This window comes from Crassostrea angulata, chromosome 2, assembly GCF_025612915.1.
Source record: "Crassostrea angulata isolate pt1a10 chromosome 2, ASM2561291v2, whole genome shotgun sequence".
NCBI lineage: Eukaryota > Metazoa > Mollusca > Bivalvia > Ostreida > Ostreidae > Magallana > Magallana angulata.
The window spans coordinates 598,122-670,210 of record NC_069112.1 but is presented as its reverse complement, the minus strand read 5'-3'; the positions used below and the strand labels follow the sequence as shown (position 1 = coordinate 670,210).

Genomic DNA, 72,089 nt, shown 5'->3' with positions numbered 1-72,089 from the left:
CTATAATGTGAAGATGATTGACTTTAAATAAAAGTCTTATTGTTTATAAAAGCACCCTTCCAACTGTTACTCAATTACATATGTTCTGGGTTGTGTGCGCTAAAGCGACACAAGATTTTCGGTCGCACGTGGCGTTTGAATTAACACAGACTGACCGAATAAACAAACGGGTGGGAAAGTAAACACACGTTGAATAGAAAATGTTACACATAAGAAGAAGTCACCAAAAATGATTTACGACAGATCTGGATATCTTTTCGCCAATTTAAAAAAAAACAGCGCGAGTACTTGTCAGCGGGGCGGGAGGAGGGGGGGGGGGGACGCAGCAATGAGTTCGCTTCCACACTGAAACGAACAACCATGTATAAGAAAAACTACAGAGTGATTAATATGTGACCGATAGAATCTAATCTTAAGTTGTTTAAAACTCATGTGAATATTCTTTAAAATAATCAAATGCCTCAATTCAGGAAAATTGAGGACATTCTTTTATCGTGCTAGCACCTACCGCAAACATGTAACATAGAACTTTGATTATAATTTGATTTGATTTTTAAACTACCTTGTACGCTATCGTATAATTAAATCAATGCTTAATCAACTGTACAAGTAAAATAAATTAATCTTTTCATCTTAAACCTATATACATGTAACAGTTGAAAACATAATAAATATAGTTCTGTCCGTGCAAAATATGAAACATGAACGCGTGATAAGGTTCATGTAGAAGAACACGAGCCGACTGCGGATCACTTGTTCACTAGCGCTGGAACTCCTCGGTCATGTGTGAGGGATAATCATCATTTAATATTGGGGGGGGGGATTTAAATTTTTTAGATATACAGACCAACCATTAATTTATGTCTGACGATGTTTCCGATTTGGAGTAATATCGATCAGTAATATTCATTTACAGTCAAATGTTTAATTAAATAAAATACAAGATGGACAAACTTTTATAACATAAAATTAAAACAGTTCTTGTATTTACGGCTATATAAACTCAAACACGTTCATATTCATGTGCGTCGCGGTGTGCGAATCTTGTGTATTAGATAACCGCTTACCGCTAGGTAGTGCAGCCGTGGCTGATCTCCTCGGCCGTGGACGAAGGATAGATTACGTTAAGGTACTACGCACAGACACGCACAGCTCAGAACCCAGGAAGATTTGAAAAGTTTGCAGTATAATGACCATATTCTATCAAATAGAAGTTCTTTATTTTTAACTTAAAACCCACAATTGATCTATGTCTGATATTGCTTTAGATTGAGAATGACATTGCTTTTATTAATTAACTGAACAATTTCTTAATTAATACCCAATCGTTTAGTCTATAAACTTTTATGTGTAATCAAAACTAAAACAATTCTTGAGTTCGCGGCTAAAAAAACTCATATATGAGAGACACAACTCTCGTGTATTAGATAACCGCTGACCGTTAGGTAGCCCAGCCACGACCATGGTGACCGATTTTCTCGGCCGCGGGCGAGGGAGAGTTTCGTTAACTTGGCCAAATTGCCGCGAGTACTGGTCAACGCGTATTACTATTTACCCTCATATTATGCAATACCCGAACACAAAAACAGTTTTATGAGCTCAATAAAGTCACAAACAACATTTTTGGCAGCGACGCCCATATCGAAAAATTTACCGTTTTAGAGTTATTTAGCAAAGACTTTTAAGGAATCTAGACCCCTCATTTTAGGGGCTAGCCCCTTTTTTATGGTATCAAATGAAAGCTCTTAATATTCTGCACAACTTTTGTTCTATATGTGTCTAGAAAAAAATTACAACTAAAAAGTTATTGAGCAAAGATATAAGCAAAATTTAACATTTTTTGAAACACAAATTTCGATGTAATTTTTTAAGGAGTATACGTGGGTTAATCAAACATGTAAAAACTAGGAGGACAACGTTCAAGGTGTCTACATTAAAGATTTATAAATTAAAAGTACTTGCTACGGATCAACTCAGAGCCTTTGCAGGTACACGAGACCCACTAAAAAAATATTCAAAGGGGAATAACTCAAAACCGGAAATAGCGATTTTACAATATTTTGTGCTATAGTAAGTTATTGTCATTTCCAATAAACCCTGAAAATTTGAATAAAATCTGATGACAAACAAGCGAGATATTACAGTTTAAAGAAACGTCTAGAAGAAAAAGAAGAAGAAAAATAATAATGAAGAATTTCCAACAGAATCAGTACAAGGTCTTCCGTTGGAAACGGAAGACCTTAATAAAGCAAATCAGAAATGGGAATATTTGCATCTACGACAGTTGAAGGCAGGTAAGGTAGTGGGTTTCCATCATCTCCGACCCAAGGCGAGGAACCACTTGCTCTGGAGCCTTGTATGAATGCCCCGAGTGGAATTATCCCCTCATTCCCTGTTAGAAAAGAATGTATACATACGTTAGAACAATGATTCTGTAGTAACGCCTATGACAGGGAGAATCTGTGCTATTCAGCCAACTGAGATATGACTGAATGGCAGAGCTATGTCATTCAATCACATTTCCAGACCATTCAGTTAACATTCAGTAGACAGAATGGGCCAGATTTACTCTGAGTATATTTAGACAACATTAATCTTCTAAAAAAAAAAGCTCTCTTATATCGTAATAATAAATGTTTGAATGTTCAAATTTTTACGCTAAACAATGATTTGTTTTAAATATGACAGAATCTTGCTTTCAAAGTATAATCTTAAAAAAAATTATATCCAATTCCTAATCTGTTTTTTTTTATTTATCCCCCTTGGAACCATTTTAACAGGAGCTTGGACTTTGAGTAGTTGTGTCAGACAGCGTCATAGGCCTGTATTTCATGTTTGTTTGAAATCTACATTCTCTTGTAAGTATTCTTATTATAACGATTATAACAAGTTTCTAGTTAAAAAAATAAATGTTTACATGCGTAAGTTTAACCGCTCACAAGTTTATCTTTTTTTATTGTGAATGATCCTTATATAGTTTCAAATTGTTGGTAATAGTGTATACAAATCTTAATTTTTTTTAAATGTGGCCCTGGACATTGAATATCGAAATGCTCACATAAAGAAACATATCGCAGAAACTTTTTATACTTGTAATAGTTGTTTACTATTACGTGTCGAGTTGTCCAGGCGCTATGTTAAGCTCTGAGCGAATTTTTGTTTTAATTACGCTCAAGCTTATCCACGACTGTTATTATGTGTTTGATTTGTCTACTTGCTTCGACGAACAGAGCTACACTGAAACATGCTTCCGTTCGGGAGGTGTGACACAACCATTTGTTAAAACAAGCGTACTTTATAAAATAATATGTGTCTTCAGCTTAAGAAACAAAGAAAGGATGGAAGGCCAAAAAATTACATGTCTGCAACTACGCTTGTATTTCTATAACAACACCTAGTCCATCTAACTTTATAATGTTACGTTGTAAACATGTGAATATAATTTGATATGTAGCTACATCAACTCCTTCTTGTACATATTTTGTTATTACATGTAATTTAATGATATCTTTGAAAATGTGAATGGTATTAATTGAAACCTATATAATATATGCAAAAATTAAGACACATTTAATGGTTCATTTGATGATGACCTATCTTTTTTCACTCCAAATAAAAAGGATTTTCTGAAAGTCGTACATACCCGTATGCTTTTGGGTATTTTTACATCGATAGGAAACAAAAGAGCTCCGTGCTGATAGACCGCAAAGATATTTATATACTAGAGCAGAGCTCGTGGCAAATCCACGAGTAGGTCTTCCGTTGTTGCTGCGAGTTGAAAATATATGTGATATGGTCTCAAACAATTATAATTACTAAACTTTCAGTTCTGCTTTTGTTATAAAAACGTATTGTGATTGAAAGCCTGCATATAAAACGTGTTTTGTAAAAGAAAATAATAAAATGTTTTCTGAAAACTATTTGTCGCACACAGTTTATGTAATCGTAACAAACATTATTTATAAAATGAGATATTTAATGGCGAGTTAAATTTTCAGAGGGTAGCAAGCATTGTTATAAACAGTATGTACTCATGGGTTTTTTTTTAAACCGAACCCGTTTACAAAACACGTAACCTTTTCTAAAAGATAACTTCTTTATTCAAATATTTCTTATTTTTTAAAGACAATGTGCAATTTAGAATTTTTGCGTGCTGACAAAATTTACAGACCCTGAAACGTACTGCTACACCAAAAAAGTGTGCGACTTACGTGCGAGAAGCGTTTCGTGTTAACCGTTTAGCGTTTCGTGCGAATCGTGAAGCGTTTCGCGTAAACCGTTTAGCGTTTCGGACAAAGCGTGCAGAGTTTCGGACAAAGCGTGTAAATCGTTTCGAGCAAAGCGTGCTAGAACCATGTGAAACGTTCATCAGATTTCATTCGAAACTCTCTGACAATTTGTTTCAAAATGGCGCCCTTGTTTTACATTACATGTACTTTAAACTGTTTGTGATTGGCAAAACTCTTTTGTAGGTATTTTCATGAAAAAATATCTAGAAGAAATTATATATTTATCTTTTTACAAAATTGAATTTATTTTTAACAAACAATAGAAAGGTATAGTATTAAAAGACGACTAGTTACAGAGTACATGTATATATGACGTTTTTATACGATGTTTCAGTACTGGTCCAGTCGTTTTACCGGTAACGAATATTTGCCAGTATCGAATAATTTTTAGAAAAATTATTGGTGGAAGACGAAGTTGAGGTTTGAAAAATCCTAGCTAGATAATAATAAAACAGAAACTAGAGACGAGCTCGTTGCAAAGCAACGAATAGGTCTTCCGTTGCAGCTTTCTGTCGGAAAAGGATGGTCAATCAGTCTGATTAAAAGCACCCTCTTCTCCTTACAGGGTCTGACAGGTATTGATAGGGGGTCATCTTCACCCGACCTAAAATTCTGACCAATCAGGGCTTTAGAAAATGTATTAGAATTTTTTAAATGGAGACAGGCAAATTATTTTAATCCTGCTTTCTATGTAACCCCCAGACTGAGTATTGAAGAGTTGCACCTCTCATCAACAGATAAAGTCATGTATTTGGTAAATGAGATATATATTTAGGTTGTGTGCATAGAGGTCATGTGAAGATGAATTGTTACAGATACCTATCAGACCAGATGAGTGTAAGCAGAAGGGTCGTAATTTTAATCAGACAGGATTGTCAATATGATAAAGTAAGTTCAGAAAATCAAAAATAAACGATGACGACTTATCCAACCTGAGGGTGCGCTGTACGAGAGGTGCTCAGTGGGAGGGACAACTCTCCATATAACGTTTGGCCAAGCAAGCACTCAGCATCGTTTTTGCTTCGGGGAACAAATTTATCCGAAATGTATTAACAAGCCAATAAAAGAAAAAAATAATCTTCAAAATCTAATCCGTGGTAGTGGTAGGGGAGAGGGAGTTGTGAGGCAGCTATAACTTGTTTTGTTTTCAATTTGCCATAAAAATTTATATTGCCTTCTACTAAAATGTGTGTTGGAGGAGGGGGAACAATGCCCAAAAATTCAATCTCCTTTATTAGGTTATTTTAAGGTGAATTTTGGTTGCCAGGAAGGGGGAGAGTGCTCTCAGTGGACTAATTGGCGGTTCTGTGAACAACCTCACAAAATATTCCTCCCCTCCCCACTAAGAAAAACAAAATCATAACTAAAGTATTTTTCTATTAGAAAGTAATGGATGCTTCTTTTCTTATAGTGACACTGAACTTGCACAGATGATCAAAGTTCAAGTCGGGACATATTTAAGTACATGTCAGAAGCAATCTTTGTGTCAAATTTTAGCTTCTAATCATTTCCATGTATATTACATGTAGATATGACAGACAAGAAAGAAGCATTTATTTTTCAAACGACCTTGAAATTGCACAACTGACCCTGGGTCAAGTTCATGACACATCCTCAAGTCATCAGCAATCTTTAAATGAAAAAGCAATATCCAATGTTTTTCCTTAAAAACAGTATAAAGCAGACACAACTTATGAAATTTCTTCCAATGTCCTTGAACTTCACAAAATAGCCTTGAAACAAAATCATAACACACACTTAGGTCATAGGCAATCTTTGTGTAAAGTAAGATCTTTCAATGTTTGGAGGGCGCAATGTTTAGAACGCTACATTACAGAAATAATTGGTTCACTTAAGGTCTACTCCGCGCCCTGCCGCCGGGAATCGGTGTCACTAGTGCTTAATTTGGCGCCGGAATCCTCAAGGGATTACCCGTCCCCCGAGGATTCCGGGCTCACCTAATGAGCACAAGTCAACACTTAGGTCATAAGCAATATTTGTGTGAAGTACGATCTTTCAAGGTTTGGAGGGCGTCTTGTTTAGAACGCTACATTACAGAGATAATTTGTTCACTTAAGGTCTACTCCGCGCCCTGGCGCCAGAAATCGGTGTAACTAGTGCCTAATTTGGCGCCAGAATCCTCAAGGGATTACCCGTCCCCCAAACTTTTAAATGTCCATCTTTTTTCTGTTATTACTCGTAACTCTTATCAGCTTAGCAACAGCTGATCAATGTAAACGTAAACATCTGCCGACAGTAGGCCTACTGTGATTGTCAGAATTTCCTCGTAAACGATTCAAACAAGTATGAAGAATATATCCCTGCTTAATATACAAATACGAAGTAGTGTTCCCGGTACATGTTCATGTGCTTCACTGTGGATTGAAAGTGCACGTGAACGTACAACATGTACGGCGAAAAAATACACAACTTCTCTTCTGCGTTTCGGCATCCATGGCTCTGTCTTTCCCATAATGCCGTTCGTCGCAGTTTATATTTGGGGTTACAGGCAGGGGCGCCGACAGAGATTTGTTCTGCGCGGATACATAGCACGTTTAAATAAGTAGTTGTGTATGTTCATTGCATTTATAAATGATTTAGATAAACAGAATAAAACCGTGAAATTTAATCAGAACAATTACAATAACAAATGCTACGCCCAGAAGCGGCATTGTTCGCTTGTGTGTTTATGTAGACAATTAACTCGTTCATGTACGATTCTCGCATATTTGTTTTATGAGATTACAAATAAATATAGCACAGAGCTTGTTTAATTTCATACCAAATGACAAAATTTAATTTATTAAAAGTAATCTAGTTATTTTTTTTTTCATTTAATGATAATTTTTTTAGCTATCAGAAAAAACGTTTATGGACTGCTGACCCCTAATTATAGGGGCCAGCTCTTTTTTCTTAATCTTAAATGAAAGCTCTTGTTATTCTAAACAACTTTTGTTCTATGTGTTTTAACAAAATATTTTTAGTTTAAAAGTTATAATACAAAAAGCAACAAAATTTCAGCCCCGAAAAAATCTTAAACTTTGGCGACAAAACTAACAAAGAAATTACCAAAATTTTCATGCCAGCAAAACTATAAAATGTTACCGACAATTTCGTTAAATTTCATGCAACTATCATCTGTAGTTCCTGAGATCAACCCTGGACAAAAGGTACAAAATGTGTTTTAAAAAAGCTACCTGAGATAATTGAGATATCTCATCGAAAGTAGATTTTTTTTGGTTGATTTGACATTGCATAGATAACCTATGTATCGATTTATACTTATATATTTATTCTATGGAAAAGGAATTTAAAACGTAAAAATAATTATTTTTAAGTGCTTCCGACGACGAACGGAAGTCACGACGAACAAAACAAAATAATGCAAACACATCTACAACTAAAGGTTTATCATCCCACAAAGTTTCGATGTTCAAGTATTTGCCGATTCTGAGATTTAGAGGGAACAAGGTTTTTTTTTGACGCGGGACAGGAATCGGACGAATGGAAGTGAGTTTTCAAAAAATGAGAAAATTTCCTCGAGATATTATCATTCTCTATCAGTCCTAAAAATTTCAGAAAAATCTATCAAGCCATCTTTGAGATATTTTGCCGACAAAAAAGGGAAAAAAATAATAAGAAAGAACGAAACAAAGGAAGAAAAGACATTACAATCACTAAAAGGTCTTCCGTTGTAAAATACACTGTTGAAATTTTACAGGAATTGACTTTCTAAGGTAATATTTTTCCTATGCGCAAACATTGCCTTTCTACCCTGGTTAGATAATTGCTTTTCAGCTTTTGTAAATTAAGTATTGTACTGGAAAATCCCAAAATAAGTAAATTGTTTCACTATTTGTAATACAGTACGTCATTACCAATAAACCATTTTTCGTTCATTTGATTTTGCCCTTATTTCTAAAAACTACAATTTTCTAATAGTTCATCATTTATACACAAGTTCCAAGTCTTGCAATACTGTGACAATTCATTTAAAAGTAGTTTTAGACCTTCAAAAGATTCAGAGAAAAGTATCATGTCATATGCATACATTAGTAGAAACAAATTTTATGATAATAATTCGTGCAGTATGCATCCAGATTTAAAAAAAAAACATTTCAAAATCATTTACATATAGATTTAACAAATTGGAGATAGCACTAAACCTTGCATAAGACCGATATTGCTACAAAAATAATCCCGTTCCGACCTTGTCACCACCTGTGTTTCGACCAAAACCCGCGCCTCGAAAACTCCTGCAACCAGTTCGTCGTGAAGATTCCCTTTCCAACATATACCGGCTGCTTCACCTCCCGTCGTTCCGGCCTTGTCACCATTAACGTTCCCACCAAAACCCGCACCTCGAAAACTCCCACAACCAGTTCGTCGACCAAGAAGATTCACTTTCCAACACTTACCGGATGCTTCACCTCCGGCCTTGTCACCATCTGTGCCTCGCCGAATCACCCAGGATACAGTCTCCCAGCCAGTGCCCCTACAAATCAGTCCTGCCTATACAGATGCTTCACCGCCCGTGCCGGCCTTGTCACCATCTGTGCCTCGCCGAATCACCCAGGATACCGTCTCCAAGCCAGTGCCACAAAAAGCCGTCCTGCCTACACAGATGCTTCACCGCCTGTGCCGGCCTTGTCACCATCTGTACCTCGCCGAATCAGTGCCACAAAAAGCCGTCCTGCCTACACAGATGCTTCACCGCCTGTGCCGGCCTTGTCACCATCTGTACCTCGCCGAATCACCCAGGATACCGTCTCCAAGCCAGTGCCCCTGTAAATCAGTCCTGCCTATACAGATGCTTCACCGCCCGTGTCGGCCTTGTCACCATCCGTGTCTAGCCTGAAACAAGCGCCTTGACGAATCACCCAAAATACCATCTCTCAACCAGTGCCACACAAACGCCATCGTTTACTTTCAGTGTCATCGCCAATCTCCCAACCAGTGCCCCTACAACGCCGTCCTGCCATTCCTTACGATGAAGGGACCTTGTACATATAAATCAAACACCCGGCCAATAGCACCGATCGATAACTCTTGAGTGTGCTAAATATAACCAGATCCCACAATGCATTGCACGCGACGGCATACTTTCGGACAATGACAATGGATGTGCAAAGTGTATCTCATGTATCAGCAGTTAATATTAGTGAAAAACACAGGCGTAGAGGTGCAACTAAGCATTGTGCTTATGGTCTATGTAAACGTGACTCTAGATACATGGATAGACCAGGTATGGAAAGCGTTTACTTTATTCGCTTTCCACAATTTCATCGGGAACCGGAGAAATGTACTCGATTGGCCAATGCATGTCGACGAGAGCACTTTACTGCTTTATCAGTAAAGAAGAATACTTACATATGTAGTTTGCATTTTAAGGGTGGTAGAGGCCCCACGGAAGAATATCCTGACCCAATTCCGGCAACAGCTACCAAATATGAGGTAAACAGAGCTGACCTACATGTAACAACTTTTTTTTTACAAGACATGTAAAAGGCCGCCTTGTCAAATGAATGGTTAATATCAGCTGTTTATCATATGGTATTATATTTATTAGTCTAAACTATCACACTAAGATTGTTTGTAGATATAGGTGAAATTACTAACAAATGCTACAACACTATACACATATATATCTTATTTCCTATCATATGCCAATGGCAATAAGGATGTTAAAATATATGTCATTGTGTAATTATATATGTGCTATTCTAATGACATATCACTGTTATAAGGAAAGTATGGCATTTTATCATAATTTTTATTTGTCATCGTGATATCCCATACCATTAATATGCCAAATTATATACATATCTAGAAAATGTGAATTCTTATTTATATATTTGTTTTAGCTTGACAAATTTGTCAGAAGCAAAAAAAGGCCGTTAATGCGTAAAAGTTTGACAAGGTCCCCAGAACCCAAACGCAAGAAAAGTGATTTCGTGGATAAAAACTTTGTTGAAATCAAGGCTGCTGGTGTACCGCCGGATATGGATCATCACATTACTAATCATGATGCAGTCCAGGCAGCAGAGGCATTATTAATGTTGCAGAATTCTAAAAAATAACCGAGTGAGTTAAACTTAGGGGTTTTGGAAATTTTTTAGATTCATATCAACAGGTTGCTATCTTGTGTCTATGGTGTATATTTTTTAAGAGGAGACATCTTTGGTCAAATGTGTTCTGCCTTTTCCATCTAAACAACAAGTATATAAAAATTATTTTTTACACTTTCACCCACTCTGTTAAAAATAAGTTAAAAGACCTTAAAACAACAAAATGATTTCATTGATACTGCATTACTCAGTAAATTGGTAAGTTGGTTGCAATAGTTGTAGAAAAATATGCATGTTATGCAGTTTTTCTACAATGCTTGCAACTGATTAGCCTACTTTATTCAACAAAGAAATCATTTACCATTCAATTAATCCTGATCAGGTAGGTAAATGTTAAATGCAATGTATTTCACCCCAAGTTCTTTATACTTGTAAAAGTTTTCAGTGGTTAACACTAAGCAAGTACCAATTTTTTGAAAAGAAATTGATTTTGAAAGAGTACGAGTCAAACTTATTTTATTTTTCAGGTAAACATTGATTCTGATGGGCAAAAAGGACCAAATGTCCAGGATCAACATTCGATGTTAAAGAATTCATGTGATGAAGAAACACAGACATCACCTTGTTGCTTAACCTTGAATGAATCTTTAGCACTGAAATTAGAAAATTTTCAATTAAAAAGCAAGATTTCTGAACTTGAAAAAAAAATGTATACAGTCAAAAGCGTTGTCCATTGATGACGTGAAAACCGATGACAAGAAAATGGCATTTTACATGGGGCTAACTTATGGGCAGTTTATGTGCTTGTGGAAATTTCTGGGACCAGCCACTAGATATTTTTCTCGAATAAATTATTCCAGGAAACTTGAGCTTACACCATCTAAGTCAAGGGGACCGAAGAGAAAATTGTCACCAGAAGATGAACTTTTACTTACACTGGTTAGACTTCGTCTCGGATTATTGCACACCGACCTAGCCTATCGTTTTAGTGTTTCAGTTAGTACTGTCAATGACATAACTTCAACATGGATACAGTTCTTATATTTACAGTTTAATAGACTACGTAGTGCTATGTTTCCATCTAGAAGAATAATTACCAAGCATTTACCAAAGTCTTTTAGAAAGTATAGAAATGTACGTGTAATATTAGATGCTACTGTGTTTTTTACACAAGTGCCTAGAAATTATGAGCAGCAGGGCAATCTTTACTCTTCTTATAAAAATCATTGTACTTGCAAAGTTCTGATAGGAATAACACCTTCAGGTGCAATATCATTTGTATCTGATGTGTATGAAGGGGCAATTTCTGATAAAGAAATTTTTAAAAAGAGCAAAATTATGGATAAAATCAATCCAGGTGATCTGATAATGGTAGATCGAGGATTTAATGTTCGAGACATTTTGTTGCAGAAAGGTGCAGATATTGTAATCCCACCATTTTTGGGCAACAGAACCAATTTGTCACAAGAAGAAGAAGCGCAGACTCGTGTTATCGCAAAATTACGAATTCATGTTGAGAGGGTAATAGAGCGCATAAAAAAATATAAAATTTGTAAGAAAATTGTACCCTTGAACACACTGTCAACTTTATCCCAAACAGTCTTTATTGTTGCATGTTTGGTAAACTTTCAGAATCCAATAGTGAAATAAATGTGATGAAAATTTTTCTGATTTCAATGTAGATTTTAAAACTGAGTAAATTTATTAGTAGAAATTAATAAATTTAATTTTTACTTTTTTCAGTGGCAATTTCAGAATTTTCTTGTTCTTGAGGGTTTCGTCCCACCTGAAAGATTACCTGTATGTACTTGTTAACTTACCTGTGAATTTGCAAAATAAAAACAGTATGCAAGAATATGAATGAAAACTTGATGTTTTATTATGTACAAATGTAAATTAATACTTGAACTGTACAATTTCAAGTTCACGAGGAAGTCGCATGAGGAAATATTCTGGAACAAGATATTCTCTATGGAAAGCCTCAAGTTGAGGACACATGCAAGACCACAAGTCATTATTGACAAATATTCTCTCCACTGACATACCCTTAGGAGACCAGACAACAAAGTCACAAAATTTTAATTCACACAAAGCTAACTGCGTTTGAATCTGATAATAGTATTTGTGATTTCTTTTGAGTCTCAATTTTTCTTGATTATCTTTAACACAACAAAAATTTCTACATTGCTTTGTTGACAAATTTTCTATGAAGTACAAGGGATTGCAATTTCTAAGTACATATGGGCATTTAATCTCAACTAGACCCTTTGTTTCATTTAATTTATCAATGAATATTCCATCAGGACTACATCCAAGAGTAGGGTGTTTGGGGTTCAACCACAAACCAGTTTCCTGCACACTGTAGTTTGGATGTTGCTGTTTGTAATGTGAAAGAGCATTAGATTCATGTTCACGCCCATACAGTAGGGCTGCTGTTACAGGGGTATCTAACCACAAAAGTCTATTTACTATACTCGTCATACCTGTTCTGACACATTTAATATCTTTTGCATTTGATGCTGTTACCCTGCACCATCTATTTACCTTCCAGTCCAGAGATGATGCCTGACCTACTGTGTTATCAACTACAAATGGGGAGCATTTGTCAGAACACATATCTTTTAAATTATCAATAAATTGTCTACATTGAATCTTTAGAATATCTACACCATATTCATCTATACTGAAATTTTCATAATAAAAATCTAATAAATTTGTCCATCCACATTCTTGTCCATTTAAGACTAAATTTGATAGAAATTCATTTTTCTGTTCATTTGATAATTCATCCTCCCTCAGCTCTTCAGGTCTTGGATCAGAGTTTAGGATATTTTTCACTGAGGTTTTTTGACGCTTAAGAGTTTTTTTCATGGACTTGTATTCCTTGTTGAAAATCGTCTCAGGATTCTTTTTTTTTCTACCTTTGTTCCACTGAAGTAGTTTGTCTGTGCATGTAGGCAAGTCAGTCCCAAATTCAATCGTGTAGTCTTCCAATGCAAACAACAGAGCTGCAATATGAGAACATCTACGCATGCCAGAAGCAGAGCAAGTACATGTTCCCTCTAATATTGATCCAGATGATTCGGATAATGTTACTGTACAGTTGTAGGAATGTTGTGAGTAGGAAGCCAACACTGATGCTTTGACAAAATAGTGTCCTTTACAACTGACATCATGTATGTTTTTCACATGACCACTCCTAAAGAGATTCATACCCTTAGTAAATGGTTTGCTAGTATGTACATCATCTTCACAGTCATCATCAGAGCTGTTTGAGTCACACTCTACTGATTCCACAAGGTAATAGTAGATATACCCATGATTAAAATGTTTTGGTATAGATACAGATCATGAGATGAAAACTTCTTCCAGCCTTGAATTGGAACATAGGGAACTTGGGATTCAGCAGGCGTTGGATTCTTTTTAAGATTCAGCCATTTACCATCGTCAACTTTCAGATCAATTTTCACGTTGTTGTTTACAGCATTCTGACTTCTGTATAATATTATAAAAATTGTTAATTTTACTGGCCAAAAGGTCAAAACATGCGCTTTTGTAGATGCAATCATGTATCCATTTAACTGACACGAAACATTACTGAGATTATTTTTTTAAAATATTTCATTGTTTACGTTATTGTTTCATTCGTGATAGCCATGACTTGTGTTGTTTACATAAAACGTAATCAGACTTTGGGTACCTTTCTATTAAATCCGGTCGTTTTCCAGAAGCAGGAAGACCCCGACATTTCAACCACCTTTTTAACTGAATATTTGTGTGTTCCTCTACAGAGGCGTGAACAAACTTTGCCCCGGGAACGTCCTCCTCTAATAACAAATTGCCCCCATCGTAACTTTTGTCCGAACCGACCGCAGCGCCTCTAGCGAGAAACTTATTTTAATTTATGCGCATAAAATATGGCGTAAATGTCTATCGATGCTATTAAAAGAATGCGCGAGAATTAACTTCGTCTAAATTGTTTTCTTGGTTGTAAGGAATACTGTGGATACTTATGAAAATTCACACCTGTTAATAGTTTGTATGTTTAATTTTATCTTCATTGAGTCTCCATTGGCGTAATGACATCGGACGGGATATTGGTGCTTTATTTGTCTAGACCTGGATTCAATTGTTTTTATATCTCTGATTATAGATCTATTTTGTTTGTTCAACTCGATAAAAAAACCTGCAACTAACACAGAAAACACAAGATATACACAACAGGTTTGATTCATTCTCAACGTACACTGTATTGGTTTCCTCATCATTGGTTTTCAAATGATTACGCATACAAATCGAAGTTATGTAGGAGTAAAATCCAGATAAAATATGTCGCATATTGAGTTCATTTATTTATTCCCACTTAGAAAACATTGTGAAATTCTCAATTCCCATCTGGCCAACATTTTGATTTTCACAAGGATTTCTGCAAGCCGATATCTCCTTCGGTGGACAGCGCCACTTGGTATTCGTCAGTCAAGATCAACTCGACTTGCTAGCAGATGTAAACACATGGTATGTGGACGGTACCTTTAAAGTTGTCCTGCAATGGCTGCATCCGTTCGCCCAGTTATTTTCCATACACGGATTCCTTGGAAATCAGCAGAAACAGGTTCCACCCGCCTTTGAGCTAATGAGCCGGCGCCAGACTTCGGACTACACCAAAGTATTTTCTACCATTTTGCAAAAATTATCTCGAAAAGCAGTAGTACATACAATCGTGGCGGACTTCGAAAGAGCAACCTGGGCAGCGTTGCGGGAAACAATTCCTGGGATAAATATCATTGGCTGTCACGTTCATTGGTCCCAGGCTGTATGGAGGAAAGTACAGGAAGTCGGGTTGCAGGTTCAGTACAGTGAGGATATCAACATATACCGGACAGTCCGCAGCATCCTTGCTCTGCCGTTCCTGCCAATCGCTAATGTGCAAGGCGGTTTTGATACAATCAGAGCCAATGCTCTGGACAACGATAAGCTGGACCTCCTCTTTAACTATATAAAACGCAATTGGATAGACAGTTCTACCTTTCCTCCATCCACATGGAATGTATACCGAAAGGAGACCCGGTCCAACAACGATTGTGAAGGCTGGCATCGAAGAATATGTTGTGCCACGGAGACAGCCCCGCCGATGTTTTGTCTTATTTCCATCTTATTTAGCGATTCAGAGAAATTGCCACTCCAGAACCAGATGGTAGAGGACGGGTCATTGCAACGCGTTCAGCGAAGAGACGTAAGAGACCGCAAAAGACAGTATGAGGACCTATGGGGACAATTCGAAGAAGGACACCTCACAGACATCCAGTCCTTCCCGAAAATATATGGACCAAGCCGCCTTTAGGACCGAATAAATGACGCTTAAAAGACACCGTGTTTATAAACCGCGAGTGAAGGCAGATTCCTCCAAAAACTATACGTGGACTTACATAGATTTAGGAAAAATCACCATATTTGTCACTTGTCTATTATTTTGCAATTGTAAACCGAGTCTGGGCCCTGATAAGGCGTCGTGCTTAACACGATAAGAACAGTTTGCAATGCAAATTATTACTATCATTGATACATATGTGATATTTTGTTGTACAATGTTCAGGTACTGGATTAGTATAGTATTTATTTTAACATTCTTCATGTAAGTTTAACTTTGTTCAATAAAGTGTAGCATTAGTATGTTCCAATGTGATACTTAATTGTTTAGAATGCGAGCAGTGTGATGTATATTTATAGATGTATAACATTTAATGAGATAATTAAAATTTTAAAGGGGGGGGGGGGGGGTTAACATGCATATTTTTAAAACGTACTTTATCAAACAGTTTATTCATTTAATTTTTTCTTACGAATTCTTTTAATCGCATTTTGACTACAGGAATTTGAATGATAAATTTTCTATTTGAAAAAAAATAACATTCCCAACAAGGAATTCCATAGTGTTAATCCTTATCGAAATAAAATTTTTACAACCAAGTTTGAATCATTTAGAATTTTTTTTTTCAAAACATTAAATTGAACTTTTTGGGGCCCCCTCCTTTAACGATGAATCAACACCAACTTGTTGGTTTTTCAGACACAATTAAATCAAAAAGACCTCTTTAAATCAGTTTAATACATTACTTTTACGGGGATATATGTATTGTCGCTTTTCTTAAGAAAAAAATTACAGCGAAAAATCATCTTGATTTGTAGCCATTTGTTAATGTTGATTTTGAATGAAGATAAAAATAAAGGATGGGCCTTAGTAAAATAGAGCGATATGCCTGTCAATACAATGCAGTTTCAGGCTCATTGAGAGGGGTTGGAGGGGCTAGACCGTATCAGAAATCTTGACAAGCAAAAATGAAAAAAATGAATACTGCTGTCTGACTTTCCCCCCAAAAAGTATGTCATTTTCACATGATAACATTTTTATTTGAGTGTATTCATCGATCAATTGATTAAGGTTATAAAACGTACCACGAGTTCACGCCTGGTAAACAACAATCGTTTATAATGTGGAAGACCAATCAAATTTTTAAATGTTCTTAATTTGAGCGCCTTGAGGTACAATTTTCTTCTTTAACGTGTAGAAATTTTTTTAAAAATAAAATACAATAACTAGCTAGTACAATGTAGTTGAAGATGAATATGTACCTATATATGTGCATATTTTCATATATAATTTTATCGTTTTTATAAAGTAAGGGGGCAGAACTAAAACAAAGGGAATTGGAGTTAACAGTGTACACCTACCAAAAATTAAGTTTTATATCTTGCATAGGATCTTATTTTTGGTAAAACTGGTATTTCATAAGGGTACAATGTCAAAGATTAATTGTAGGAAAATTAGTGTAAAATTTGGATACAGTTTATTTTATGGTATTCTTTTTTTGTTTTTCTACCGAGGGGCCATAGGCACAGTATCCTTTGTACACCCATATAAAGCCATTGTAGCTCAGGTGAGCGATGTGGCCCCATGGGCCTCTTGTTTGCATTTTACAGTCGGTCAAATACAACTGATTAGCAGTCTGATTAGCCTTATATGCATAAAATTGTTCATTCTCTACAAAAGCGGTATGCTTTATAAAATATGTTAAAGCTGACATGAATTCATAAATACGCATTATTTCCCTTTTATCTCCGACTACCGCCATATTAGTTATCGATATGTAGTGTTCTGCTCATCGCTACACACCCCCTATATAAGGCCGAGAGCACTTTTCATGCTTCACCGCATTCAGGAATTTCATACACCCAAACACGTTACCTTGGACGAAAAGACTTGTAAAAACGCGTTTTGAACAAAAATAATATGACAACCACTGCACTGGCATGCAAGATATATCCAATAAACGACGAAACAAGACAGACTGAAATCCAGGCGCAGATACTTCGAAAATTCCTCACTAATTGTAGACCGTTTTCCTGTGTATGTTATAACATCGCACATGCGCAAGCCACACACTGTGGCAGATCGAGCAATGTCAATTATCGCATGGATTTTAGAAACGGGGCGTTTTTGTAGGAACGGATTGAAATGTTGTTACTTTCTTGGATTTACTTACTATCATTTAGCTACTGTGTTGGATGAAGTGTCGCCGGGGTTTTCAAGAAGATGCACACGTTATACACTCTGTATGAACAAAACACGTGTTCGATGTGCATGCGAAGTAAGGCAGCACTATAAATATAATAATGCGGATACCTTGGACATCCTTTCAAAGAATAAATATATTTTGTATTTCATTGATTGTTGTTTTCTTAATTCTTTATTACTACATTTTACTACAATGTGTAGTCCATGCATTTAGAATTCCGTGCAACCCGAATGCCTCGATCGGAAAGCAACCGACTGTAACCAACCGGTATATATACCCCAGTGGCAGTACAGGAGCGATCGAAACTAATATGGCGACCAAATGCTTTTATGAATTTATGTCAGCTTTAAGACAAAAATATTACATATCCTTTAATATCTTTTGACTTACTGATTGATTGATTTAGTAACTTGTTTATTGAAAATTAGTAACTTGTTTCAATATATCTAACATTTCTAAATTATATAAAACAAGATATCTGTGAGCCAATGCTCACTAGCGATACCCCGCTCTAATGTGAATATGCAAAATAAGCAAAGTCAACATTTAACAGCTGGCATCTGATTGGTACAGAACTATATCCCACAATATATCATGCCTAAACAAATAGTGTGTTAAAATTTTAAGCATCTGCGATAAATAGCTGCTGATAAATCTTTGAGAAAAATTTGGGCTAAAATAAACAAAGTGCTATTTTAACAGGAAGTTGACGTCCTATTGGTACAAAAATATATCCGACGATATGGCATGCCTTAACAAACACGGTAAAAATTTCAAGCATCTGCGATAAATAGCTGCTGAGAAATCTTTGACGAAAATTTGTTTGAAAAATTTGGCTAAAAATAAACAAAGTCGTCATTTAACAGGAAGTTGACGTCCGATTGGTACAAAAATATATCCCACGATATGGCATGCCTTTACAAATATTGTGTAAAAATTTCAAGCATCTGCAATAAATAGTTGCTGAGAAATTTTTGAGGAAAATTTGTTTGAAAATTTTGGTTAAAAAATAAGCAAAGTCATTATTTAACAGGAAGTTGACGTCTAATTGGTACAAAAATATATCCTACGATATGGCATGCCAAAACAAATAGTGTGTTAAAATTTCAAGCATCTGCGATAAAGAGTTGCTGAGAAATCTTTGACGGAAATTGTTTTGAAAGTTTTGGCTAAAAATAAACAAAGTACTCATTTAACAGGAAGTTGACGTCCGATTGGTACAAAAATACATCTCACGATTGGCATGCCTATACAAATACTGTGTAAAAATTTTAAGCATCTGCGATAAACAGTTGCTGAGAATTCTTTGACGAAATGTTTTTTGAAAATGTTGGTTAAAAAATAAGCAAAGTCATTATTTTACAGGAAGTTGACGTCCAATTGGTACAAAAATATATCCTACGATATGGCATGCCTTAACAAACGCTGTGTAAAAATTTCAAGCATATGCGATAAATAGTTGCTGAGATAAATGCGACAGAAATTTTTGTTACGGACGGACAGACAGACAGACACACAAGGGTAAAACAGTATACTTCGGAGCGGGGTATAATTACTGTATCAAATTATCCATATTAACAATATCTATGAAAGTAAAACTTATTACAGAATTAATCAAGTTAATTGATAACAGCTGATTAATGTAAAAGAAGCCACAGCCAGGGAGTAACACCTGTGGTGGTGGTATACAGTAGTTAGGATCACATGGTGTCGGTCGCCACAAATCCCCTGTCACCCCAATATACCATCTGTGCACCTGTGAATTAAGTTAGCAATGTTTGATTGGTCAGTTAGTAAAATTTACTTCTGTAGATGGTTTTTCATTGGTTATTCCAAATCTGTATAAATAAGGTAGATCTTTGATTGAGGAAAGTTTTCACTGGAGTTTTAATTAGTTGTCATTTCATTAGCCTGAATCACTGAAGATGCCACGCCGTAGACTTGTTCATCATGATAAATACATAAATTCAATAATATTATAAATAAATAAATTTAATTGTAATTTAAAAAATATTTATTACTCTAATTGAAGATCGAGATAAAATATTTTAGATTTTATTTTATATTTTATGTGAAACTTAATCTTGGTCCATATACATTTGAATTACCTTTTTGTATTTTCTTCATTAGTCCTTCATTGGAACGCAAATTGTTTAGATTTCATTTTTATTTGTTATAGATGATTGATTATCTGAAAGCCAGAACAAAGCTTAGTGATGCAAAATTTCCATCAGATATTCAAACCGAAGCGGAAAAATGATTCAAAATCATATCTGTACTATGTAAAGATATTTTATTCAATTTTTCATTGAAGAAATAAACAGCAATTTAAAGAGTTCACCGGGATATGAAGTTGGTTGGTCATGTGATTAAATTTTGTGAAGCCCGAAGGGCTTCTCAGTAGATTTGATCACGTACCAACCAACTTCATTTCTCGGTGAACTTTTTAACACGCAGCATTGTTAAGGCGTCCCGATGCTAAAATACGGCTGGAAAACGATATTATTTGAATCATGGCAAAAATAATTTTACCGGGAGTATTTCTTTAAATCTATGTTACATTTATTGACATCGATGTTAAACATTATATTTGATGCATTTTTGTGACGTCATATGTACTTCGTAATCACGTGACAGGCGAATCCTAATATTGCAAATGATCTAGTTAAAACGCATCGGCGCAGGTGATTAATGACATTAAATCATACATATTTTTAAGAAAAATCCTTTGTTAAGTCATAAACTTTGAAGTTCTTGCTTGGGAAACAAATAGATATTTCGTTTATAGAAGATATTGTTGAAACATTCCACAAAATCATCAAAATAATGCACATTTTTACTAATCAAAAGTGATTTACAAAAAATTGGGGTAAATCCGTAGGTTTCCGCAGCACGATTCACATTGGTACTTATATTCTCTACCAATTTTACGTAAAATATTTTAAAATTGTGTTGATCTTTCACCTGCGCCAAGCTGGTTTTACATGCATGGACATTTCTTCATTCAGTTGTTTACACGTAGCAGGGAGAGTCTCCAAATCACTAGTTTATAAATAGTCTTTTACTTAAAACGAAGCTTTAAAACTGCCGATTATTTGATACTGGTTTTTAATATGAATGAATTCTGTACGTCTAGAATTAACTGCAGCATCTATATAAAGGAAACATGCGGTATTATACTGGTTTGATATAATTCACTTTTAACGTTAAGATACATTCCCTGAGAACTATCGACAGGAATGCAGATCGTGACGTCAAGGTTAATTATGACGTCATATCGTATGAAGTACAGACAAGTGACTTTCTACATATCGCATCGGGAAGCCTTAACATGCCCGCGCATTGCTGTTTATTACTTAAATTTACGTTTGAAAAAGACAAATCGTTCAGAACTGTTAAAATTACCGAGATTTTAAGTTTACAATATTCCAAGCGACAAACGATAAGCGCGTGCTATGATCTTAGTGACGTCATGAAATAGTCCATACAGAATTGAACGTTCTCGCTATTCTATAGGTTCATATAAGGAAACATATTTGCAAATGTGAATATTTTAAAATGAACAAAATATATTTTAATTTGTTTTGCAGACCAAGAAGACGATATGTGGAGTACTGAGATGAGATAGAAAAACAACCACCAAAAAGGAAGTAAAGTCAGGAAAAACGGCCAGACCCTTTTGTGCTACAACCTTCTGTGCTATTAGTTCCGTAATGATCGTTTTTAATAAACAAACGTAAAATACATGCACAAAATGCAAACTATTAGAAGATTTTTTAAAACTTAAATAGATAGATGTAACAGGAAGCCAGGAATATTACACCTCCACTCCCTGCTGAGTACGTTAAGTAGGATGGAAAGCGCATCTTCTAAAACAAGTGGTTAACAATTTAACATATACCTCGACATTTGAAAACAGAATTTACGTTTTTGTTGGTAATCATTTTATAAATAAAAGTTGTATAATTCTATGTAAAATGGTATTATTCTGAATTGTGTGCGATGTGTAAATGTTCAGTACATTTCATCTTGTAGCATTAGAGGTGAAATTACAAACAACTCTCGGAAAGTCCACTTTTAAGTCTCCCAAAACACTAACTTCTCCAGTTGCTACTGGAGAAGGCGAAAGTCCTGATGAATCTTCTGCACTTGAAGAACTCCCAGTGGAGGTTCATTTTCCCATAGCAAATAGGGGGAAATTAGACAAGTTGGAAGATCAACTTGACAATGCCGATGCTTTTAGAGTTTTATGTATATGTCATATTTTATTCAAACATAAACAACTCTTTGAACAAAATTCTGATTTTCTTTATGAGCATCAATGACAGGTTATATATAAATATGATATGTTTTGATAGTTGATTGAAAGAGATAATATGAAGCAGATATGGGTTGGTTACCGGATATGATTTTATTTTTAAAAGTCAAAGAACAAGGTAGTATAGGTGGCGAGAACATGAATTTATCTATTAGAAAATTGGCTTAAAAGAGAACATTTTGTCCAAATATTCAGTAAAAATAATGAATAATGTGATATATAAATCTGTAAATATAGTCACATGCTTTTTATACACTTTACATATCGTGCTGCCCTAATTCGCGTGTACATCGAACACGTTCATACAAAGTGCATAACATCTGCATCTTACTGTAGACCTCGACCGCCCTACATCTAATGTATTCAATGAGAGTAAAAGTAAATCCAAGATAGTAGCAACGGGACATTGTATTCTAGTCCATGCTATTTCTGCACGATTTACTCAAGTGTGCGCTTTGTCTATCTACGACACGATAAAAAGGTTCAGCATTGATCGAGGGATTTTGAAATATGTGCGCCTGGATTTAAGTCGGTTTTGTTTCGTCTTTCCTTGGATATTCGTTACCAGTGCAGCAGTTGCTATTCATAACACGTTCCTATAAATCTTTCCGTCCAATTAAACGTGTTCGGGTGAATGAAGTGCCTTAATGCGGTGAAGCATGAATAGTACTTTCGGTCTTATATAGGGGGTGTGAAGCGTAACAGAAAAAGCAAAACAACAGACAACATGGCAATATCTACGACTTTCAAATCGTAGATAAAAAGGAAATAAAACCTATTTATGAATTCATGTCAGCTTTAACACAAGTACTGTGAATTTTAATTTTTGCTCATCATTTGTTTTGTCACCTTTGAACCCGCCATAATTTCCCGACTAGTATGTTTTAACAGGTCGGGGAAACTATTTTCTGTGATGTCGGAATTAATTTACTTACTAAATGAGGCACCGACATAGCTTAATGAACTACGTCCTTCGATTTTTTTTACTTTAAACGTCAAATTCATATTAAAAGGAATCGCATTTTGTTTCCTTTATTTCGCCTTCACCTCTGTTTGGACGGAGAGAATCGTTACTATATAATGTTTCAGGTACCTTTCGCAATATGATTTTTTGAAACATAGATACTGCTCTTATTATAGTGTAGGTAACGAAACTGATTAGTCATTTTCTTTGGAAAACCTGCATTGAGAAACGAATAAATAGAACTCTGTGTGAAATGTCAGGTGAAATTCTGAACCTTGATAACTTCTGTAAAGGTACAGTTGTTTATAAAATACATATATAGTTTAATTGGAAATATTTGTTTATATTGGGCGTGTTTATACTCGGGCTGAATTAAACAAGATAAATTGTAAAAAAAAAAAAATAGAAAATAAACAGCAATGCTGAAAAAAATAAATCATTGTGATATGAACTTGGTTGGTCACGTGATCAATTAATCGGGATTTGATCACGAACATGTACCATCCAAGTTCATATCCAAGTGAACTTTATAACATTGCTGGTTATAACTTATATGAACGTTGGAGAATGGCAAACCGTTCAGAAACATTAATATAACAGTGCTTCTACATAAAATTGCAACCGTTATGCGAGTGTGGTTATCTAGTGACATCACAAAAACGTTCACACAGAATTCAACGTTTTCGCTAAAGGTTCATGTAGGGAAGATGTTAATATTGAAAAATAAACAGATGTGAATTTGAATTAAAGAGACCCTGCTTTGGCTCTATTGTTGTTTTTGCATCTATGGTATAATATGGCAACATATGAAATTATACCAAACATATCACGGTATAACTGCAACAATCGGAAACTATACCATGGTTTGCGTGTGTGTGCTTAAACTAAACTAAAATTGTATTGTATCATACCATAGATAATCATAACTTTTGAGATATGCCAAAACGCCGTAAAGTGACAAGAATTTGGACAAAGACTGTAGTTTGTTTGGCAGATAAAGAGTCTTCAAGGGTGCCATCATCTGCAGAGAAAGAAATTCTGTTTAAAGCAGGGCTAGGTAGGAGAAGGAGAGGGGGTATACTGTTTTACCCTTGTGTGTCTGTCTGTCTGTCTGTCCGTCCGTCCGTCTGTCTGTCTGTCTGTCCGTAACAAAAATATCTGTCGCATTTATCTCAGCAACTATTGATCGCAGATGCTTGAAATTTTAACACAGTGTTTGTTAAGGAAGGAGTCTTCTCGTTATCAAACACATTTCTTATAATAAGAAATTCATGAAATTTTGACACAGTCAAACGGATCATATTACCAAATGATTCTATCAGTTTTATCAAATTTGACCTTTTCGTTTTTGCATAAAGGTCAGGTCAAGGTCACTACCTTTTTCCTCAACGTAAAGGATGATAAAAATAAGTGTGGATCTTTGTAGTTCTGTAGACATTTGTTTAAGATTTGAATATTCTATTCTTCAATGAAATGATAGAATATCAGAATGTCTATCAGCTTATACTACTAAATCTGAATAAATATTTATACTAAAATTGATATTGCTTAGCCCGCATTTCCTTTAACTTTCTTAAATTTTGAAGAAATTTTTATTATTTTTTTATGCTTCAAATAATAAAATATCTATGACTTTTATGTAAAATGAAGACTTTATAAAAAGATATAAATTGACAGAAAGGCTAATATATTGACCGTTTTATAAGAGAGAAAAACTGATTTTAGTGATTTTTTCACAAAAATCAGTGTATAGAATGGGCGCTTTAAAAAGCCTATAGAAATGTAGTTTGATAGGCAAATCATATTTTAAAAACATATTCTGAAACCCAAGTATCATATCTTTAGTTTACATTAGTGGATAAATCCAACATTAATGTTATTGTTTTTAAAATGCTAAATCAGACTCATTAATCTGCAGCAATTCTGAATTGCGCAACATGTGATATTTTCCTACGCCAATATTACGCCAACTAGAAAACTGACCAGTCAGGAAGGGCCCCGCTATGACAATTAATATAGAGAAGTGAAAAAAACTTTGAATTCCATCCTCTTTATATTAACAATGATGAGAAATAAATGCCCGGCAGAAGATGTAAAGAACTGGAATATATAGGATCTCGTGATTTGTAGTTGGATATGATTTTCATCCAACAATTAAAGTGTTTTTTTCTTGAGCCTTAGTGAGGGGATAAAACACACAAGTTGGATAAAAATCATATTATACTACAAATCATGAGATTCTATTTATCCCATATTTTATACACCGCAATCAATGTTTACACTGTTTATAAAACTCTACATTATTTTTACTTCATTATGCCTAGGCAAATCCCATTGTAAAGTCACAACTCTGGAATATCAAAAAAATATCCAATGAGTCATATCCACGGGATAAAGTGGGTTAACATGGGATGAAATAAAATTTGTTAAAAAAACAAAGAATTGATACCAATGCAATGATACCTAGGCTTTGCCTCTATTCAATAAAACTATCATAAATCATTGTGTACGGTATTTTAACCCCCAAAAATATGAATATTATATTTCAAATCCATATTTCAAAGAATGTACACAATACTACACATCATTCAAAATTGACCTTAACTTCAAAACAAAGTTCATTTGCAGACACAGGCAGTGCAGTAATTAATCTCAATGTGACAGATAAAGATAAAGCTTAGGATTTTCTTCCTGTGGAAGGTTAATTAATCCCAAAGGACAAATATTGCACAGCCTTCCATGTATACAATGGTAACATTCTCAGCAGTTATCTCTCTTTGCCCATTCATTCTCAGCAGTTATCTCTCTTTGCCCATTCTTCTTATGCATAGTTATGAATCTACCCCACCACCCCAGCTCCAAACCAGAAGACATAGAGAACCAAACTTAGCATCAAAATATGTATTTCTGCCTACTGAACTACCATACCAAATTTGAACTTGATTGGGCAACCATAAAAAAAGTTCTTAGAAAAAAACAGGAAATTTGTGGACGGAAGAGTGACAGACGGACGGACGGACAGAAGGACGGACGGACAGAGTGATTACTATAGGGCACCCGCAAATCCTTGCGGGGCCCTAAAAATATAGTCCCTGTTAGATTGTAAACTTTGATTACTTTTTCTATGCCAAGTTGTATGATGATAAAAAAAGAAAGAAAAATATTCTATTTTAATTTCCTTTCATCTTGATTTAATGAACAATTAATGAATTTTACGTTTGACAAGTCGAAAACCAGAAAAGACTCCTTCCTAAAGGCAAGCCATATCGTGGGATATATATTTTTGAACCAATCGGACGTCAACTTCCGGTTAAATGACGACTTTGCTTATTTTTTAACCAAAATTTTCAAACAAATTTTCGTCAAAGATTTCTCAGCAACTGTTTATCGCAGATGCTTGAAATTTTTACACACTATTTGTTTAGGCATGCTATATCGTGGGATGTATTTTTGTACCAATCAGAAGTCAACTTATTGTTAAATGACGACTTTGTTTATTTTTTGCCAAAATTTTCAAACAAATTTTCGTCAAAGATTTCTCAGCAACTAATTATCGCAGATGCTTGAAATTTTAACACACTATTTGTTTAGGGATGCCATATTGTTGGATATATTTTTGTATCAATCAGGTGTCAACTTCCTGTTAAATGACGACTTTGCTTATTTTTTAACCAAAATTTTCAAACAAATTTTCGTCAAAAAATTCTCGGCAACTATTTATCGCAGATGCTTGAAATTTTTACACAATATTTGTATAGGCATGCCATATCGTGGGATATATTTCTGTACCAATCGGGTGTCAACTTCCTGTTAAATGACGACTTTGTTTATTTTTGTTTATTTGTAGCCAAAATTTTCAAACAAATTTTCGTCAAAGATTTCTCAGCAGCTATTTATTGCAGATGCTTGAAATTTTAACACACTGTTTTGGCATGCCATATTGTGGGATATATTTTTGTATCAATCGGACGTCAACTTCCTGTTAAATAATGACTTTGTGTATTTTTTGCCAAAATTTTCAAACAAATTTTCGTCAAAGATTTCTCAGCAGCTATTTATCGGAGATGCTTGAAATTTTTCCACAGTGTTTGTTAAGGCATGCCATATCGTGGGATATATTTTTGTACCAATCGGACGTCATCTTCCTGTTAAATGAGTACTTTGTTTATTTTAGCCAAAATTGTCAAACAAATTTTCCTCAAAGATTTCTCAGCAGCTATTTATTGCAGATGCTTGAAATTTTAACACACTATTTGTTTAGGCATGCCATATTGTGGGATATACTTCTGTACCAATCGGATGCCAGCTTTCTGTTAAATGTCGACTTTGCTTATTTTGCATATTCACATCAGAGCGGGGGTATCACTAGTGAGCATTGGCTCACAGATATCTTGTTTTTTTTTTTTGGGGGGGGGGGGGTGTATTTCCTTTTTGTTTATGTGTCGGGCTCGGCGTCCCGAGTTCGCGGGCTTTTGTCGCTCTCTTTTTTCTGGGAACATCGTGAAGTTCGCCACGCGCAGCCACCAGAGATAATCAGATATTGTAAGTCCTTGTCTTTAATAACCAGAATATATTATTTAATACATAATTGATTTGTTGGCTTGTTTTTGACCGCGGAAATCACTTCATTGGCGTCGCCGGTAGGATATCTGGCGGACAGTTTGGACCGGCGCGGTGCATAGGGGACGCCGCGCGGTTCGGCCATGTGTTAACTTCTATAAATGATACGTAATGTTTAATTTTTTGTAAAGTTAAAATGTATTTTTGCTTATGTGAGTATCCGTGCTAGGCAACGGAGGTTCTGCTATCTACGTAGATGGCCCAACTCCATCTCCCACAGATCCTCCTCAGCCAGGTTGGGTGACCGCCGTGGGCTTGCACCCAACCAAGGTCTCGGGGGTTTCCATTGGAAACATTCAAGAGTTGATGGAGACATGTGTTAACAATGGGTGGGCTGTCGGGAAGGTTGGCCTCGACTTCTGTCGGGGCACCAACTGGGGACACCAGAGGTGGGTGTTAGGGGAGGTGTTTAGGATGGTTACGCCACTTATACCTCTGGTGCTTCATTGCCGGGGGCTCCCTCTGACCTGTTGGATTGCCAGTCGTTACTGACCCAGCATCGGACTCCGGCCTGGGTCCCATTATACCTACACTCGTTCACTAGGGGTCCTTCCCAGGTGGACGAGTGGGTAGCTACTGGTCGGGTAGTGTTCTTTGGGGTCAGCGGGTTGCTCTGTTTTTTTTCATACAGGAGCAGATCCAGGGTATCAGACGCATACCCGCTGACCGGCTCCTTTTGGAGACTGATAGCGCCCACCTGATAATAGGGCCCTAGGAAATGACTCCGAGGCAAATTGGTGTAACGTATCGCCGTGGGGCGGAGATCCGCCAGGTTGACCTCCAGCAGTTGGTGGCCCAAGTGCGGACCAACTTCAACCTGCTGTTCGGCCACCAGCTGCGGGGTGGCACAATTACCCGGGGAGTGTTAATCGTCTGTGCATTTGTGGACCAGCAGAAGGGATTGAAAGGAACCATCCTAGACGTTTTTATTTTTGTGTTTTATGAACTGTGATTAATGATTTGTATCTCGTTTTGGTTAACTGTAAAGTTCGCGGGCTTTTGTCGCTCTCTTTTATCGTGGAGTTCGCCACGCGCATCCACCAGAGATAATCAGATAGTGTAAGTCCTTGTCTTTAATCACCAGAATATATTATACATAATTGGTTTGTTGGCTTGTTATTGACCGCGGAAATCACTCCACAAAGAAGAATTCGAATTGATTTGATGACAGCACAGGCCCTCTAAGAGAAAAAAATCAATTAGAAGCAGTCTGTTTTGATGAGTGATTTCCAAATATGCACATTACTTTTCTTTGACAATGTCAGATCAAAGCATGGAAGAGACTATAATACTGTTCATGCCTGTTTTTATAACAGGAGATTGATTACCAACATTCCAATACATCTTGAAAACAAGACATGCAAAGGAAATTGAAATAAAAAAAATAATGAAAATGAAGAGAAAGCTCAAAAGCATTGATTTTAAATTAAATTTTTACAATAGTTAAAATTAGAATTCATAGCTTTTATCTGTAATTTATATACATGTATTTTAAAATAATGTTAAAAGTTCATAATATTTTTTACTAGGGGATAGCAGTGTTTAAACTCGTAAAAAACTAGCTTAACACTCAGGGCTGACAGAACCGAACCTCTGACAGTATATATATGACCGTGACTGGAACTCTTAGCATCGGAGGTGTGAATGCATGTGGAAAAAAATTGAAAAAAAACCAAAGTTCATATTTTGGGGGATTATTGGCTCAAAGCATATTCTCAACCTATATATGCCATACATGTAATGTATTCTTAATTTTATTTTCTTCCCTTATTCAGCATGACTTCCAGACCTAATAGAAAGAGGGAGTCAACCTACTCTCAATCATTACCCGTCAAACAGAATTGCCTTCGGCAGCCACACGGTCTGGACCTGTAGCCACGGTCACAACATCGTCAATATCAGAGGACGCCAGTGTGGAAGGATCTAACGATTGTTAATAAACTATTGGTCAAAGAAGTACTGGACTTCGAGTTGAGTATCATCGCCAGAAGATAACGAAGTCTGAAGGCTTACACTTACAAACGGGTAGGGCTCCCGAGCATGCCCAAACATCTGCAACCTTACTCACCCTTGGAGTTGATGATAAATTTTATATAATAATATTTTAGACTCTTATCCATCTATCACTTCAACAGATATTGATAACATACCGTATGAGATTCTAGAAAGTATTTTCCACGATGCCAAAAAGACAGTTCTTCATTTTTCGTTATCAAAAGAGAACAGAAATCTGATCAATTCAAAGTGTAAAGGTCTACATGCACATCCTTGTTTACATGTTAAACTAATTGTAATCGCTACAATAGTTATAGGCTTTTTGAGCATACAATCATCAATCTATTGTAACATATTTTTGAATTATATTAAACAATTTAAAGCAAAGAAGATGGGGGAACAAGACGGCGCAAATGCCCCTTTGGTTAAGTCGTAAAATAAAATTTCATTTTTATTCTTTTTCCAACTAAATATACTTGATTATGCTATAATACAAGTTTACCAAAGCACAATTTCTAACTATACTCAGTTTTAGATATTTTAACAAACGATAGGATAAAACTTGAAAAACAAATTCTGAAATGTAATATAACAATAAAATTATATTTTAATTAACTTTCATTTTATAGAATAAACTTCACAAAGTGTTATAAGTTTTGAACAGTTTGTCAATATCAGCAATAATGCAGCTGTAATATTTTTTTTTTTACAAATTATATATTGTGTAGAGTTGATGAACACCATCACCTATATTAAAGTGTCACCATTCGTCATCGTCAATTAGGGGATAGGAGTTTTAGGTGCTTGTGCTACCCCTATTCTGTTTCTAATAATATAATTGGAATGTCAAATCCAACGGACTCTTAAGTAAAATTGATCCACCAAACTCCTCCACCCCCCTCTACTCTGGACCCTCCAAAGTGGCGGGTCCATCGTCAGAATTTAACATAACACCCCCCCCCCCTTCCAAATTATCGTACGGAGATTCAATAAATCGTGATGACCCCTGCCATGGGGAAAACAAATTCGTACCAGATAACAACAAACTTTTCTTCTTCTTCCAGTAAGGGGTTGACCTCATTAACTGAGTGATGGTATTGGGTATTGAAACAGGAGGCTTTTACTTTTAAAAATGTTAAAACTATTTCTGAGTCGTCTACTGAGCTTGCAGCTGAGTCCAGGGGACAATGGCTGGTCTGGTTCTTAACTTTTCTATGGTGGATGCTGCTGTAACCGGCTTTGGTACACGATTCCAGTCTCTCACCGATCGCGGGAAGAAGGAACTCCGGTAAGCTTCTTTTCTGGCCTGCTACTGTCTGAGTTTGTGACTCCCTCTAGTTTGTATGTCACCGGTTGGTAATACATCTCTGGATCTATGTCCACAAGCTGGTTTCGTATCTTGTAGCATAGGACCCCCGTCTCTGAATGGTTCTCCTAAGCTGGATGGAATACCATTCGAGTTGGTGTAGGAGTCTGTTTACACAACTGATGGAGGTGTCACGATAGCTGTTAATGTTACAGTCTTTGTCTAATAATCGAGAACAATTATTAGTTCATCATTAAATTTATTCAGACACAGTGACTCTAACATTCGTTAGTACATAAGTCCTGAAAGTTACTAAAACAATATAATTTATATCGAAGTATACCATAAGAACAATATATGTATTGCCATCAAGTTATTATTTTTTACATCATCTTACTATCATTGTACTTTAAACATCTAGTGGGGTAACTCTTATAATATTCATGAATGAAATTTCTCCAAAATAAGTCATACAATATATTTATCAGATAAAAATATACAAAACACTTTACCACCATTTTTTGGGGGAACAGACTCGTTACACTGAATGCTTGGCGAGATAGTGACATTGACCTCGATTCTGTAATTTGAACAGAATAATTCTAAAAATATTTATTACTGAAATAATCTTATTGATCATATAAATGACTAATTTAATCAAATATCTGATCATCAAATAATTCTTATATACAAATTGAATTGATTTGAGAATCAATTTATACTATAATGTAGTGGGTTTTTTTTTTATTTGTTTATGATAGTTTTAATGCATAATAAAGATATTTTGTTTTATTTCTCGTTATATAATCACTAGGTAGCCCAATGGCATCCTAACGACATTGGGTGTCTTAGGCAGGGGCCTAATTATGTTAGGTGCAGAGGCCCTATTGCTTGGTGCCTAACGCCTGATCAATAGTATTTTTACAGCAAGTTCACTACTATAATCATGATAATATATCGTGATATACTGGTAATTTTTTTTATGAAAACATTGACTTGCACATGCAGGTTATTTGTTCGTTAATTCTTTTCAACTGTGCCCTATCGCATCATTTCAGGAATAACCTGATAATGAATGTGTTAGTGCTTCTGTCAAGTTTACCAAAACTGAAACCTCCAAGAAGTTTAACATGTTTAACATGTTTTAGTGTATATCTGTTCCTAAACTGTTTAACACTAAATTTGGATGAATTTCATTTATATATTGATCAGGAGACCCAGAAATCATCAGAAAAGTGAACATGGCGAACAAGGTGAAAACAAAGCAAATTATCTTTCTTCAGCATGTTCAGGCCCATATGAAAGGTAGGTAGTGGAAATTGTATTAATATATAGAGTGATCATGGTGATATATGCTTTTCTTGATGATGTTTATGGTCACATGTTTTAGCTGGTTTATAAGTTTGCGCTTTTTTATGCTTTGCATCAAATATTATTTGGCTTTGCGTTGTTGCAAGCAAGTATTACCTATGTGCAAAAAATTATAAGAGCTTACATTGTTATATTTTTTTCAATCATATATTGCTACACTATTCAAATACTCAAAATGTGCCATAACTTATCAATGCTTCTGCTTTTGAAACTTGCAGGACAAAGTTATGCTACATATTAAATAAAGAAAACAATTTATTCCTACATATTCAATAGAGAAAACAATTTTTTCCTATCAGTGATTTGGAAGTGGAGCCATTAGTTCCAGGGGTTTCAATAGAGGAACTTATCAAAATGGCATATCAAAATGATAATCCACTGGTCAGAATAAATGCTTTTTCACCAAGTTTGATAGGCAAACAATGTTATTAAGAATTGTTATTAGTTACATTTTCTCGATGGAGTTGCAAAAACAACTCTGGTTATTATTAAAAATTTTCCCCCCACTTGATCATTTACTTTTATCATGTTTATATAGGGCATGGAAGATAGGCATTGCAAATGTTATTTATATTTTCAACTTTAAACTTGTTGCACAATAGGCATTAGAGCATGCTTGTGATTTTTAAATTGTTTTCAAATTTTGTATCATGTGCATTGTGTTTGTTGAAACACTAACTATTTAAATTGCTATCTAGTCACTACTGTATCATCCCTAATGAGCGCCCTAGATGAATAGAAATTTACAAAAAGGAGACTATTATATGGGTTTTGTACGAAAAATATTTTCTCTGATGTTTTTACTCAGGAATGTTTGAAAAAATTGGGTATTTAGAAAACTCATTAATGATTGTTTTACTTTCCTACAAACCTAACCCTTGATTATGAATTGAATCAATTTTATGGTCAAATTTTAAATGTCAAAAAGATTGAACACATGATCTTCAGAATTTTCAGTGGATTAAAAATTGAAAAGAAATATCAAAATCAGAGAGGTAATCAATATGCAAAATTGATCATAAGTAAAAGCTTAAGGTAATTTTAATGAGCAATGTTTAATTTACTTTGCTTTATGTACATGTATATAAGCATTCGAATGATTTTTCAGGACGAGCTGAATAACAGTACTCATGATGATGATGGACGTGATCATGATGGAGAATTGGAACGTGTAAGTGTTATCAAGAATTTTTTAAGCAGTGTTTAAAATAAGTGAATTTTAAAAAAAAAATATTTTATTTAGTTTTTCTTTTATCTATACTAGAGGACAAACCAGCAGCAGGGCACAGAGTTATCTGTTGGTGCCTATGTGGAAATTTTGCATGGCCAGGAAACCTTAAAAGCTGTGGTAAAAAAACTTTCAATATATCTTAATGTACATTAAAAGTTCAATTTATGTTTCATTAATATCCCTCATCTTTGTGAAGGAAGTTTTATTTGGTCAATGGGTTTTGAATTATTTTTTTTTAATAGTTTACCTTATTTTGTTTATTCTAGTTACAATATAAACAGAGGAATATATTTAATGCTTTGCTAATAATGAATATAAAATTAATTATCAGCACCTGGTTAATATGAATATTTTTTTTTCAGATTGTAAGGCCATCTTCACACCCAGTAGGATACTGGGTGTGCTTTTTCAAAAAACCAACAACTAAGAAACCTTTGTTGAAACTGGAGGAGAAGGAGTTTTTTGTCTTTCCTAATGATCTAACCACAGAAATCAAAGAACCCCGACTAGAGGCCTTTGGAAGCCGAATATATTATAATTTTAGTGATTAACCGTGTTAACTCTTTGAACATGATATATCCCCCCACTGTTCTCCCTAAAAACAAACTAACAGTTTAACACCCCCCTTTCCCCCTCCACCTACACAAGTGCAGTGCATTAGTTTTCTTTATATTAGTTTGTAGTTTGATAAAGTTTCAGATAGATGTATGTTGTAATAGATTTAATTGCAATATGCGAGTTTTAAGTGTGAATACATTACAGAGATCAAGTTAACAGTTACAACAGTTACTATTAAAATTGAAACTGCTTTGTAAATCTTATTTGGAATACCTGTTGAACTGATTTACCTATTTGTATGAAGGGTTTTTTTTTTTACACTTAATATGTATAACAAAGCGATACTGTTGTGAAATGCTGTTCCTATTGTGAACATGGTGAAGTTATGATCTGTAGCTGTTCACAGATTTTGATGCCTTTATTTAGTACAGTTGACTGAATGTCTTTTGTTCAGTATGTTAGTAAATGTACATGTAACTTGCTGTAAAATTTGATCTTTAAAAACAACTTGAGCCAATTATATCAAATCAAAATAACTTGTTAGAGTTATTATTGAAACTGCTTTGTAAATCTTTTTTGGAATACCTGTTGAACTGATGCACCTATTTGTATAAAGGTTTTTTTTACACTTAATACCGAGCGCAGCGAGAGGCGGGCGAAGCCCGCCTTGCGAAGCGAGGATTAATGGTAACACGTATATATAAGAAAATCGATGAAAAATGAAAGTTGCGTCAGAGGTACTGAGGCCAAAAAAAATTTCTTCCAGCCCTGGGCGCCGCCATATTGGCAGCCATTTTGTTTTTAAAAAGTTAGTTCGATCATTGACTGGTACTTATATATGTTTATTGCCCCTAGACTCGATTAAATAACTTCCAGTGTTTCAATAGAAGGTGATTTGAATTAAAACAATAAAAAGAAAACCAGATTAGTTTCAATAGTGTTTTAATCAAGAAACACGACTTGTACTATGTATGTCTTATCAAATTATCAGATGGAAAATAAAAAAATTAACGTCAAGGAACTGATCTCTTAGATACTGAATAAGGTATTCAATTTTATTACAGCGGCATTCATATGAATTAAATTGATGAACAACGAAAGAAGAAATAGTAGTAAGGGGGACAGTACACAGTCAGTATACAGTCAAGATGACGTCATGGGGTTTTCCAGACCCCACCCACATAGGTCATAATTGAGGTCATAGTCAAGGGGTGAGTACACAGTCAAGGGGTGAGTACACAGTCAAGGGGTGAGTACACAGTCAAGGGGTGGGTACACAGTCAAGGGGTGAGTACACAGTCAAGGGGTGAGTACTGTTGGTGATCCAAGAGCTATAGGTATACCTAGAGACAGTGTAATATGAACACCAATTTTAAGATGATAGATTGGTTCAAACGCAACAGCTGTATCCACAGTAACAGTATAAGGGTATAACTAAATTTAGAATTCCCTATACCCTTATACTGTTACTGTGGATACAGATGGCAATTCTAAATTTAGTTATACCCTTATACTGTTACTGTGGATACAGCTGTTGCGTTTGAACCAATCTATCATCTCAAAATTGGTGTTCATTTTACACTGTCTCTAGGTATACCTATAGCTCTTGGATCACCAACAGTACTCACCCCTTGACTGTGTACTCACCCCTTGACTGTGTACCCACCCCTTGACTGTGTACTCACCCCTTGACTGTGTACTCACCCCTTGACTAGGGTATAACTTAATTTAGAATTGCCATCTGTATCCACAGTAACAGTATAAGGGTATAACTAAATTTAGATTTACCAATCGTAACTAAGAATCCTTTTCAATAGGGTCACACCCTATACAAAGTATAAAAAGTCCAAAATCTGTTAGTATTTGTACAGTCACTTCTTTGGTCAGAAGAACAACCATTCAGCAACCTTATGTGGTAAGTAAAATTGGTAGTTGTAAGCTTTTTTTTTCAATAAACTCTCTTAGATTTAATAAAACAACACCATATTTATGATTTATTATGTATTATACATCTTCATCTCATACAACAAAATATAAAAATGTTAATTCTCAGTAAAAAATTTTGTATGATTGTTATGATATGTAAATTGAACACAGGTGGATTTTTTGAACACAGTCTCTAAGAATCTACTCATATAAGTAAAACTGATACACAGGTCCTTGGAAAACAATTTACAAGGTCATAAATGTTACTCTTTTCTGGTGCGACTTCTGCAACTGATTCTCCAAATAGTTCATGATAATTTTCATTTGCGCAACATCCTTGGTAACTCTTTCCAGAAGTGAATTCATCAATAACATCTGCTCTTCATAGTTCTGGACAGATTTTAACGGCTCCCTCATTCGTTTTTCTAATTGTTGATGTTTCTCTGGATTTCTTCGCCTACAATTAACATGAATAAAAACGTTATTTACTAAGTTTCCTTTTTAAATTATATAGATGGTTTTCGGGGGAATTACTTTTCCTATGTATTAACTTTGCAATTGCACTTAAGTAATTAGAAAAATGAAAAAAAAAGATATAAACTTGGTGCTTACTTAAACAAAAGAAGAAAAAAAAGGAATTAATTTATTACCGTAAGGTGGTCAAAACGGAGTCCTCTACATCGCGAAATGATAAAGGCTCCTCATCAATCACTAATGTTGGTGTGTAGTTTAAGTCGTCGGCAGGGGAATAACCATTTGGACTTTCAACTGCTGGTGCGAAGCTGCCATGAAAGTTTAATTCACTTTCAGGGGTGGGGGTTAAGGGTCTAAATAAGAGAAAATATAACATTTAAGTGTCATTCTGCTTACGTTAAACAACTTTAAAAGTAGAAGCAGTAAATTTCCTTTTTTTTGTATTAAAAGCAGTTTTTTAAATGAAGGACTATATACGCATTATTAAAAAAACATTGGAAAAATATCCCGTATTTTACAATTACAGTTACATATGTTCGTGTTTAAATTATTATTTTAACCTTTGAAGTGGTACGCTCAAAGACGAATTTTCAGACTCGTTTACTACAGGTGTTGTTGCTCCTATGAGTTGCAATGTGGAGTGGTAACTTGGAGAGGGAGGGGATGGAATGTTACTTTAATAAAGAGAGAAAAAAAATGTATAAAATAAAATACGTGTAACATTTATTTATCAAAGAAAATGCACTAGTCTTTAACTAAAACAAATAGGTTTCATCTTGTGGGGAACGAGATAGAATGATTTGAACATATTTTATTGTAATATAATTACAAAAAGGGTTGAGAGGGAAATGTCATCTAAGGAGTTAAAAAAAAAAGTAAATGTCGTTAAAAACATTATAACGTAATTTGAGGATAATGTTTTGAAAAGTTGCACTTACAGAGGTGGAAACGCAGTCTTTTCCAACTCCTCCCCCATTTTAACCCACAATTCCTCAAACTCCTCAAAGGAGTCTGCTGATTTTGTTGCGTCACTGTGATAAAAAAATGTATAATTCAACTCTACAAGCAAACATTTGTTTTTCTTTTTAAATTATTATTATTAATCCAAATCAGAAATTTACTAGTTAAAATTATATAATACAAATCGTGCATCTCGTATTTTGTACAACCTTATTAAACAATGTAATTTTGTTTCATTCAGAACCTTTGAATAGGTTTCTAACACAAATATATAAAAAAAAAAAAAAAAAATGAAGAAAAAAACCATACTTTGTGTTGGCATTGAAATAATGATAAAACAAAAATTTCTCATACCAAATTGTAAAAAGATTAAGGGAATTAAAAATATAATTCAAATATATTATTATTAAAATCGCAATTTTAAAAAAATATTTACATATAGAATTAAAAGAATACTAAATAAATAAACTTTTTTAAAAAAAAAAAGCTGTATTTCAAAGATATTTTATGGTTATACTTTTTAAATATTTAACCGTCAGACAAGAAGTTTCTGGGAAATTTCTATGTTATGAAATATATATATTAAATTTGACAGTGATTTGATTTTAGATAATTAGTTCTTCGTGAATAACTAAAGTTATGTATAATTTTAATCAATATTAAAAAAAATATTTAAACTTTTTTTACTTACAGAAAGTCAAGGAATTCTTCTGCCATGTTGTCAATTTTCTGTCAATGATAATTCACTTTGTAACTACATTTCTTTTTATATACCCTGAGGAGGAATATATGTGGGTAGGATATTTAGACATAAAAAGATGGAACATCACGATTTTTACGGAGGTAGAGGATCAGTCCCACCCCCTCTAAAAACACTTAAATTCTTTATTTGGGTGTGAAAGCTTGAGACTTGGGGTAAATAATTAGGTTTACGTCATGTGCCTGTTGATCAGAAAAATAAATGGTGCAGAAATGTCCTTTTAAAAATACCGCTCTAAATCGTGACATACATGCGTGGTTAGTTCACGCACACCTGTTTAAGTATTTCAACATAACCTGACCTAGTTATCATGTCAATTGAAAGTAAAAAAAAGGCAACATGGCCTGTCAGGCTGATCATAATTTACCTGCTAATAACCATGACGAATGACTTTTTAAATAAAAAATTTAAATGCATCTTTACATATTTTACCGTGTGAGAATACTTAAAATAAATATTTTATAGTTAATGAAAAAAAAAGGGGGGGGGGCATTACATGCATGGTACATGAAGGAGGTTTTGTTCACGCAGCAACAAAACTTTGTATTATGCTGTATACGTACGTCTACACTCGTTAAGGGGATTGAACATTATACATCAACACCATGTCCAAAGTTTAGCGACGTTTATGCGAGGATAAAATTGGGCTACGGGCCCTGATCTGACATACACATGTCCTGATATGAACTTTGCATGAAAAGGGGTCTTTGCATACATTGAATAATTATGATGACAGAAAGAACACATTGTGATACCTGCACTGTCATTTTTACTGCTGTTATTAATTACCCCCCCCCAACAAATAATCAATCACCCCTCCCATAAAATGAACTGTTCTTACTACCCGTCACATGACCAAAAGTCCGTGCAGTATTAGCGCCAGAAGTCCGCAGCTCGGCCATGCAGGTGGAGAAAATGTTACGAGCTGCGCTGTTCATTGTGATTTGCGGGTGTGTAATGACTTACAATCATGATTGTCAAACGTGTATCGGAGTGTTTGGCGTATTTGATTGTCAAAGTTCACGTTTCTCCAAATGCGCCGTTATTCATGGATCAGAAAGTACAATTCGTGAAATTCGGCTTTTCAATTGCGATGCCTGGATAATACCAACTGGATGGTCCCCGGATTCTCATGTTACTATTAGAGATAGCAATGGAAAGCCCTGTGAAGGTAAGTACTTTCAACCACCACACCCCCTGTCCGTTTTTCGGGAAATTTTAGCGAAAACGGACCGATAGAAAGACGTAATATTTTAATTTTGGAACGTGTATTGATATTTAATTACGTAATTTAATATTACCTTACTCTTAAAGTTTTCGGTAAAATATGAACAAATTAATGACACTCGTTTTCATTCTTAAACTGTGGCTTCACAAAATAATGTTCTCTTAAGATCGGGTTCGGGATGTGAAAAATTGGAAGTTTTGAAACGTCCCCTTTTGCTAGAGGTTGTTTACCGGAAGTAAACTTTTTCTTTGAATGTTGTAGATTACCGACACTTCAAGACGGTGGAATCCAACACTTTAGATCCATTTACAAGTCAAGTTACTGTTACAAATGAAGGTAATACATTTTTATGATTACCATGCTTGTTAACAAAAGAAAAAAACACAAAATAGTAACCACCTATGTGTAAAATCTATTGCAGATGTGTCCACTGAAGAAAAAAACTCTGATCACTTGAAGTCCCTAGACTAATCGAACCACTTATTACCTAAGTCCCTATCGTATTAATGTATCATGTATTATTAAATATTTTTAAAGTAATTCACAAGGGTCAGTCAAAAATAATTTACTGTAAACATTTTACTGACTGATCGAAATTAATTTTGCAACATGAAATTTGGATATTACAATGTTATATTTATATATATATAATAAATATATTTTTGTATTACAGTACCAAAGGTACAGGTAACTCAATCAGTCGTAGCACCCATTACAGTAACGTCCACAACCCGTCAGAAAATGATGATGAAGACCTCAGTGGTTCCATCAAGGCAAGCCTTGGTTACAGATAGGCCCATAACCAGTCAGAAGATGATGATGAAGACCTCGGTGGTTCCATCAAGGCAAGCCCTGGTTACAGTTAGGCCCACAACCCGTCAGAAGATGATGATGATGAAGACCTCAGTGGTTCCATCAAGGCAAGCCCTGGTTACAGATAGGCCCACAACCAGTCAGAAGATGATGATGAAGACCTCGGTGGTTCCATCAAGGCAAGCCCTGGTTACAGATAGGCCCACAACCAGTCAGAAGATGATGATGAAGACCTCGGTGGTTCCATCAAGGCAAGCCCTGGTTACAGATAGGCCCACAACCAGTCAGAAGATGATGATGAAGACCTCGGTGGTTCCATCAAGGCAAGCCCTGGTTACAGATAGGCCCGCAACCCGTCAGATATTTAAGACCATAAAGGCACCAAGAAAAGGTTAGTCAACAGTTGTCATGTAATGGAAAATAGATAATTATGTATACTAAATATTTATTACAAATATTCATATAATAATTTGTTTTACATTAGGATCCAATGATAAAGAAGATGATGATGATGATGACGAGATGTTTGATATTCCCACAGCAACAGGTCAGCATATAGTCATTCTGTTGTGTATAAATGTAGGAATTTGTATTTGTACTTTAGTAGGTATATTTATTTCCATCAAAGATATAATTAAAAAACACATGTGTAAATCTAAAATGAAAAAAACATTTAGAAAACCAATATTTAAAAGACGAAAACCACCTAAACAGAAGAAACTTCCTTCTGCATCTGAAATAGAATTAAACAAAGTGAATGCTATTTCTTCAGACAATGATTATGATTCTATATTTGATGCCTCAGAATTTTAACTGGGAGATAAATTTCAAAAGTTTAGACTATTGTTAATGCAAGTTGATCAAGTTCACACAGTATGTAGCCTCATTATATATCATTCTTTGAATAATCTCTGTATAGGTTCATTTCTTTTAAAATATATTTGATTTCTTAGGGTTTTTAGCATGGGCGATCACCTCCACCTTAACGATTATTCTCATCATATTGAAAAAATACCTGATAAAGCAGTGCAAGGATCCTTCCCAACCAGACACCCAGCCAAATTCCGCAATTCCTTTATCAAACATGAACGCACCATCACCTACCCTTTCGACCTCATCATCATCATCATTGAGTTATGGCACCCCCCAGCAGTGTACTACACAGTCCCAACCAGACACCCAGACAAGTTCTGCAATTCCTTTGCCGACCATGAACACGCCACCACCGTGCCTTGCAACCCCAGCATCGAGTTATGAAACCCCTCAGCAGTCTACTGCACTATCAACACCCTCCTCAACAAAAGAGCTTATTAGCCCACCGGCAAAAAACACCCGATCAATGGCAAAGGGGAAAAAGTTATTTCAGTTGTAGATTAAAGGAATGTGAAATCATCTTACATTACTAAAATTTGATAAATGATGATTAAGATTTTTTTCTGGCTATGAAAATTTTCCAGAGAAATGAGGTCGAAATTTAATATCAGGAAGTGGGTTATGTTTCACTTTGATTTTTTTTATTGTTTCACTTTTATTTTTTTTTTTTACCAAAAGAGAGATTTGCTTTGTTAATTAGGCTGGTTTTTTATTCACGTTCTTGTATCTGATATTTCTTATCAATTTTTTTTGGTGTGATTTGTAATCAAAGTTCATTCTTTTTAATGTTTAATTTTTTAACGATATCTACAGAACTTTGATAAATGATGTTTAAGATTTTTCAAATGGGTTGTTTTCTGGCTATGAAAATTTTCCAGAGAAATGAGGTCGAAATTTAATATCAGGAAGTGGGTTATGTTTCACTTTTTTTTTTTGGTTGTTTCACTTTTATTTCTTTTTTACCAAGAGAGAGAGAGATTTGCTTTGTTAATTAGGCTGGTTTTTTATTCACGTTCTTGTATCTGATATTTCTTATCAATTTTTTTGGTGTGATTTGTAATCAAAGTTCATTCTTTTTAATGTTTAATTTTTTAATGATATCTACAGAACTTTGATAAATGATGTTTAAGATTTTTCAAATGGGTTGTTTTCTGGCTATGAAAATTTTCCAGAGAAATGAGGTCGAAATTTAATATCAGGAAGTGGGTTATGTTTCACTTTGATTTTTTTTTTTTTGGTTGTTTCACTTTTATTTCTTTTTTACCAAGAGAGAGAGATTTGCTTTGTTAATTATGCTGGGGTTTTTTTTATTCACGTTCTTGTTTTTGATATTTCTTATCAATTTTTTTGGTGTGATTTGTAATCAAAGTTCATTCTATTTAATGTTTAATTTTTTAACGATATATGTGATTATTACTTTTTACCTCACATAGAAAATGCATAGAGAGAGAGATGAGACTTGTATATAAAATATCAAATACAATATCAGGAAGTAGGTTATGTTTCACTTTGATTTTTTTTGGTTGTTTCACTTTTATTTCTTTTTTACCAAGAGAGAAAGATTTGCTTTGTTAATTATGCTGGGTTTTTTTTATTCACGTTCTTGTTTTTGATATTTCTTATCAATTTTTTGGGTGTGATTTGTAATCAAAGTTCATTCTATTTAATGTTTAATTTTTTAACGATATCTGTGATTATTACTTTTTACCTCACATAGAAAATGCATAGAGAGAGAGATGAGACTTGTATATAAAATATCAAATACAATATCAGGAAGTGGGTTATGTTTCACTTTGATTTTTTTTGGTTGTTTCACTTTTATTTCTTTTTTACCAAGAGAGAGAGATTTGCTTTGTTAATTATGCTGGGTTTTTTTATTCACGTTCTTGTATTTGATATTTCTTATCATTTTTTTTTGGTGTGATTTGTAATCAAAGTTCATTCTATTTAATGTTTAATTTTTTAACGATATCTGTGATTATTACTTTTTACCTCCCATACAAAATGCATAGAGAGAGAGATGAGACTTGTTTATCACATTGTTTTTATTTGGTTCCGCAGTACAAAAATATTCAGTACATTCATGTACTTGCATTTGTTGGTGTGTGTGTGTGAGGGTGTGTGTGAGGGTTTTTGTGTGATTTGTAATTAAAGATGTGATTATCACTTTTTACCTTCCATAGATAATGTTTGGTACTGATTACTAATGAACCTTTTACCAAGTATTTTATTGATTACTGATTTGTATGATGTTTCTTTTTTTTAATGAACATTGGTTGTGATTATACCTTAAGTTTCATTTTGATCATAAATTATGATTTTTTGTGAGATTTTGTTTCTTTGGGAAGTTGCAATTAAAATTTTTGAAAATTGATAGTTTCTGTGTTATTGTTTTATTATAAAGGAATGCTAAAAAATTAAAAGTTTTATTATAAAGGAATGCTAAAAAATTAAAAGTAACAAATAGTGATTAGAATACTGAATAAAAAGTAAAAATAGACCCAAGGAGATAATGAAAATTACCTATAAACTAGCGAAAATATATAGCAAATAGTATGTGCATATCTTAAAAAAAATATTTGCATGTATAAGATAATAAATGTTGAACAATTTTTTTTATACTATGTAGAGGATGGCGAATGGTAGTTTATTGAAAGAAATCCTGGACTCACTGGAGGATCCAGACGTCATTCAGTTATTTGCCGCAGCGAATGGGTTAGTTGGTGATATCGAGGTCGAGAACCGATTAAGAGAACTCAAATGGGATAAACACATCGACAACTTATGGCAAGAGGTTCTGTCTGATATGGAATCCCCTAGCAAAAAAATTCGACATTCGATTGATGACGATCAGCCTTCAACAAGTGGACAAGCTGGGGGTGGGGGGAGTTCCGAGGACCCATTCGAAAAACCCTATTACATTTGGAAGAGAGACACTCGAACATTTAAGAAAAATTTGGCCCGTGACACCACGTTCAAGGTCAAGTTCAATGAGCAGTGGAGGGGGGATAAATTGTTAGATATACCAACTAAATTGCACGATATGTTCGACGACCTGTTGTCGGAGGCCAGGGGTCACGACGCGGATCTGGGAAGGGTGGTACTGAGTCATCCGAGTTTAAACAATCCGATCGTTGTACCGTTACAATCCTGGGAAAATCTGAATGCAGATGTTGTCATGTCTGAGATCACAAAGGTACTTAATTCAAATGAAAGCTTGCCCGTGGACGAAAATCTGTTGGTCACAATCGGGTCCATCGATTTGCCCAAAGGGGGAGGTAACCCTAGAAAATTACCCATCACGTCTCTCTTCGGTCCCAAAAATAGCTTAGAGAGAAAAAGATCACTTTTTCACATACAAAATGATAACAACTTATGTATGGCCATTTCCATTGGTCTCTGTTTTCTGAAAACATGCAAGAAAGTAGATTCTGATGCGTGGATAAGCTTAGTGGGGGAAGATTCCGGAACAATGCTGGACCATGTCATCAAACATCGCACTGTTACTCAGTCCTACTATGACAATATCTTGAAAACATCGAGAAAAAAAATGCAAACCGAGTTGGCGATGTGGTTGTGTGCAAGAGCCGGAGTTCCTACCGACAGATACTTAGGTTTGAACGATATTGAACCGTTCGAAGCCTTACTTGATGTTTGTATCAACGTTGTGTCTTCTAGAGTAGGGAACAAATTCGTCAGGGTGACAGAGGACCAGGAAAAGCCACGTCTGTATTTATATCACGTGGACACGGAAACTGAAAAACACTGGCACGGGATTGCCAGTATACAAGGATTTTTTAAGACCTCGTATTTTTGCCATACTTGTTTAAAACCTTACAAAGATAAATCCAAACACAGGTGTGCCACCTCGTGTGAAATTTGTTTGCATGACCACTGCCCAGAAACGCAGTTTCAAATCTGTTGCCGAACCTGTGGAAGGGTCTGTCGCTCAAAGGCTTGTTTTGAGAGACATAGAAAACAAAGAATCGTCAAGAAACAGAGTTATCCCCCTCCCTGTGAACTGTTTCATCAATGTAAAAAATGCAGGGTCGTTCTGCAATGCTGCAAACGCTCTCCCGACTTACACGTTTGTCAAGAATGGCAGTGCCCTAACTGTCAGGAGTATCAAATTGGAGAACATCACTGTTTTCAAAAATCGTATTGGTCTAATTTAGATAAAAGAAACAAGAAATTTATTTTCTACGATTTTGAGACGCGTGAAGATGACATCTTTCAGTGCGAGCTAGGATATGGACCATCTCGTATCAGATGTGAGCAATGTGTCAAAAAAGAACGCCAATGCCTAGACTGTAGACTCTGTAAGAATTGTCGCGATCCGTCCTGCGGTCTACAACAACACAAAGTTAACTTTGCCGTGCTGCAGACCACCTGTCACATGTGCGAAAAAAAGGAACTAGTGGACAGTGCCACCTGTAGTTGCTGCGGAACACGATGTGTCAAATGTTCCAGAACCTATAAAGGTGAATACGTGAACCCTCCCTGTCCCGATACGTGTGGAAAAAGAGAAGTTGTGTTTTCAGGTGATGATGCCGCCGAACAGTTTTGTTGCTTTGTCACCAGCAAACACTGTAAAGATTCAATCTTGATTGCTCACAATGCAAAAAGTTTCGATTTATATCCCGTTTTAGAAGTGCTCATCGATCGTCACTCCATTCGACCTAGCAAGATCATTTACAATGGTTCAAAAATCATGTATATGCACATTGCCCAGAAATTAAATTTGACTTTTATGGATTCCCTCAATTTCCTACCCATGAAGCTAGCCAAAATACCCGATGCTTTCGGTCTGCAGGAACTCTGCAAGGGGTACTTTCCCCATTTGTTTAATACCAAAGCCAACCAAAATTACGTGGGCCCTTATCCAGGATTAAAGTATTACGGATACGATTTCATGTCAGCCGGGGAGCGGAAAAAGCTTACAGAATGGCATGCAGCGAAACGAGACGAAACCTTTAACTTTCGAGAAGAAATGTTACAATACTGTCGGTCAGATGTGGATATATTGCGGCGGGGATGTTTAGAATTTAGAAATTTGATGATCAATGTGACAACTATCAAGGAAAGCACAGTCCTAGCGAACGGAACCACCAAGAAAACGAGCTCAATTGGAGTCGACCCCTTTAATTATATCACAATTGCCAGTGTCTGCATGGGGATATTCAAGACTCTCTTTTTGAAGGAAAAAAGTCAAATAGAAATTATTAAAGATGGGGAATTCAACTTGTACGACATTTGTATTCAGAACAAATTAGAAGGGATTTGTCTCGATGGTTCTTGGACGTCTCTCGTCGATTTACGTAAGGACGAGAGTGTACAGATAGGAAAACGACATTTCAAGAGCCCCATAGCAGTCGTACCATCTCAAGGATACACGAAACGTGACAATTACAGCAAGATTTCTATCCAATGGCTGGAATGGTTGATGGAAAAAAGTCGTCAGCGGGGTAACTCTATTGCCATTTCCCACGCTCTCAACGGAGGTGAATATCAGGTGCCAGGGACCAATTTTAGATGTGACGGGTTCGCCAAGACTCTTACAGGCAAGGGAACCATTTATGAATTCTACGGTAAGTGCTTGTTATCTAACATATGCCCCTTCCCCCTAAACTGGAGGGGGGGGGGGGGGGGCGGCGGCGGCGACGTACATGGACTTAATTACGGATGAGTTGAAGATTAATATTGTTTTATTTTGGTACAGGTTGTGTGTTCCACGGTTGTCCCACCTGTTTCCCGGACGATAGGAATTCCATCAAACACCCGTCTACCAATCAGACCATGAAAGAATTGTACGATATGACAAAAAACAGAGAAAAGGAACTAAAAGAACTTGGATACAGATTGGTCATTGTATGGGAGCACCAGTTTAAAGTTCAACTGGAGAAAAATTCAGCATTGCAACAATTTGTTTCTACCCTAGATCTTCAAGACAGACTCGACCCACGTGACAGTTTTTTTGGTGGCAGAACCAATGCCATTAAACTACATTACAAAGCCTCAGAAGACGAAACCATACAGTATTACGATTTTACCAGTCTTTATCCCTGGACCAACAAATACTGTCGCTATCCCGTTGGCCATCCGACCATCATCACGGATGACTTTCAGGACTTGTCGCAATATTTTGGACTTGCTAAAATAAAAATTCTGCCCCCTAGACAACTTTATCATCCCGTGCTTCCATACAATTCGAATGGAAAATTAAAGTTTCCACTGTGTCGCACATGTGCGGACAATGAAAATCAAAGCGAATGTACATGTTCTTTAGAAGAAAGAGCGATCACGGGCACGTGGTGTACTCCCGAAATTCAAATGGCAACGTCCAAAGGATACAAAATCTTAAAAATCTATGAAGTTTATCATTTTGCCGAGTCTTCCAAATATGATGTCGAGTCATGTGAGGGGGGATTGTTCGCTCAATATGTGAACATGTTTTTAAAAATCAAACAAGAGGCTTCTGGATTTCCGGTAGGATGCGATACGGAAGAGGGCAAAAGAAAATACATCGGGGAATACAAAGAAAAGGAAGGCATCCAATTAGAGTATGATAAAATTAAAAAAAATCCTGGTTTGCGATGTTTAGCAAAACTTTGCTTGAATAGTTTTGGGGGGAAATTTGGCCAGAGGTTGGGCATGCAACAGTCTGTGTTCTTTCACGAATCAGAAGCCGAAAAATTTTTTCAAATGCTCTCAGATCCCACTAAAGTGCCTCACAATTTTCACATTGTTTCGACGAATATACTTCAATTAGAATGGAGTAACAACCCCTTATTTGCGTCATTTGACAACAAAACCAATATTTTCTTGGCCTCATTTACGACCATGTGGGCTCGGCTGAAATTGTATGGAGTTCTCGACAAATTAAACGAGAACGTACTGTATTTCGACACAGACAGTGTCATCTTCAAGACAAAAAAGTCGGACGACTTGAATTATCTCCCCATCGGTAATTACCTTGGAGAATTGACCAATGAAATCTCCCCACAAGACGGGTACATTGTCGAATTCGTTTCGGGGGGTCCTAAAAATTACGCTTACCGTACATTGTCAGGTAAAGAGGAATGTAAAGTTAGGGGTTTTACACTGAACTGGGCAAACTCGAAACTTATCAATTTCCATGCTATTAAGTCGATGATCTGTACCTCACATGACCGACAAATCGAAATTGTCAACCCTTGTAAAATATCTCGAGACAGTAGAAAGAGAAAATTGTTAAACAGGGTGGAAACTAAAAATTATAAAATGGTTTATACCAAAAGGAGAATTCTTCCTAATTTAGACACGTTGCCATTTGGATTTTGAATGTAAGAAAAACCAGAATGTTTATATGTCCATGTTTTTATTGAATGCAAACAAATAAAATGATCAATATTTGTTGTTCTTATTACATTGTCAATATCTAATCCAGGGAACGTATTTCTTCTTCCGACGACTATTTGAAATTCCAGGAGGTTTCCCAACCTTCATTTTCTTCTTAGTGACATAACCTGTTCCAGTTTGAAATAAATTAGGTTTTCTTATTAAGTCATTGTCAGATTGTATTGGAGTTTGCCTCGAACTTTGATCGTTTTCTCTTGATAAAGTATCAACAGGTTCCAATTTTTGAAGTAAACGTTCATATTTCACTTTTGGTACAAGTATCATTTCCTTCGCCATTGCCCTTTTAGATGTTGAACAATAGGTTTAAGTAGAAGCGGCACTAAAGATATGTTTTTCAAAAGTATGCGACGTTTCGCCTTGTTGCTGACTTCTCTGGATCCCAAGGATCGAATGTAAGATTCGTAAGGTTTCAGTTGGTTTATATACTTTTTCGTCAGGGGATAAGTCCCGGTGTAAATGTTAAGTGCTATTTCACTGAGCACATCGTACTGTTCACTGGTCAAGGTTTTAACGATTACTTTTTGTTGGGTACCGTCTGCACCGACGAGAAAATTTAAGAAAGCCTCGTGTTTCTTCACTGTTAGCTTCATGTTTGAATAATGAGATGAACACATCGATTCATGCTTATTTATATCGGTTGGTAAATAACCACATCTTCACCGGGAAGAATGTGAGTTCTTAACTGGTACTCTCTGTTTTGTGTAGGTTCCAGGCAAACATGTAAGTAACCGAAATTTGGTCGAGTCGCAGATTCATAGGCTGCTTTAAAAAAAGGAACTTGTCCTGGTAAGATCTGAGATCCAAAGGTAAAGATCTGTCGAGAATCACGGTAATTCTTAAATAAAATGACATTAAGACAATTCAGGGAAATAGTCCTTGCATACTTTCCCGGAGGATATAGGTTCTGGGACAGCATCACGGTGGTCACGTTTCTATGATGAGATGTTACCGTGAACAAATGCACGCAATCTTGAGATTGCGCAACTTGTAACATAAGATCATCCAATACCACTATAGTGTGATTTACACCCTCTGTGTACTGTTCTATGTCTTCTTTCGTAGGCAACCCTTGATGTAATGAAAGGTTTGGTGTTGTCTTCTCCATTTCCTCGAACATGAGTTGATGTTCAGAATAAGCATATATTATTCTATCAACCGGCATAGAAAACATGCCATTGGCGTTTTGTAATAGTTTATTCGTAAAATGCGTTTTACCGCTTTGTGTGCTTCCACATATTAGAATGGTGGTAGGTGCCGAAAACGGAAGTAAGGAATGAGTGTCCCACCAATCATTCATGCTCTCGTTTTCCATGTTTCTCAGTCGCTAGACTTTCTTTAAATGAAGTCTAATGTAATACCACACGCACATATAAACAATTTACTTCATTCAATTACCGAATAAGATAACGCCCTTGAATATGGTTAACGATTTTTTTATTTAATGATACACCAAATATTCATGCATAAAACGTTTCACAAAGTCATCATTGAATTGAATGTATTTAGAAAATAAAGCATACACTTGATTTAATGAGTTTTTAAAACACAATCTTGCAATTAAAAATACAAGGACATATAGACCACATAAATCGGAATAACGAGGTTGAAGTTGTATAGATTTGAAATTATATTGTACACTGTTTTTCTTCAGAAAGTTCTGAATGTCTTGACTGTAATCAGTTGGTGATTTTCCAAGACTGTCGAAAAACTCCGCCTGAGTTGGACTGTGCATGATTAATGCCACCCAGTGTTCTCCAGGAAATGGCAAAGGTTGCGTATTGACAATGAAGGCGCTCGGATACTGTGTAACGATTTGAGGCAATGTATTGCTAGCAAATACACCTTTTACATAACGTCTTAAACAGGGGTCCGTTTTCACCAGATTCAGCAGTTGCATCGAATTCATGGTTGAATGTAGTTAATGTCACGTGATTTGTCGACTTCTAGTAGAGATGAAAACGTTGCAAATACTATAGCATTAGCTGCTTTGGTTGTTGCTCCTTTGAATTTCAGTTCCAGTCTGGTGTTTCCTCGACGAATCAGGTTTAAATACTCTTCTCCAAATCCACAAGGATCTATGGTAAAAACAAACAGAGAATATCCACTTCCAAAATTAGAACGAGTAATAATCAGTCCGGCATCACTGTTCCATTTTCCAGAGGCTTCAAATAAACGAGCATAAGCCGTCGAAAAGAGTCCCGCTGAAAAGTCTGTTTTTAATGGCCTACCGGGTACACTCTCTCCGTTAACGTATATCCCGACATCAGTTAACCCCATGTGCTCAAAGTTAAAGGGATTGGCCGTGTAATCCCCATTGACGGCTTTCTGGTCCACCAAGGCCACCACGATGCGATCAGGGACCGCTTGAGGGAAAATGTTATCCCAGTAAAACTCCGTGGATCCTTTGGGAATGGTATTCATTTTCAATTCATTTCGCATAATGGTATATTTTACAGGGGTTGTTTCTATCTGTTTACTATGGTTCAGTAGAACGCCGGGATCTACTCGCACCTTTGCCACTTTGTACACGACGTCCAGCAACTCTAATTTGTAAGCCGGGGATGATTCATCAGACATCACGACAAAAGGGGCACTGGATCTAAAAAGTTTTATGTAAATGTCTACTCCGTTTATCAAATATTTATCTATATCAAAGATGTCTTCCATCAGGTTTCCTTCCAACTCAAAGGCTTTACTTTCCTGAGTGTAACCATACCGCACGGTCAGACCGGAATTAGCTCCATTGTATGCATTTGCGTCGCCAAGATTTCCATCGTCTTTAAAGAACAGCTCAGATTGTTTTTGTGAATAGAGTTCGTCTTTCCCACTAAACAAAATTGTCTTGAAATACGCTTTCCAAGGATAGTTGTTTGTATTGAAAGAGACTAGTTTGTTGTTCAAGTAAACATCCATCTGGGAAAACATACTCTGAAGGGGTAAATTTACAATGCCTGTTTGTTCATTACTGGTCAGAGACGTTCCATCTGCTTTTAAAATTCGAGCCTTTACGTACAATTTACTTCTTTTAAAATCAATGTATTCTGCACCCGAACCAGAAACTACGATTTCGATCGGTGTATCAGACACTCCAATGCTAGAAATAGGTCTTGCTTCTGTAAAGTACACTTTCTCGACCGCTACTTGGTTGGTTGGTTGGTGAAGCAAAAAGTGAAAGTTCCATGGGTTGAGCTATGTCTTTGTCATCACTACTTAAAAAAGCCATATTCACTGTCTAAAGATACTTTTATAACTGTCGATCTTAAACTCTTTTTTCGTTTTTGATTGCGTTTTCTTGCCTGGTGCTGCTCGCTGTTTTTTGACGAACTTTTTTTTCCTTTCTCCTAGCGTTTTTCTTTGTTTTGTAGGTTTAGATGACTTCTTCCTCGACGTTTGAGATGTTGTTGGCTTCAATTTCTTTGAAGGAATGACAGAAGATTGAGAACACGGTCTTTTTATACTTCCCTGCACCTTGACGAATGGTGCGCCCTCTTTCACATCTTTGGCATGTTCTACTTTGGCTCTTTCCTCCACGGCAGCTACTGGGGTCATTAGAGTGTTGGTGTGTTGTTCAGATTCTAATTGCGAGTGAGGTCTCAGTGGAATAACGTAAGACTTAAAACTTTTCACACCTCTACCAATTTGTTTAGGTTTGTATTTATAAGGGTTGAATTTTTTCTCTGCCATGTTCTTGTAAAACGCTTCCCATAATCTGGGATCACTGACGTAAGTCTGGCTATTCATCATCACAGTACGTAAGGAAACTTCTTAAAATGAAGTGTCACGGTCACCGGTCCGTTTAAGAATGAAACTAAGTTCCCATCTCTGTCAGTTATATATATTCCAATCTGTTGTAATTGGCCAATTTTTACTGGAATGTAATATGGTAGTGTGTAGGTGATATTTTCTGCTTTCTCCCCCAGGTACACACGTCTTAGAAGGGGTGCCTCCTTCCCACCAATAAGAGTTTCTTCACAAATATCACAACACACAAACAACTCTGATTTCTTCTTCTTGGACGCAATCCAACTCTCTGAAGAAAATTCTGTTAGGGCAACAGTCCAATATCCGTCGAATTGAATCTGTTTATTTAATTGAACTCGAAAGCAATTGGATTTATTGTCAAAATATTCAGAACTGTCCGTAGACGTCAACACCATCCGAACGCTCATGTTGAATAAATACGTCTTACAAAAAAACCAGGTTTTTATTGCCTTTCTAGAGAGCTCTCTGGAATCCATGAGTTGAATTTCTTTGGCCATCCTTCCCATTTTACAAACACTTCTTTGATTTTTCCACGACGCCTCTTTTAAAGAATTTTTTCCACTCTGTAAGCCACGTCCGCTGACTTTATGACTTTTTGAAGTTCAGATTCGTAGAAGGTGCCTTCAACGGGATCATCTGCTAAATCTTTTACTTTGTATACAGGTATTTTACCTCTTTTGTATCTTTCACTAACTTTAAAAAATTCTGCTGTCCATTTTTGCTGGTAGTCTCTTTGGAAAGGGTGTTTAAGCTGTGATATTCTGACATTATCTCCAATTTTTAACTTAAAAACAGGTTTAACTCTTTTTTTAACTCTTTTTTTCGTTGTCTTATTTGACTCCTTAAGCTGGTTACGATTATTTACTGTCATGTCCAATTTTGGTTTACTCGACAGATAAGCATCTAATCTGATTTCATTAGCATTTCCCAGGTTGACAGTGACTGGAGCATTGCCACCTAAAGACCTGTGGGGTCTATTATTATAACTCTTCACCAAATCTTGTAACACATTTACGAAACGATAAGTTTTGTTTTTCATAAAATAGCGATACATAAGGTTTTTCATGGTACGAATGACCCTCTCTGCATAGTTTGCTTTAGTTTCATTTTGAGTGTATATGACATTAATACCTTCTCTTTTTAGATATGTTTTTACCCAACGATTTTTGAATTCACTACCCTTATCTGTTCTAAGAGTGTGTGGTTTTCGCCCTTTCTTGAAAACCGATTTTAAACTGTCAATGACGTTTTGATGACTTTTATTTTTTAATGGAACTATAAATAGATATCGACTAAAAATGTCTATTAGCACTAATAAAAATTTGTAGCCGTCGTTATGGGATGCAATGTTACTGACATCAGCTAAGTCACCATCCCACATAGAGTTGATTGTGTTCACTATCACTTTAGAGCGCGGAAATGTCTTCCGAATTGGCTTATAAAGACTATAGGGGTCTTCGTTGTTTAAAAATTGTCTTATTCTCCGCCTGCCTATCTTGTATTTGCCTTCTTGTTTAACGGCTTGATACAATTTTTCGGGACCTGTAAATGCTCCCGGTTTACCGGGAGTGTAGTAGAGTTCCTTTAAGTAATCCGTGTAGTTTGACATTTTGTGATACACTGATAATCTAAATACGATTCTCACCTTTTATATTCAAGTAAGAAACAAAAAAAGCAGGTAAAACTATTTTAATCCATTTTTTATTTTTTTTTTTTGTAAGACTGAAAAAATACATGAATTGATATATACAATTATTCTTTCATTATTTATTTTTGGATTCAGCATGCATGACAATAATGTCAATCAAGATCACTCTCAATTGATTCGACGGTCTTTAAATCACCCACGTTACATTCAATGGACATTTTGTTTTGATCATCGTAACCGAACGGGGTACATTCAGGACAGTTTAACATCCCAAGCTGATTCTGATGAGAATCGCTGAACATGCAGAGTTCGGTATCTTGTAGTTCTGGAACACATTCGTGTATCTCGTTGAGAGCATCTGTAAGTCTTGCTAATTTATTTCTGTTCAATGTGACTCCTTTCTTTGTCGGTATGGGTTCTGAGGCATCGTCGGGCTTCCAAAAGTGCCTTATATCCACTGTAGGGTAACCTGGTGACAACGAAACAAACACGCCACCGCCAATATGCCACTGTACTTCCCCTTCCTCTTTTCCAGCGTTGTCTATGTAGTCTTGGATATCTGGTAAAAGGGATTCAAATTTTAACCAACGAGCCAAAGTAAAGGTAACTCCTTTCTTGGTGGCAATGAGACGACCGTGAGATTCTGCGAGATGACGAATGTGCAGATAAAGCACTCCCTTGAAAGACATGACGGTGAGAAACATGTCATTCAGGTCGTCCAGGCTTATCCTACATCTTGGCTCCTGAGACTGTTGATGTGTAGCTTTCTTTGATTCGTTTCTGGAATCTCGTCTTTCTTTGATAGGAATGACCAACGATCTTGCCTGGGCTAATTTTTTTTCGTATTCAGACTTTGTATCATCCTCATTGTTCATTAAGAGTCTCGATAAATTAGCTTGATTGGCTTTCATTAATGCTACTCTGAGTCCCATAAAAGCCCTCGATCCTCTACGTAAAATGATACTAATCAGTTTTCTGTTTTGGTCATAACTGGTTTTCTCGGCTTCTATTTGTTGCCTCATTTCGTCGGTAATTATGTTAGAAGCATACAGATGTTCCGCAACTTGAATTGCCATCATCTTCTTCACCAATATGGAGTAGTTTGCTTTAATTAGATTTTGATGTTTATTCTCCATCTCTGTTAACAGCAAGAATCTCACAAGAAAGAAAATAAAGTCAACTTGTATTCTCTCTGAGACTTGCTCAGGACTGGTGAAATTCTTTCAAATCGATGAAGTTTATATACGATTTAATCACGAGGTCTATGACTGCATACTGCCCCCCCCCCCACCCCCCTGACTGTGTACTGCCCCCCGACTGTGTACTGCCCCCTGACTGTGTACTGCCCCTTGACTGTGTACTGCCCTCTTGATCATGACCTCAATTATGATCTATGTGGGTGGGGTTCTGGGTTTTACTGTTAAGTGCACATGTTTTCAATTTCTGAAGAAGCATGGGTAATAAAGCATCCTCTATCTGTTGAATTCTTCTCTTAAAATGAGCCCTATCTATGGCATACTCCATCCAGATTCCTTTCCGTTCTTCATAAGGAATTAAAATAATTTGCACATGGTCATTAAATTTAAGTTTTTTAGGCATATTTGTCCGTGTTGAATCTTTAACATTTGGAGTGTGGAAAGTATTTTCGCGGCATAGCTCGGCGTTTCAACAGGTATTCTTCAGATCCCCAGCTGTCCGCGACGTCATATCCATTTTTCATTTTTTCCTTGAAATTTGCAATGCATTCCTCTTTTCCGTTAAACCATTGACTCTCTTGTAAAGTCCATTTTTTCTCATTTCTTCTTAAAGCATTCCAGGCTACAATTTTCCATTTATACTGCTTTCCCTGAGTTTCCATCGTAATCACAGATCTAGTAATTTTATGTGGTATTTATAAAACATTTTTGTGACGTCGTTGACTGTGTACTCACCCCTTGACTGTGTACCCACCCCTTGACTGTGTTCTCACCCCTTGACTGTGTACTCACCCCTTGACTATGACCTCAATTATGACCTATGTGGGTGGGGTCTGGAAAACCCCATGACGTCATCTTGACTGTATACTGACTGTGTACTGTCCCCCTTACTACTAGAAATTAAAAAAATCGAAATCACGTAACTCTCTTCGGCTATTTCCGAAGACAAAACTTGAACGTTTTACGTCTGAAATATGACGTCATAATGTAGACTGAGCACGCGACGTTTAGTTTAACTTTGATGAATGATTTGAGTATATAGCATTAGGCAACCATGCCGGAGGATCCTACTGTGTGACTTTTAAATAGATTATATAAACCAAAAATCAAAATGCACTGTGTTAAATCTGCGCTCGGTCCAACGGTCACACCGTTTACATATTATGTATAATGATATGTATAACAAAGCGATACTGTTGGGAACATACGCTGTTCCTATCGTGTAACTTGCTGTACAATTTGATCATTAAAAACAATTGAGCGAATTATATCGTTAGAGCTATTGATGAAAAAAAAGAATACATGATGAAAAAAAAGAATACATAACTTTTAGAATAACTGGTTAAAGTTTTGAGTAATAGAAAAGAGAGTTAAGCGCAAAGAGAGGTAACTCACTTTGACCTTAATAATAACTTGTTTGAGTTCTTCTAAAAAATAACCTGTTTGCATTATGCCCCTGACTGCTGATGGTGGCCTTATCTTGTTCGGTAGCAAGAAGCCCTATTATTTGGAGCCGAATGGATGCTTAATAGGAACCATACGGCTCCAACCATAGGAACTATGTTTGGCTGTTATCTAGTATAAATATAGGGTGAGAAAATGTGTAAAGGGACTTCTCCATTATTCTGCCTTACTTGCTGTAATATTGGTGTACAATATAATTTGTTATTCAAAAGTATGGTGTTGTTCTTCATTGATCTAGCAAGATCGCATATCCGACGCATGTGTTGCGGGTTTTGTGACGTCTGAGGTTGAAGTGGAGTTCGACAAACTTGTTAACATCAGCACCCCCCAGTCGCGTTACAATATATAAACCAAATATTGATCTTTATAATCAACACTGTATTTCATTAACAATTACGTAAGGTTGCAGTTTTTATGTTGACCATTACAACAATGGAAGTAAAAATTCTATTTACTCGCAAGTATAGCATGTCCTTCGATGCGGTCATCCTTTATAACGTACGACGTAACTGTACGCACATCGGATTAACATATGAGCGAGTTACTTTACATAATGACCATAATGCATTGTCAACCCGTACGTTAAATTATTCGCCTGACATGAATTTATGCACGAGCGAGTTATCTTTCAATATGAACACGACACACTGTTAATTTGTACGTTTAATCGATTGCCTGAGGGCTCCGTCTTCTGAAGACCGATCGTTAAGATGACCACGTTGTATCGGTCAGCCAAATTAAAGCTGTCACCTGTGACCCAAATATCGAAAATTCACATGTCGGGGAGGTGCAAGCTTGTCTACAAATTCAATTCACACTTAATGCGCCCGTGTGCTGATCACCATCCATATGGAGCTTTTTAATGAATGATTTTACGTCGTATATGATTTAATTTAAATACAATATGACATCGCAGTTAAACGTAGCATGAGTTATCACTATTGTGGATTAGGACCTGCTTTAATAATCATTATCGTTGATGTGTGATCTTTTGAACGGCAAAGTCTAATAGTCTGTCCTAAAATATTTATGCAGCACATTTTGCCAATTTTAATGAGAATACACATATCTGTGAAAGAAGTGCAATTGAAATTGATGAAAGGGAAAATTTCCAAGATGTCTCCAATGACACATTTATCATTTTTCACTCATAAAAGTTCACAGGAATTTACATTTTTGTTTACATTACTTTTCTACATTCATAAGTCACTCGAAATACCTCGCGCAAGTTTTCAACGTTATTATGTAACGTGCAGTTAGAGGGGGCGTTTCAACGGAAAAATGTGGATTCCACAATATTTCATTTTTACTGTATATGAGTGGAAACTATGATCTTAACACGTATTTAGTCATGTTTTCTTTAAATACAGAGGGTAACGATTTCATTGTTTACTATTGCTTATATTCCATATCCACGTAATGAAACAAACACACACCATGTAGCTTTTTCTAAATCTTTTATCTACATATATACAATCAACTAACTCATCGCCATGCATTCTTCGAGAGGGGTCTTATCTCGAAACAGTGTCTTCAGTGTTTTCCTTGGGTTGTCAACATCAGCAGATTCGTTGGTATAGCGCTCAATGACGTCATCGGTAGAAATAGTGTTAAACAGTCTTCAACAAATGCATCTCTTTGATCCTCCCCGGCGGACAGACACCCAAGCACAATGTGTAGTTTGTGGCTAGGATGATTTGTCATACACCCATGACAATGTACTTTGGCTTTTGCGAGAATTCTTTCTTTTAACACACGTTTGAAAGAATGTCGCATTTGTTTGTGATTCCCTAGTTCGTCGTCAATTTTAAGGGACTGGGTAAAAAACTGTTCCCATTCTTTGATGGTAATGGCAATCCCAAACTTTGTCGGTAGTTCTGGCGATATGTGGAAGTTAAAAATACGAAAATCCACAATGACAGCCCCGCTTTCAAATTTTTTGACCGTCACTCTTTTGTTGCCTCCTGCACCACGGAGTATGTCCCATGTTTTATCTGCCGTCTTGGTTTTGTCTAGAGACAACAAAAAAGTGTTAATTTCCTCTAAAAGACCCATCAAAAAGACCCACTCTGGTCTGAAGAAGGAAATGTTTTTCTCCGCGTGGTTTACATTTCTCATTCTTATTCTCTTCTCTCCCTGGTATACACCGGTCGTCAGGGTAATGTTATCGCTCAAATCCATTGTTTTGTTGTTTTTTTGTCGTTTGGTTTGACTGTAGAGACGGTTAATTAAACCTCGCTCATATATAGGGGTCTGTATGCAACGTCATCACACCGATGTTAGCAATAAATCCATCAGCGGTAATATCCTTCATCGCAAAAACCCGTCAACCAGTCACGAAGTGCCCAGTAATGGTCTTTGCGCATTCTTCTTACCGCTCGATCCATGCTTTTAAAAAAACAAGAGGGGTCAAATTCAAGATGTAAAGTTTCTTGGCAATGTTCAATAACGTTGCAGTCATTGCGCTACACTCTACAAATTAAAAGCCCCTCTGGATCCTGTGCGATGCCGGTGTCGTCCCATCCTTGAACAGTAATCCCTCTGTTCCTCCATAATCCTAATCTGACGACTTCTTGGGTTAATTGCATATTATTATAAATCCTTTTTAACCTCATTAGTCGTTGGTCTTTGCATGTCGTATTCTGGTAATGATATATATTAAAAAAAAAATTCATTTTCCCGTTGTTGCATCATACTGTCTACAGCAAATTCGGAGTAAAGTTGTAAAGACATCATTTTGAATAACAAAAAAGTGTATCTTTGTACAAGAAAAAGGTATATTCAAACTTTTATACTATTCTCGGTGCTTCATAAAAATGTTTTATGATCAAGTATATAGACATAAACATAACATATTGGATGCTATTTTCTTAACGTGTAAACTATATAACCATCTCGCATCGTGACACCATACTATATGTTGAATGAATATATTGAAAGCTTATCAACTTTTTTATGAACCTTTTTTGTCATTTTAGACCAATTTTCGACCCCATGCTATCGAGTATACTAGGTTACATAGGTTATTTTGGATGGACATATTGGTCACGATGTATGATGACAAAGTTTTATGATAATATCATACAACTCTTTGATCAATTTCTGACACCATGAACCAAAATATATCCCCAATAATCGCAATGCTTCTTTTTTTCTGTCAAATGAATATTTTTTATGAGTATCAGCGTAGAGGGGTGAGAAAAGGGGGGAGAGATCAGCTTCGAGGAAACGACCAACAAAAAAAGTAGAGGAGGGGGGTTGGTGGCTCTTATATTAACGGGTGTCTTACTGTTAATAATCCCATTTTTTATCGTATTTGGAATGACTATTGATATTTGGAACATATCGCACTCCCCTCTAAAGACCAATTCCCAGGGTTCCAATGTAACTTGTGATTATCTCAAATGGATTCGGACTGTGCGTCTCGGGTAAAAAAAACTTTTGCATTGAGACGTGATTTTATCTCTACTATAAATGAAACCCTGTTTATTTAACCAGTTCAAACCGTCAACCATGACTAGCCTAGCATACGATAGTATACTGGAAGGATTGCCAAAAGAGTTGTTATTATTAAATTTACCCGTCACTCAAACAGCGGTCACCGGAACGTATTACGTCGACTGTCGACCAGTATCTCAAATTAGCAAAACTGGTCCAATCGAGTTTTCCGTTCCAGGCAATGCGGATTAAATCGACCTTAAAAGAAGTTTGTTATACGTAAAAGCAAGGATAATACACGGCGACGGGACTCCTCTCCAAAAGGAAGAAAAAGTAGGCCCCATAAACAATTTTTTGCACAGTATCGTTAGTCAGGTTGACATCTCATTAAACGGAAAACAATTTACCAGTAGCGGGGGAGCGACCTACGCTATAAAGCTTACATACAAAACTTGTTAAATTATGGACAGGACGCCAAAAGTACACAACTTCAAAGTAGTTTGTTCTACAAAGACGATACCTCTTACATGGATGTCGCTGACCCTGCTGTTTATTACATCATAAAAAGTACATAAAATTGAATGAACGAGGTCAGAGTTTTGAAAACAACTATTTGTTTACATTTTGGCGTCAAATCGCTCTGTATACAATTAGCAATCTCTTGAAAAGCCTAAACTTTAGAGATAGTCCACATTCGTCGTTTTCCAATTATGTCAAATATTAGCAATTAATGTAACATTTGACTGTCTGAGACCCCTATCGGATATGTACCTTGTTGACCTACTTACCAGTGGATGAATGGTTGATATAAAGATTTGTTATACCCCTGAAAATCAGTTACTATATAACTCTATACGAAAAAAAGTCCAGCATTTTGACTGTTGGACTGAACTGTTAGATTGGAACTGTTAAAAAGACTGTTGACCGGTGACGTCACATTCCGCGAAAACGTGTTATTGATTAGAAGGGGTATAACAAAAAAGTTGTTGACCCCAGTCAACAACTGTATAATATCATTTAGGCCCAATTTTAAATACATTTTTGTTCCAATGATAAATAATGATGAAATGATCATCTTTTTACCTGGTAAATTAATTTTAAGTTTAAAATTATATTCTTTTTGAAGTAAGCCTACGTCGTGTTTTCTATAATTTCTTTGTGATATAAATTTCTAAGGCAGAGTACTCGGGTGTGTTGTAGGTAGAGGGCTCGGGATTAAAAGAGCCAGGGATATCATCTAATCGATTTCGATGTAGTTCATTGGTTTTTCTATGTTTTCGAGGCTTTTTATAAAAAAAAAACAATCTACATCATGCGTTTGTTTTTGTCGTAGATATTTGAGGAACTGGCCATCTTTATTCAGCATTTGTACAGCGTGAATAAAATGATCACACACCAAGATGTGTGACAATGTGTCAGTGCAAATGGCACGTGGTTCCAGGTTTTTGCCTCTGTAGGAAAAACGATGTGATCCTTGTTTCTCAGTCACCACTATGCATTTACGCCCCATATCACAGACAACAAGATCACGGTTGCTGTTTTCTACTATATAAGTAGGATCACTGTAAAAAAATAGTTACCTTCGTCGTGCGCTATTGTTTGTATCAGTTCCCTATATCGATTAAACCGGACAATCTTTCCTTTTCTTGAATCGTTGTTATAAACTCCAATCGGTAAATCTCCTGTAAATTTGGAGCAGTGCATGCATTTTGGTAACCATATAAGGTCCGGTCTTTCGAAGAAGGTCTCTACTGTATTCATATCCTTGGAAAGTTTTTGATGTTATTATTCCTATCGATATAATTTAATTCTTGTTGTAACGCGCTTTCTGATTGGCTAAAACATTATTTTATATCGTATAAAGAATGTTGCCTACGTCATAGTAAGACTAACGTCAAAAATGTATTATTACGCCTGACGTTACGTTTGAATTTTGTACAATTTAATGTCATTTTAAAGGTCAAATGACCGTTTTTATCTACAATTAAGAGTAAAAAAAAAAAATTATAAGCAATGAAACAGTTTACGCTTTTTATGAAAGCGTAAACTGTCCCAAACCATTTTATATCGTATAAAACAAATAAATATTGAATTCATTCCTTAGATAAAAGAGTTCGTCTTCATTGTTCACTGTATGCAATCCAGAACTATGTGTAAAGTTAACCAAGTCTTTGTGGCAGTGGTTACTTTCATTTTAAATGATTGACCAAAATTAAAGCTGAACACCGCTCGTAAATAGGCACTGTCCGCCATATTTCTCTTTAATCACTGCTGTCCCTACAACCCTTATGTAAGGCACAGACCTCTAAACAGTTCAAAGTACTTCGCTGTAGAGGTCTCACCTGTCTGGACGTACATTTTGCCTCGCCGTGTTACCCGGTCGCGATGAAATTATCAAATTTTACGCACTTTTTGAAGCCAGGAGAATACTAACATCAAATAAATTGGTAAATGCATTATTTACGAACAGAAAATGAACATAAGATAAGAAAAAAATGCATAAAATCTAAAGACCACGAAAGGAATACTACATGTCGGCCACGAGGTTCAGGTGTGCAATCGGGTGTAACGAAATCGAAGGGTTTATATACCAGGTATCTGTGTGACAGTGCCTATTTACGAGCGGTGTTCAGCTTTAAATATTGTATGTTAAAGTCAAGTTACAAGAGAGATACAGAGGTAAGAATTGATTGTTATGTAAACAAAGCTCGAGTCTTATAGTTGTTTATTAAAAAATGGAATGTTGAGAATTACCATTTCTTACACAAAATAACATGTATAAAACAATTTAAACTAATTCAATATCTTTATAAATACTATTATCAACAAAAGTTATATGTTATTGAAACTTACACCAATACAACACAAATATAAAAGATGACAATATCGGAGCTTTGTTTACAAAACAAAGAATTATAAATTATGATGTATCTTGATTATCACTTGATATTTAACTTCCATATTTTGACATGGCATTATAAACTTCTATATTTATCCTTATAAATATTGAAAGTGGAAAAATAAAATTTGAAAATTTTAAGTATCTTAAACAGTTAATGAGATTAATATACAAGCATCCCCTCCTATAGTAATAAATTTCCAAAACCATTAAAACAGATTTCATATGAACCAATCTTTTAAAAATATTTGAATAATATAAACATGTGTTGTGGAAAGAAAATAACCGGAAATTGAAAAGTTTATATCAAAACCTGGTTCCCAGATAGTAAGCTGAATTTGCAAATGCAACATTGGCCCTACGTATGAAGTGATGACCAATGTTGACCCAACACTGGTCCGGTGTTTGTTACGCATGACGAAGATGATGAGAGAAATTGTGATAAGGTCTTTGTTCCTCGTGTGAATAAAGAAATATGGAAACAAATGCAAAGACAACCATTCACTAAGAAACGAGATTTACGATCATGAATGTTCAAAGTGTGGTGACCAAAACTGTTTTAACAGTATTGATAGAAGCGGATGGGCTATTCAACAAGAGGCCAATAGGCCTTAACGGTCTCCAGAGTACATAGCCCACACAGAAACTTGTCGGGGAGTCTCATTTATGCATGTTATTAGTCCCCTACCGGTTTTCACCGGAGGGGACTATAGCTTTCTTCTGCGTCCGTCTGTCTGTCCCACTTCAGTTTTCCACACTTTTTTCTTTTATGCGTTTGAGGAATATTATGAAAGTTGCAGAACATCTTCAAAATGTCAAACTACAGATCACACTTTTGTAGCGTCTGGTTGACATGTTGTCAAGAAAACTAATTTTTTATATTCAAATTTTTAATGTTCGGGTTCGATATTCTGCATAACAGTAGTAGTATGTAGGACAGGGAACAGTCACTTGACAGTCAGGATGACGTCATGGGTCACACCAAGGTCAAGTGAGTAAGGTCACACCAAGGTCGAGTGAGTAAGGTCACACCAACGTCAAGTGATGAGTAAGGCCACACTAAGGTCAAGTGAGTAACCCAAGGTGACCTTGGAACGTAAAAGGTCAAATTTGAGGTCACACCAAGGTCAAATGAGTAACACAAGATGACATTGTACCATATACCATGTGTGACCCGAAGGTATTGGATTTGACACCGAGTACCCTTGTAAAAGTCATACCAAGGTCAAGTGAGTTTAAAATGACCTTTGTCAAATGTCCTTGATCAAGTTGACGTCGCCTTGATCATTAGAACAAGTATAGGGTCAACTTCATAACATATAGGTAAAAAGGTCAGAACTTGAAGGTCATAATGAACTATAAAACGGGCCATGGCTGAGTAATTTTTTACAGAATCCATGGTTACTCTCTGAAGTCAAGCCAGTAAGTAAAAAACTTATCAATTAAATGATAAAAAAAACCCAGCAGTTTAACAACAAGACAAATACAGTTTTTATTGATGCAGTCTGATATGAAGTTTACAAAAAATTAAGATTGAGCTAATTTTGTCTACATAGTATATACAATCTATGTTTTTTAACAGTCACAATTAAGTCTTTTTGAAACGGCGAACGAATCTGTAATATCACAGAATTTGGAATCCTACTCTTTCTTTACAGTTTTTATTTCTGCAATCTGTTATAAAATTTACTAAAATTACCATGCACTGAGCTAAGTCTTTATGGTCTGTAATATCACAGAGTTTTGAATCCCACTCTTCTTTTACATTTTTATTTATAAAATCTGTAATGAAATTCACTTAAATTGCTGACTGGGGCAGGTCTTTTACCATACAATCAATTAGTTGTTGCAGAGCTGAAAGTTCTTCTTGCAGCAAGGGTTTGTCTTGCTGATTATCTGGCCTCCTACACCCTATCTCCAAGGCTGCATATTTTTGGGGTCTCTTCTTTCTGTAGATATAATGATGAAATAGTCAGGATCATTAAAAGTGTTTATGAGATGTATTTAAACCATATATATAAACACACGATCAAATAAGTTAAATTTCATTTATTTATACATACTAACTGATAAAAAACATAAATGAACATACTGTCATTTATTTTGATAATTACAGTACCCAAATGTTATGATTTAAAATTCTGATTTAAATTAACCGTCGTAAATTTTGAGTTTAAGGATATAAAACAAGATTTAAAAAAAAACGTTAATATAATTACCTAAATGTTTCCACGAAATCATTCTCTGTAGTCGGTGTTGCCATTGGCCCAGTCATAGTTGGTGTAGTTTCAACAAACTCCCTTTTAATTATACCCCCGCAAACGAAGTTTAGGGGGGTATATTGGCTTCACCCTGTCCGTCTGTCGGTCTGTCTGTCTGTCTGTAGACGCAACTTTGTCCCCCCTATAGAATTTTTTATTACTGCATGGAACAGTTTGTAAATTTGTACATATGTTGAACACCATCTGAAGATGTGCACCTGCAATTATTTTTAAGATCAGACAAGATTTAATGATTTTATGACAGTTTTAATTTTCCTTATTCTATATATTGTACACTAATGTTGAAAAGTAAGGGAGGTATTCCTTACAGATTTTATTAATTAATTAATAGTATTAAAACACTCAAAAATATATATACATCCAGATTGAGGTTTTTGTCTTTATTTCTTAATTAATAAAAAAAAATATTTTTTATAAGTATTCTATCAACTGACAATGCAAAGTTTTTGTTTGTCAATGATAAATTCTTCGGAACTAATAAGAACATCAAAGACAAGTGTGGCTGAATTCATTTGTCCCAAGAGAGCCATTATCTGAGCCATGGTTCAGATGGAGCATGTGTTTAGGGGAAATTGATAATCTGCAAAATGGGTGATGGTTTTGGGGCTATTTTAAAATTGTTTTATGTAAACCAAAAGTTCTATCATTATAAGGAAATAAATAATATAATTATTAATAAAGAAGTTAAACTATTTTTAGAGGTTGTTAAAATTTATTTGTCAAGTAAATTGATGAAGTGAGCCTATTGGGCATTAATTTAAATGAAATTCAAAATTACAGATATGATTGTAGTGTTTTGGCAATTTTAAAATTGTTTGTAATATTAAATGTTCTTTTTTACATATTTTTACATAGTATGGTAATTATGGTAATGTTTTGGGAGTTTATAAAATTTAACAAGCTCATCAAAGAAAATCATAGTCCTATGGGATCAATTTTCTGATATGGATTTCCATTGTGCTATAGGAGAAAGTGAGGAAAATTTGAAACAATTAATTGCATCTGTCAAGACTCTTATTAGAAAGATATTGAAAGTTTTATCAACAGAGGAGCATTGCTTGGCTACCGGTATTTCCATTTACTGCAAAGGGAGGGGTTATTGTCATTTTGTTGGTTTCTCTTTAAATCAATTAAATTAAAAAAATATATATCATCAGATACATACATTTGTAAATGTATTACTGTTATAGATATGTATTTACATATTCTGACAATTTTGATTTTAATTTTTCTTCGTTAACTATTTTTTTTTTTTTTACAATTCTAGAATTTTTTTTTTGGATGTGTTCCAAACCTTTATTATTCAATTCAATTATTTGTCTCATTTGAAATTAGCCTTGCGGGGTATTAGTCCGATTAGGACAGTTCTAGTTGGAGTTGCCGTGGGCGCAGAATGTAGTGTAGATTGACAACTTTCTTTTCATTGGATTTTCTTTGGTTAGGGTTGTTAGTGTTGACGTGCACACCTCTCCTTTAATGGGGGTTGTCAGGGAACTCAGCTCCCCTCTAACTGAAGTTACTCTGGGGGCAGTTATCGTTGAGGTTGGTGGACAAACCTCCCTTGTACTTTGAGGTGTTACCGGGTAATAAGAGTTGTTATTTTCCCTGAAAAAAAAGATTTATGATATCCATTTCATATTTCATTAATTCTCTTTAATACATGACATCAACTGTTTTTAAATGATTTTAAAAACATAATGATAAAGATTTATTTTATTCAAACGACATTGTGTTCACCATAAATTACTAAGTAAGAAAAATATTTATGAACAAAAAAATTATAGTTACCTTAGCAATTTCCTCAACATACTCGGTTTCCTTTTTTTCCCCATCCCCTTCTTCTTGGAGAATCTGCGTTCCATTGGTGTTGATGTTCAGCAACCCTGGATCGATGCTCGGCTCTAAAATTTCAATGTTGCTTGAGTCCGTGGCATCATCCCCTATCAAGGCAAAATAAGGGTCGAATGGAGAATAACTTGGTCTACAAAAAGCAATTTTTATTAGACAAATTTATTCTACAGGTAGTCATAATAATAATGAACAAAATATGATTCAATACTTAAAATAACGCGATCGTGGCAACTCAGTTGTATCAATAGTTATTTTTAAGCAATCCAAAAATATAGGAACGATAAATGTGGATGTTCTAAACTGAGTAGTATGTAGGACAGGGAACAGTCACTTACAGTCAGGATGACGTCATAGGGTCACACCAAGGTCACACCAAGGTCAAGTGATGAGTAAGGTCACACCAAGGTCAAATAAGTTACCCAAGGTGACCTTGGAACCTAATCAGGAAGTCACTTGACAGTCAGGATGACTTGATGGGTCACACCGAGGTTAAGTGATGAGTAAAGTCACACCAAGGTCAAGTGAGTTTAAAATGACCTTTGTGAAATGACCTTGATCAAGTTGATGTCTCCTTGATAATTAGAACACGTATTGGGTCAACTTAATAACATATAGGTAAAAAGGTCACAACTTGAAGGTCATAATGAACTATAAAAGGGGATCATGGCTGAGTAATTTTCTACAGAATCCATGGTTACTATCTGCAGTCAAGCCAGTAAGTAAAAAACTTATCAATTAAATGATTTAAAAAAAACAGTAGTTTAAGAACAAATACAGTTTTTATTGATGAAGTCTGATATAAAATTTACAAAAATTTAAGATTGAGCTAAATTTGTCTACATGGTGTATACAATCGATCTTTTTAAAAACAGTCACAATGAAGTCTTTTTAAATAATCCTGTCTATATGGTATATACAATCGATCTTTTTTAAACAGTCACAATTAAGTCTTTTTATAATGACCAATGAATCTGTAATGTCACAGAGTTTTAAATTCCACTCTTCTTTTACAGTTTTTTTTAATAAAATCTGTAATATAATTTACTAAGATTGCTGACTGGGCCAGGTCTTTGACCATACAATCTATGAGTTGTTGAAGAGCGGAGAGTTCTTCTCCCAGCAAGGGTCTTTCTTGCTTATTATTTGACCTCCTGCACCTTTTCTCCAACGCAGCGTACTTTTGAGGTCTCTTCTTTCTGTAGATATAATGATGAAATAGTCAGGATCGTTAAAAGTGTTCTTGAGATTCATTTAAACCACATATATATAAACACGTGATCAAATAAGTTAAATTCAATTAATTAAACATACTAACTGATAAAACACATAAATGAACAGCTGTCATTTATTTTGATAATTACAGTACTTCAATGTAATGATTTCAAATTCTGATTTTAAAAAAAAATTAACCTTCGTAAATTTGGAGTTTAAGGATATAAAAAAGGATTTTATAAACGTCAATATAATTACCTAAATGTTTCCACAAAACCATTCTCTTTATTCTGTGTTTCCATTGGTCCAGTCATAGTTTCAACAAATCCTCTTTTAAGTGGAGTTGCCGTGTCTAGTGTGGATTGGCAAAACTTTCTTTTCATCGGATTTTTGTTGGTTGAGGTTGTTTGTGTTGACGTGCCCACCTCTCCTTTGATGGGGCTTGTCAGGGAAGTCAACCCCCCTTTTTCTGAAGTTACTCTGGGGGTGGGGGCTGTTATCGTTGAGGTTGGTGGACTGAAAAAAAGATTTATGATATTCATTTCAGATTTTATTAATTCTCTTTAATACATGACATCAACTTTTTAAAATGATTTTAAAAACATAATGATAAAGATTTATTAAATTTTTAAACGACATTGTGTTTACCATAAATTACTAAGTAAGTAAATATTTATGAACAAAAAAAAATATAGTTACCTTAGCAATTTCCTCAACATACTCGGTTTCCCATCCCCTTCTTCTTGCGTCTCCTTGAACCTTGGATCGATGCTTGGCTCCAAATTTTTGATGTCCGTGGCATCATCCCCCATCAAGGCAAAATAAGGGTCGAATATAACACAGCACAAAGAAAGCCAACAACAGATCCAATTAAAATACTACTTTAATAGAGTTAACAAAAATACTATAGTAATTGAATAATTACAATAATAAGGCAAAAACAATAAAGAAAAACAATTAAGGATTTTACAATCAAAGAATAATTGTTGACAATAATTTAAAGTCTTTTAGAATGTCAGAGTCACTGAACAAGAGTAATGAAAAATATAATAATAAAAAGTCAGACAACACTTTGGGAAGCCGGGTGTAACAACAGAAGGGAGACCGTTCCTCACTGGTGGTGGGTTGAGGACTGCTTCACTCTGTCCATGTCAGTTCGTATATACGGTCACTAGAAACGCCCCCTTGTCACTGATGCGTGGGAATTAACGTGGTCATTACTTTTGAAGCTCGTAAACTGTCCATAAAAGATCCAGTCGTTAAAATAAGTTTACACAGTCTTTGTATAGTATCCATGTGTAGTAATTAGTTTAACTGTCAATTAGCCACACTCGAATGACAACAATTGTCAGAACGTCCTGGTCAGTGAGTAGATCATCGAGAAGAGTGTTGGTTCACCAGTAACTGTGTCCTTGATTGGCGTCCAGGTAGCGGTCTTCACGGTTCTGCTCTGTTGCCCCCGGCACGTGTACAAGTACGTCCTTGTCTAAGCGCTGCACTCTGCACGGTCGAATGACCTCTGTCATTCATGCGTCCAGGTAAACAGACTACTATAAGAGTACAGGTAAACAGCTAAAACATAGGAATTAATATTAAGTCATTAAATAGTACATAATTGTTATGACAATTAAACACAATTAAAAATGGGGTCAATTGTGTTACACGAATGAAGAATAACTTGGTCTACAAAAAGCAATTTTTATGAGTCAAATTTATTCTACAGGTAGTACATAATAATAATGAACAAAACAATTATTCAATACTTAAAATAACGCGATCGTGGTAACTCAGTTAAATCTAAGCAATCCAAAAAGATAGGAACGATAACTGTGGTTGTTCTTAACCGGTATCGTACGTGTGTGTGTGTGCGATAAGCGGGCTACCATATAAATGTTTCATTTTAGAGAACTTAAAATTAAAATCAAATATGAAATTGTAAATTTTTGAAGATGAAAACTTTTTTGATAAATTGATTTAAGTACATGCAATCTACAACACAACAATAAAACGATCGGTCTAGGCCAGTATACAACATGTACAATGCATGTCGAATTACTTACCCCTCAATGATTGGGATCGACATAAGAGACCACTCTTCTCCTAACATATTCCACTCCATCTCAAAGTCATCATCCGCTGGTGGTTTATTTGCGGGGGATGAGGGATCCTGCATATTATTATATTTCCTATTATATAAATAAAAAAAAAGTTTTTCAAAAGATGTTGTGAACAAAGAAAACATAAAATGTATCTAAACATTCTGTTAATTAATTCTACAGTTCGTACAGATTTTATCATAATTAATAATAGTAGTTTTAATTAAAAATGGCAGGATATGTTGGAATTCATAGCTCAATATCATGTTTGATATTTTAAAAAAAATATTCCATTTTTTTTATACTTTGTTCAACTAAATATAAGATAGAATTGTAAACTGTAACTTAACGTGTAACTTTACATTCAAACAAATTTTTAAAAAAAAATAATTCCCGTTTCTTATTTTAATGATAACGTGATAGAAACTTACATGTTAAGAAATCCTTCTGCCATCTTAATTCAATAGAGACGTTTTCTTTTCCTCTGATTACTTTGAAAGGTAGTGACAAAAAGTCAGTAGAGTCTTTTATTTATATAGTAAATGAATTGATGCTTAAAAAGGAAAGATATGTCCATATTTGGAAATATTTCTTAGAGAGTTGCTAGTTCGTAAAGACCGCTAAAACCTCACGTGGATCTCTCCGTCACCTAACCTTGATCTCCTATAGGGTCATGCAATAACATTTCCACAAAAAACTCATTTATTATCTTTGACCCATATATCACTATTTTCTGGTTTTGTAAAAAAAAAAAACCGTTTCTAGTTTGTAAAAATAAAAGTTTTATCAAGTTTCTATTACCTATTGCAAAATGAAAAAAATTTAAAAGATTATGTAACTGTTTTTAGTTGATTTTTCAATTTGCTACATTCAATTTCTTATAATATAGAAAAATATTCAAAATATTACAATTAATTTGATTTAGGATAAATTTTGTAAGTACGCAGGTGGTTGTGATTTGTAATGTACAGAGTTCTAATATACAGATATTCTGATATATAGACCCCTTAAATGATTTTCTATAATAAGTATCATTACATACGTATACGTATATTAAAACAAGTGCATTAAAATGTTTTATTTTTTTTTACACAATATTGTGGACTACATACACAAACACAGGTCTCCCTTTTTTATAATGCTATTTTATGATGATGATATGCATTCATGCTGGATTAATATTGTAATTATTTTTATCTTGGATCTATGGATGCACAAATTGTTAAATGTAAAGTTATGATTTTATAGGTATTGAAAACCATGTTTATCCAAATAGGTGATAAAAAGTAAAGAAACAACTCTCATAATGTTTTATTGACTTGTTTCACTTATTCATAAATTGACCTTACGATGATACCGAAACAAACTCTGTCTGACACAGTTTCTAATGTCGTGTGTCTACAGAAGGGTCATGTAAGGGACATGCTTACTGCCACGTGATTGTTTTAGCTATTTTTCTCTGTTTTGTACTATAATTTTTTTTCTTTTGAAGAGAACCAAAATCATAACAAAAAA

General features: G+C 35.4%; 6 protein-coding genes and 1 pseudogene across 6 annotated transcripts; 3 read left to right on the top strand and 4 right to left on the bottom strand.

Moving 5' to 3' along the window:
* Positions 1-9,070: 9,070 nt before the first annotated feature.
* Positions 9,071-10,369, top strand: LOC128171869 (uncharacterized). The gene is made up of 2 exons (XM_052837643.1): positions 9,071-9,743; positions 10,154-10,369. The coding sequence occupies exons 1-2, from the start codon at positions 9,402-9,404 to the stop codon at positions 10,367-10,369; spliced, it is 558 nt and encodes a 185-aa protein (XP_052693603.1). The 5' UTR covers positions 9,071-9,401.
* Positions 10,370-31,879: 21,510 nt separating this feature from the next.
* Positions 31,880-34,801, top strand: LOC128173457 (uncharacterized). Its single transcript, XM_052839147.1, has 3 exons — positions 31,880-33,676; positions 33,770-33,853; positions 34,099-34,801. Exons 1-3 carry the CDS (start codon positions 33,557-33,559, stop codon positions 34,285-34,287), a joined length of 393 nt encoding a protein of 130 aa, XP_052695107.1. The 5' UTR covers positions 31,880-33,556; the 3' UTR covers positions 34,288-34,801.
* Positions 34,802-38,911: 4,110 nt separating this feature from the next.
* LOC128170885 (uncharacterized) lies at positions 38,912-43,700 on the top strand (annotated as a pseudogene).
* A 6,928-nt stretch (positions 43,701-50,628) lies between these two features.
* On the bottom strand, positions 50,629-51,639 carry LOC128171868 (uncharacterized protein F54H12.2-like). Its single transcript, XM_052837642.1, has one exon. It carries the CDS (start codon positions 51,637-51,639, stop codon positions 50,629-50,631), a length of 1,011 nt encoding a protein of 336 aa, XP_052693602.1.
* Positions 51,640-54,288: 2,649 nt separating this feature from the next.
* Positions 54,289-55,370, bottom strand: LOC128174908 (uncharacterized). Its single transcript, XM_052840334.1, has one exon. The coding sequence runs from the start codon at positions 55,270-55,272 to the stop codon at positions 54,289-54,291; it is 984 nt and encodes a 327-aa protein (XP_052696294.1). The 5' UTR covers positions 55,273-55,370.
* A 9,982-nt stretch (positions 55,371-65,352) lies between these two features.
* LOC128170374 (uncharacterized) lies at positions 65,353-67,890 on the bottom strand. The gene is made up of 3 exons (XM_052836152.1): positions 67,204-67,890; positions 66,882-67,020; positions 65,353-65,612 (listed from the first exon to the last, which is right to left on the bottom strand). Exons 1-3 carry the CDS (start codon positions 67,275-67,277, stop codon positions 65,481-65,483), a joined length of 345 nt encoding a protein of 114 aa, XP_052692112.1. The 5' UTR covers positions 67,278-67,890; the 3' UTR covers positions 65,353-65,480.
* Positions 67,891-68,026: 136 nt separating this feature from the next.
* Positions 68,027-70,120, bottom strand: LOC128170373 (uncharacterized). The gene is made up of 3 exons (XM_052836150.1): positions 69,178-70,120; positions 68,737-68,994; positions 68,027-68,462 (listed from the first exon to the last, which is right to left on the bottom strand). The coding sequence occupies exons 1-3, from the start codon at positions 69,288-69,290 to the stop codon at positions 68,246-68,248; spliced, it is 588 nt and encodes a 195-aa protein (XP_052692110.1). The 5' UTR covers positions 69,291-70,120; the 3' UTR covers positions 68,027-68,245.
* Positions 70,121-72,089: the final 1,969 nt, after the last annotated feature.

Bases quoted from the DNA above. Each gene is read 5' to 3' on its own strand.
- LOC128171869 (XM_052837643.1), top strand. From the start codon at position 9,402: ATGACAATGGATGTGCAAAGTGTATCTCATGTATCAGCAGTTAATATT. The intron at 9,744-10,153 runs GTAAACAGAGCT...TATTTGTTTTAG, and splicing joins CAACAGCTACCAAATATGAG to CTTGACAAATTTGTCAGAAG.
- LOC128173457 (XM_052839147.1), top strand. From the start codon at position 33,557: ATGTTTAATTTACTTTGCTTTATGTACATGTATATAAGCATTCGAATG. The intron at 33,677-33,769 runs GTAAGTGTTATC...TATCTATACTAG, and splicing joins ATGATGGAGAATTGGAACGT to AGGACAAACCAGCAGCAGGG. The intron at 33,854-34,098 runs GTAAAAAAACTT...TTTTTTTTTCAG, and splicing joins AGGAAACCTTAAAAGCTGTG to ATTGTAAGGCCATCTTCACA.
- LOC128171868 (XM_052837642.1), bottom strand. From the start codon at position 51,639: ATGGATGTTTACTTGAACAACAAACTAGTCTCTTTCAATACAAACAAC.
- LOC128174908 (XM_052840334.1), bottom strand. From the start codon at position 55,272: ATGGAGAATAAACATCAAAATCTAATTAAAGCAAACTACTCCATATTG.
- LOC128170374 (XM_052836152.1), bottom strand. From the start codon at position 67,277: ATGGAACGCAGATTCTCCAAGAAGAAGGGGATGGGGAAAAAAAGGAAA. The intron at 67,021-67,203 runs GTAACTATAATT...CTTTTTTTTCAG, and splicing joins ATGTTGAGGAAATTGCTAAG to GGAAAATAACAACTCTTATT. The intron at 65,613-66,881 runs GTGTGCACGTCA...AAATAATTGCAG, and splicing joins CAACCCCCATTAAAGGAGAG to GTGCACATCTTCAGATGGTG.
- LOC128170373 (XM_052836150.1), bottom strand. From the start codon at position 69,290: ATGGGGGATGATGCCACGGACATCAAAAATTTGGAGCCAAGCATCGAT. The intron at 68,995-69,177 runs GTAACTATATTT...TCTTTTTTTCAG, and splicing joins ATGTTGAGGAAATTGCTAAG to TCCACCAACCTCAACGATAA. The intron at 68,463-68,736 runs GTAATTATATTG...TTATATCTACAG, and splicing joins GGTTTTGTGGAAACATTTAG to AAAGAAGAGACCTCAAAAGT.